The 52,809-nt window shown below is 49.6% G+C and overlaps 2 protein-coding genes across 3 annotated transcripts; both read left to right on the forward strand.

Annotated features, from left to right (window-relative positions):
- The first annotated feature begins 12,651 nt into the window (after nt 1-12,651).
- Nucleotides 12,652-29,896, forward strand: KIF12 (kinesin family member 12). The gene is made up of 17 exons (XM_003833073.5): nt 12,652-12,720; nt 13,227-13,354; nt 13,466-13,541; nt 13,915-14,049; nt 14,220-14,355; nt 15,178-15,269; nt 15,449-15,605; nt 16,324-16,442; nt 16,529-16,633; nt 17,201-17,303; nt 17,385-17,475; nt 17,684-17,770; nt 18,159-18,249; nt 18,323-18,427; nt 19,021-19,121; nt 19,212-19,330; nt 19,663-29,896. Exons 1-17 carry the CDS (start codon nt 12,652-12,654, stop codon nt 19,800-19,802), a joined length of 1,854 nt encoding a protein of 617 aa, XP_003833121.3. The 3' UTR covers nt 19,803-29,896.
- A 1,015-nt stretch (nt 29,897-30,911) lies between these two features.
- Nucleotides 30,912-51,934, forward strand: AMBP (alpha-1-microglobulin/bikunin precursor). Of its 2 annotated transcripts, XM_055117725.2 has the most exons (11): nt 30,912-30,954; nt 33,377-33,561; nt 34,913-35,055; nt 36,619-36,695; nt 37,500-37,616; nt 38,607-38,708; nt 41,997-42,043; nt 49,305-49,386; nt 50,472-50,639; nt 50,965-51,138; nt 51,794-51,934. In XM_055117725.2, exons 2-11 carry the CDS (start codon nt 33,445-33,447, stop codon nt 51,823-51,825), a joined length of 1,059 nt encoding a protein of 352 aa, XP_054973700.1. In that variant the 5' UTR covers nt 30,912-30,954; nt 33,377-33,444; the 3' UTR covers nt 51,826-51,934. The 2 variants fall into 2 exon arrangements, with proteins under 2 accessions (XP_054973700.1, XP_003833120.1); XM_003833072.6 differs by lacking the exon at nt 30,912-30,954 and having other exon boundaries at nt 33,172-33,561.
- The last annotated feature ends 875 nt before the right edge of the window (nt 51,935-52,809 follow it).

Below are 52,809 nucleotides of genomic sequence, written 5' to 3' on the forward strand. Positions count from 1 at the left end.
AAAGGGAGAGAGAAAGGAAAGAAAGAAAGAAAGAGAGACAGAGAGACGAAAGAAAGAAAGAAAGAAAATAAGTAAGAAAGAAAGAAAGAAAGAAAGAAGGAAAAAGAAAGAAGGAAGCTGGGTGTGGTGGCTCACACCTGTAATCCCAGCACTTTGGGAGGCCGAGGCGGGTGGATCATGAGGTCAGGAGTTCAAGATCAGCCTGGCCAACATGGCGAAACCCCATCTCTACTAAAAACTACAAAAATTAGCCGGGCGTGGTGGCACGCGCCTGTGTTTCCGGCTACTCGGGAGGCTGAGGCAAAAGAATCGCTTGAACCTGGGAGGTGGAGGTTGCAGTGAGCAGCAATCGTGTCACTGCACTCCAGCCTGGGCAACAGGGCAAGACTCTGTCAAAAAAGAAAGAAAGAAAGAGACAGAGAGAGAAAGAAAGAAAGAGAGAGAGAGAGAAAGAAAAAGAAAGAAAGAAAGAGACAGAAAGAAAGAAAAAGGAAGGAAGGAAGGAAAGAAAGAAAGAAAGAAAGAAAGAAAGAAAGAAGGAAGGAAGGAAGGAAGGAAAGAAAGAAAGAAAGAAAGGAAGGAAGGAATCACCTGGAGTGGCTGAAAACTACACATGCCCCTACCCCACCTCAATTAATGAGACTCTCTGTGGCTGGGGCTAGGGTATCCAGGTGATTCTGACGCCAGGGTATAGATCCACTGGCTTAAAGCATCACTCAGGGTCTCCCAGGGAAGAAGGCAGGGCAGTGTGCAAGATGGTATGGAAACATGTTTCAACAGAGATGGTTAAACTAAGGCAAGTTGTCTATTTAAAAGTTCAACTTCAGTTATCCAAGAAGCTCAGCTTTGCAAAACAGCTCAAGGAAGCAGGCTGCAGAAAGGAGAGGATGGAAGCTAGGGACTGGCAAGAGAAAGATCCCCGCTCTGCCACTTGCCTACCTGCCCAAAGTGGTTCTGGACTTAGGGCAAGTTACTGAACATCTCTGAGCCCGTTTCCTCATCTGTAAAATGAGGACAATCATGGTGTCAGGCCCAGAATTTGACTATTAGTTAAAATGAAGTAAAGAAGTGCCCATTGTTCAATAAATATTAATTCCCATCCTCTGACCCAGAAGGTTCCAGATACATGAAGGCATCATTGTGCAAGAGATGGACTTTAATGGCCCTTGACATTTTTACATAGTGACTTACCATTTTTGGAGGAAAATATCCAGTTCATAGGTAAGTCATTCCCGGGCAAATGGTAGGCAGACATTGACTCAGGGGAAAGCTATGTATATTCCTAGAAGAAGAGCTAGATCCTGGAAATGACAGGGAGTTTCAACAACCCTGGAGTCTTTTGATTTCCCAACCATCCATAGAGGCTTGTCTTTACTAAAAGACAAAACTGGGCTTTAGGATGTTTCATTTCCTCTTGTTGGACCATCATCCCATCACCAAACAGACATTTAGAGGATGTGGCTCTGCATCAGGCCCTGTTCTGGGCATTGAGATGTGATCCTCAGGCTCAAAAAGCTCATTGGCTCATGCCTGTAATCCCAGCACTTTAAGAGGCTGAGGCGAGTGGATCACCTGAGGTCAGGAGTTCAAGACCAGCCTGACCAACACGATGAAACACTGTTTCTACTAAAAATACAAAAAATTAGCCGGGCATGGTGGTGGATGCCTGTAATCCCAGCTACTTGGGAGGCTGAGGCAGAAGAATCACTTGAACCCAAGAGGCGGAGGTTGTAGTGAGCCAAAATCATGCCATTGCACTCTAGCCTGGGCAATAGAGTGAGACTTTGTCTCAAGAAAAAGAAAGAAAGAAAGGAAAAAAAAAAAAAAAAAAAGCTCCTCGTCTAGTGGAAAGCCTGACTTTAGTATCCTCTGGGGTGGGGGTGGCGGGGGCAGGCAGTTAGAGGAAAGAGTGGCGGCCCAGGGGCACCAATGGGTTTCTATGGCTCTCCATCTCTCCCTAGAGTCTCGGCTCTCCCACGAATGCAACTGCTGCCCCAGCCTGTACTGGCCTCCTTTCGTTTTCCCATCTGTAAAATGCAGTAGTGAGCCAGATAGAAGTGAATTCAATGATCTCTGCATGGAGAATTTTGGGAAATGTAATGAGTCCTATGGCCTCCACTCACGTTTTAATTAAAGATGGACAGCAAGCTCTGTTGGGAAAAATTTCACAACAGGCCCTGGACCCATCTGGCTTTTCCTCTGCGTGGGGTACAAGTGGAGCAATGATAGATGATTGTCATGTGATATAAGAAGAACCTCCTTCCTCACAGACCTTCTTTCTCATCTCCGCTCCACCTCAGTACTGTGCCACGCTGCCTTGCAGGGTGAGCCCCAGACTGGGCTCTGCCTCTTCCCACCGAGACTTCAGTCTCTAGCTGAAAAATGGCCATAAGCCCTCCTGTGTAATGTGCTGCTGGGGTGCTGGAAAGAGCAGAGAGCAGCGACACGGGGGCTCACCTGGGCCTAGTAGAGCCTGGCCTCCACCCTCTGGGGATTCTAGATTTGCATCGGACAGTCTGGTCTGAGAGGCCAGCTTGGCCCAGGCGAGAAGAATGTCACCCTGTTTCTGGGTGCATTTGAGAGCAGCTTTGTGACAGGAGCTGATGATCTCCATGACAAATGAGTCCCTAAATGAATCCTCGCATCATGGAGTTGAGTGTTTTTTGTTAGCCCCCAGAGGAAGGGAGGGAAGAGAGATGGAGGCCGAGGAAGGACACAGAGAAGCGCCCAGCAGGCCTCTCACCAGCACCCCTGCCTGCTTCCTGGCTCCTTTCTTTCCTTCCACCCATGTTTGCTAAGCTCCCAGTGTGTGCTGGGCCCTGCGCTGGCTCATAGACCTCAGGGATGAAGCATCCACAGTCTCTGCTGCCCAGCAGACAGGAAGAGAGAAGCCCAGTGTGATCAGTGCTGCAACGGAGGGGAGCCCGGGAGACTGTGGGGACTCAGAGGCGGGCTCTGACCTGTCCTGGCGGGTAGGGGGTGGCAGGGAAGGCGTTCTAGGGAAAGCTTGCAGGACGAGTCCACCCAGTGGAAGACAGCACTCCTGAAAGAGGGAGAACCACCGGCACAAGCAGAGGATGGAAGCAAAGCTTTGGGGACTGGAGCGCGGGAGGCAGGGGTGCAGGGTGGTGGAGACCACAGCCGGAGGGATCAGCAGGAGCAAGAGCCCAAATGGCCTCGAGTCCCAAGCTGGGAGCTCAGACACTCTTCAGAGGCCCGAGAGAGCCAGGGCAGGGTTTTTCCAGGAAAGGATGGCTGGGCTAACTGGAGGAGAGTGGATTGAAGAGGATGGACCGGGGTGGGGGGGGGCAGGGGGTTGGTGGGAGGGCCCCCTGATTACTCGTGTTGCTTTCTTCACTCTCTCAGAGAGTGCATCTTGAGGGCCTGCTCGTCTCTCACCACGCACCAGCTGGTCAGCCCCTCCTGGGGCTGGGCACTGGCTCAGGAGCGAGCTGCAAAGCGCAGGCCTGCACTCCACAAAGCTTCCTTTGTGATGAACCCGGGTCGCAGGGGCATGGTGCTCTGCTGCCCTCTAGCGAGGGCTGGGTATGCGCCCTGCGGGGCCCAGCCGGCTGCTAAGGTCCCTGCAGGCCTTCCATCTGTCCTATCCTCAATCGCGTCAGGAGAAGTGGAGACTTACTGCTCCTGAGGAAGGAATGCAGTCTGCAGACAAAAACAGGGTGAAGAGGAGAGGGGGTACACAGAGGAACTCAGCCCTAGCTGTGGGAACAGGGAGCACCGTGGTCAATGGGGGTGCCGCTGGCTGGGAGCCCAGTTTAACAGCTTTAGTTTCCTGGAATGAATAAGCCCAGACTCCGAAGGATGGAAGCGTGGTAATAGTGATGATGGTGGTGGTCACGGTAGAGATTTTGATGATGCTGGTGACAGTGGTTGCAGTGACCAAATGACTATGGCGTCTGCTGGTTACGTAGGTATTGGTGGTGATGGTTGAGTTTTGGTAATGGTGGTGATGGGGTTATGGTGATAGTGGTGGTAATGATGAGGATGATGGAAGTAGAAACAGTGGTGGTGGTGATGAAGGAGGTGGCTAAACAGCTACTATGAACAGTCTCATATATGTCTTTTTTTCTTTTCTTTTTTCTTTTTTTAGACTGGATCTCACTCTGTTGCCTAGGCTGGAGTGCAGTGGTACCATCTCGGTTCACGGCAGCCTCAACGTCTGGGCTCAAGTGGTCCTCCCACTTCAGCCTCCTAACACAGCTAATTTTTGTAATTTTTGTAGAGATGGGGTTTCACCGTGTTGCCCAGGCTGGTCTTGAACTCCTGGCTCAAGTGATCCTCCTGCCTCAGCCACCAAAATTGCCGGGATTACAGATGAGAAGCACCATGCCCAGTCTCATATATGTCTTTTGTTGGATATTTGAACTCATTTCTCTTAGGCAGAGACCTAAGTGGAATTGCTAGATCATGGGATAGGGATTTGTTTAGCTTTAGTAGATATTGCAAAATTGTTTTCTAAAAATGGTTCACAAACAGTACTGCCTGTCTTTTTAATTGTATTCATTTCATTCTGGTATGTGTGTACTTGTATCTCACTATGGTTTTCATTTAATTTCCCTGGTGACTAATTATGTTGGGCAATTTTCATATGTTTATTAAATATTTGGATATCATATTTTGCAAAATGCCAGTTCAAATCTTTTGGTCAGTTTTAAGTTGAGTTGTTAGTCTTTTTCTTACTGGCTTGTAGAAGCTCGGTATATATTCTGGATAGAAGTCCTTTGTCAGATATGTGTATTGCAAATAACTTTTCCCAGTCTGTGGTTTGCTTTTTTACCTCTTAAATGCAATCTTCTGATGAACAGTTTTTCATTTCAATGTGGTCCAATACATCAATAGTTTTTATGGTTAGTGCTTTTTTGTGACTTGTTTAGGAAACTTTTGTCTACTGTCAATGTCAGGAAGATATTATCTAGATTTTCTTCTAAATGTAGATCCATCATTAATTTTAAATTAATATTGTGAATGATGTAAGGTATGAAATCAAGGATTTTTTTCTTTCCCTAAATGGATATCCAATTAATCCAGCCCAATTTATTGAAAAGAACAATATTCTCACAACTGAGGGCAGCGCTTCCTTTGTCATAAATCAAGTGATGCATATGGATGGATGCGTTGCTGGAGGCTGTTCCGTTCCATTCGCCGGTCTTTGCACCAATACCACACTGTCTTGATTATTGTAGCTTTACATTAAGTCTGGGTATCTGGTAGTATAAGTCCTCCAACTTTGCTCTTCTCCATTATTATCTTGGCTATTGTAGTCTTTCGCATTTTCATATAAATTTTAGAATCAGCTTGTCAATTTTCATTTTTAAAAGTTCCTGCTGGGATATTGATTGGGACTGCATTGAATCTACATATGTCAGTTGCAGAAAAGTAACATCTTCACAATACTCTATCTTCTAATTCATAAACATAGTAATTATCTCCTTTTATTCAGGTCTTCCTAAATAACAGCAATGTTTTGCTATTTTCACATTTTATTTCAAATGCCTTTTATTAAATTTATCTCTAAGACATTGTGTTTTTTGATGCTGCTCTAAATGTTAAAATTTTAATTTCCAATTGTGTATTTTATATGTAATTAGCAAGTAATATATAATATATGCATATTGACATTGTATCAGAGACTTTGGAGATTCTTAAGAATTTTCTATATACCTATACATCTGTGTATGTATGTATGCTGTGAAAAATGACAGTCTTATTAACTTAATTATTTCTTTCCAGTTTCTACATACATTGCTGCCTTACTGTACTAGGATGATGGTAAGAGAAGAGGAAGTTATTTTTATTATTAAATATGATGTTACCTGTAAGCTTTTTTTGGTAAAGAACCTTTATTCAATTAATAAATTTCCATCGTATTTCTAGTTTGTTGAAAGCTTTTATTTTTATCATAAGCAAGTGTTAAATTTTACCAAATGTCTTTTCTGTATTTATTGAGATGACCATTTGATTTTCTCCTTTATTCTATCAATGTGTTGAATTACACTGACTGACTTTCAAATGTTCAAGCAACTTTTGAGTTACTGGACTAAATCCACATGTATTACGCATTTTCTGTATTGCTGAAATGATTGGCCAGTAATTATTTGGAATCTTAACAATTGTGCTCAGGAGAACTAATGGCCGGCAGTTTTCTTTCTTATTATGGCATTGTAAGGATCAGATATTAGGGTTAGGCTGGCCTCATTTTTTTAAAAATGAATTTGGAAATTCTCCCTCTGGCTCTGTTGTTGACATTTTGTCTAAGATTCATTTCATTACTTCCTTAAGTGTTTGGAAGATTCCCCGGTGAAGCCATCCATGCTAAGTGTTTCCTTTGTGGGGAGGTTTTTAATTACAAATTCAACTTGTTTAACAGATATAAAACGATTCAGATATCCTACTCTTTTCTCTTATGCATTTTAGGAGATTGAGATTTTTAAGTGATTTGTTCATGAATTCACAAACATGGTCAAGTTCAGGTTTATTGACATAAAGTTACTCATAATATCCTCTTATTATTCTTTTAATATCTGTAGGATCTGTAGGAAAGTCCCTTTTTTATTTCTGATATTTGTACTTGGCATTTTCTCTTTTTATTTTCTTTCTTAGTTTGTTAAGCATTTATACAAGTTATTGATCTCATCAAAGAAACAAGTTTTGGCAACTGTATGTCAGCTATGGGTTTCATTCATTTCTGCTATTAGCTGCATAATTTCTTTCCCTCTTTGTTTAGGTTTAATGTGCTATTCTTTTTCTGGTTTTCTAAGATGGAAACTTCAATGACTGATTTTTCAATCTTTTTTTTCTTTTCTAATATAAGCAGAGCTTATGTATTTCTTCTCAGCGTTGCTTAACTACATAGTTTACTTCCCTTATTGTTAATTTCAAAATATTTTCTAATAACCATCATGATTTATTCTTTGATCCAGAAGTCATTTAGAAGTATTTTTGTTGGATTTCCAATTATTTGGCAGCGGGGGAGGGGGGCGGATTTTCTAGTTACCTTTCCCTTACTGATTCTAGGTTGATTCCTCTATGGTCAGAGAACATACTCAATATTATTTCGATCACTCGAAATTGTTGAGGCTGGCTTTACAGCCCAACATCTATTTTGGAAAATGTTTCATGTGCATTTGAACGTGTATTCTGCAATTATTGGGTATAGTATTTTGTCTATGTCATTTAGATCAAGTTGGGTAACAGTGTTGTTCAAATCTTCTATATTTTTACTAAATTTTTACCTGTTGTTCTTTAGTTACAGAGAAATTTAGGTTGAGATTAGCATCTATGGTGGTGAATTTGTCTATTCCTTCTGGCAGTTCAGTTATTAGATGAATACAATTTAAGATTATTATGTCTTCCTGTTGAATCACATAATATAATAAAATGCTTCGCACTGTCTCTATTGATGCTTCTTGCATTAGAGTCCATTTCGTCTGATGTTAATGTGGCTGTACTGCTTTCTTTTGGTTAGGGCTGGTGTGATATAACTTTCTATTCTTTCATTTCAATTGTTTCTTTTCTTAAATTTGAAGTTGGCTTTCATTTTTTTCAATATAGAAACATTTTGTTTCTTGTATCCAGTCTGACAATGTTTGTCTTTTATTTGAAGTGTCCAGCCCATGTACAATTAATATACTTGCTGATATAATTGGGTTTAATTGTATCTTGTTATTTGTTTCTTATTTGTTCCATTTATTCTTTGTGACTTTCTTTCTTTCTTTGTTTTTTTTTGTTTTTTTTTTTTTTGAGATGGGGTCTTACTCTGTTGCTCAGGCTGGAGTGCAGTGGCACGATCACGGCTCACTGCAGCCTTGACCTGGGCTCAGGCGATCCTCCCACCTCAGCCTCCCAAGTAGCTGGGACTACAGTCCTGTGCCACCATACGCAGCTGATTTTTGTATTTTTTGTAGAGATGGCTTTTTTCCATGTTGCCCAGGCTGGTCTTGAACTCCTGGGCTCAAGCAATCCACCTGTCTCAGCCTCCCAAAATGCTAGGATTACAGGTGTGAGCTACCGTACCCGACATCTTTGTGACTTTATATCTCATTTTTTGTCTTCTTTTGAATCAGTCAAGTAGTTTTAATTCATTTTTCTCTATTAGCTTCTTAGTTTTAACTCTTGTTTTTGTGATAGTTACCTTAAAGATGTCACTATACATCCCTGAACTACTACAGTCTACCTTAAGTTAGTACTTTTATCACTTCCCAAACAATTGAAGAACCAATGCTACAATTCTATGGTTTAACTCCATTCACTCCACTTATCCTGTATTCTAGTGTAATGTCTGTTTGCTTCTATATATATTATAATGGTAGCAAAAAGTTAGTGTTACTTTCTTTTAAACAGTCAAAATGATTCTTTTTTTTTGAGACAAAGCCTTACACTGTCACCCGGACTGGAGTACAGTGGCATGATCTCGGCCCACAGCAACCTCCACCACCTGGGTTCAAGTAATTCTCCCGCCTCAGCCTCCCTAGTAGCTGGTATTACAGGCGCCCACCACCATGCCCGGCTAATTTTTGTATTTTTAGTACAGACAGGGTTTCACCATGTTGGCCAGACTGATCTCGAACTCCTGACCCCAGGTGATCCACCCCCCTCAGCCTCCCAAAGTGCTGGGATTACAGGCGTGAGCCACCGTGCCTGGCCTCAAAATGATTTTATATACATCCTATATTTATTCTTTCTCATGCTCTTTATTTTTTCCTTGAGCTCTATCTCATTCAACATATAAAAATTTCCTTCAGTATTTCTTGTAGTGATGATCAACTGGGGGTGAATTTCTCAGCTTCTGTTTGTTCAAAAATGTCTATTTTACCTACATTTGTGAAGGATACTTTTGCTAGACATATAATTCCAGGTTGATTTTTGTTTTTTAATCTCAGCATTTTAAAGATGCACTGTCTATTGTCTGTTGGCATCCATAGTTTCTATTCAAAAGTAGTTGTCAGTCTTCTTATTGCTACTTTGAAGGCTGTGGTTTTTTCCCTAGGGCTGCTTTTATGGTTTCTTCTTTGTCTTTGGTTTTCAGCAGCTTAAGATGTGCTAGATATTTCTTTATATTTAATCTTTAAAGTGGGCTACAAGGTTGCACATAACCAGGCTCCTATTAACTTTATAATCTTTTTCTTTTTTTTTTTTTTTGAGACAGAGTCTTGCTTTGTCACCCAGGCTGGAGTGCAGTGGTGCCATCTTGACTCACTGCAACCTCTGACTCCCAGGTTCAAGTGGTTCTTCTGACTCAGCCTCCTGAGTAGCTGGGATTACAGGCCTGTGCCACCATGCCTGGCTAATTTTGTATTTTTAGTAGAGACAGGATTTCACCATGTTGGTCAGGCTGGTCTCAAACTCCTGATCTCGTGATTTGCCCACTTCGGCTTCCCAAAGTGTTGGGATTACAGGCATGAGCCACTGCACCCAGCCACCTTTATGATCTTTTGTCTCCCACTCTTCCCTTGCTAACTGTGTTCCAACCACCCTGGCCTTCTTCCATTCCTTGAACACACACTGGTCATACTCCACCTCAGGACCTTTGCATCGGACAATTCTTCTGCCTAGGATAATCTTCCCCCAAATATTTGCATGACTAACTCACATTCGTCCTTGAAGTCTTTCCTCAAAAGTCACCTTCTCAATGAGGTATTCCATGACTGTACTATATAAACAACAACCTGTTCGCCATCGCCAACGCTGAGTGATACTATTTCCATAGCACTTTTCAGCTTTTAACATACTATGTAAGTTATTTATATGCTTCTTTTTATTATCTGCCTTTCCCACCTCACTAGAGGGTAAGCTCCATAAGGGCAAGAATTTTTATCTGTTTTGTTCACTAATGGATGCATCTCAAGTGCCTAGAAACCTGCCTGACACCTAGAGGAGGCTTAATAAAAACTTGCTCATGACTGTTCAATTTAAGGGTAGCAGATGTTTGCACTCACTGTTAGAGAACAGAACCAGGACTTTGCTCCTGCATTTGTGATTCAAAGGACATCAAATTATGTACACATTCTGACCCAGGTTGGGAAGCCTGGTGCACAAGCCCCCACTGACCAGCATGCAACATATCCCCTGTTTCTGCACTTTTATCAAAATCCCTTCAAGGCTGGGCATGGTGGCTCATGCCTGTAATCCCAGCACTTTGGGAGGTTGAGGTGGGTGGATCACCTGAGGTCAAGAGTTTGAGACCAGCCTGGCCAACATGGTGAAACCCTCCCTGTCTTTACTAAAAATACGAAAGTTAGCTGGGCGTAGTGGTGAGTACCTGTAATCCCAGCTACTTGGGAGGCTGAGGCGGGAGAATCACTTGGACCCAGAAGGTGGAGGTTGCAGTGAGCCAGGATCGCAACATTGCATTCCAGCCTGGGTGATAAGAGAGAAACTGCATCTCCAAAAAAAAAAAAAACAAAACAAAACAAAACAAAAAAACAAAAATCCCTTCAGCGTGGCTCATCTCAGTCCAGCCTGAGGAGGGCCAGCAATCTGACTAAACCAATGCACACTAAGATGCTAGTGATTGATAGTCTTTAACACTTTCAACAGCTTTTAAAGAAGCACCTTGTTCATTTACTGGGTTTACTCCTGACAAAAGCAACTTGCCATAGCAAGCAGCATCAGGATGTACAGCTCATAGTTCTGGGTTTAAACTCTCAGTTCTGCCATTTGTTGTTTTCTCCTTAGATAACCTTCCCTGCCTTTTGCTGTTTTGTTCAGTATTTTTTTCCTCTGAAAAACAGGGATAGTAATTTTTGTCTTATCCACCTCAAGGACTCAAAAAATAGATTAAGGAACTTCAGAGTTGAAAGGGAACTTAGAGATCATCTAGGAATTTTTATTTTTGTTTTTAGGTAATTATTTACAACTTTCACTTTCAATGACACTGTCTCATTGAAATCTCAGAACAACTATGTCAAATAGGAGAGAAGTCATTAATCTCTTTTTACAGGAAGGAAACAAGAGAAGCCAAGACTCTGTGGCAAGTTAGTGGCAGAGCTGGGGGCAGTGGTTATTAGTTCTACAGAACTTTCCCTGTGGCCCCTGCTAGAGGGTCCTATAACCAAAAGGTCAAATGGCTCTTTCTTATACATCTCCATTGCCTGGGGAGCTCACTGCCGTCCAAGACAGCCCATTCTCCAGCAGGGTGGCTTTGATAGTTGGCTGTAATTTGTGGTGGTATAGAATGTGTCACGTTGAGAAAAAGTGATTTTTAGGGCTTTCACCCTAATGTGCGTTTGGGGGCCGGAGAGTTTGCAGAAATATTCAGAGAACATACAAAGACAGCCAGAATGACAATAATAATAACAATGCCAACCTGATGGTGTCACATCCCTGTTTGTAACCCTTCAATGGCTTCCTGGTTCCCTGAAGAGTGAGTCCAGACTCCTTGATGTGCCCACCATAAGCTAGATCCAGCCTCAAACTACCTCTCCATGCCACACTCATCTCCCCACCCCACCCTGGCCATCCTGACTCCTGTTTGCTTTGCCTGGAATACCCTCACCTCCTCCCCACCCCCACTGGCTCCTACAGGCCTCTGTACTCCCCCTAAAGGCCCTACACGCTGCTGGGTTGTACTTATCCATCTCCCCAGACACACTGTGAGCTGGGAAGGGTCAGGGGATTCATGGGGTTCCTCTGCCCTGGTGCCCAGCATGGAGACTGGTACAGAATAAGTGATTGCCCCATCCCTGCACATTCACAGACATCTCTGCTGTTCTCATAAGCCAGACCAGGAGAGGGTTAAACAATCATGCTGGCCTAGGATTAACTTTGGCATTAGAGAGGCAGGTGCCCCAGTGTTTTACCAGATGCTTGGAAACCTGTTCTCAGGTCAGCTCAGAGATTCAATCCAGCCAGGTCGTCCCTGGAGCTGACTGAGACCTGTGCCGCTCCTTGGGCCCTGAGCTGAGCTGAGCTGCTGGGGGTGGGGGTGGGGGGTATGTGGAGAGGGTGGGAAAAGCTTGGTCCTGTGCAGGCTAGCTCTGTGGCCTTGGTTGAGTCCTTCCTATCTGCTTAGGTATCCCCAACTGGGCACAAAGGAGGCCGGTCTGGGTGGTCCCACGGGTTCCTCTTGTGAGGACTGGCCAAGAGCAAGGGATCCTCAGACTCCAGAACCCCCTAGCTAGGGGTCCCCTAGCTTGGGAGAGACTTTCTCTACCGCAGGGGTGAGGAAGGGTAAATCTTTAACGAGCTAGCCCTGGGCAGCTGGAGTCTTTCCGGATGGATGGCTGCCTGGGATGGGGGATGGGGTGGGAATGCAAGATGTGTGTAGACAGTCCCAGTGTTGTGGAGAAGGGAGGGTATTGGGGGGGGCGGTAAATAAAGGAGACGCGGGCGGAGCTAACTCCGTGTGCAGAGCAGGACATGGAAGAACGCGGGTCACCCGACGGGTAAGCAGATCTTCAGAGAGGTTCGAGGAGTCCTGAACAGCCGCTAGGTGCAAGTATGATAACTCGCATTGCTGCCCACAGGGATCTCGCGCGGAGCCTGGAGCAAGGGCCAGAGGGGCCGGAAACGCCCATCCAGGTGGTGCTCAGGTGGGTATAAATTGGCTAGGAGGCACCTGGGCGAGACAGGGATCGATGAAGACATCAGGATGTACCATCTGCCCTTCTGTCGGACCCCAGGGTACGTCCCATGAGCGCGGCCGAGCTGCGTCGAGGGCAGCAGAGCGTGCTGCACTGCTCAGGGACCCGGACTCTGCAGGTGAGGAACCCCTCTCTCTATCTCCCCAATAAAAAATCCCGGGGACGCCAGATCCCTTCCCCCAGGCAACTTTGCCCTAGGCCCCGCCCTCCCCCGGAGTGGTCCTCTCCAAGGTGCCCCGCCCTCCCCAGAGTGCCCCTCCCTTCCAGGATGCCCAGCCCTCCGCCAGGGTGCGCCGCGCCAACCTCTGCGAGTGCCCCGCCCCTTCTGAGTGCCCGCCCACCCAAGGTGCCCGCCCCCCACAGAATGCCCCGCCCCTCCGGGGGTGTCCCACCCTCCCCAGAATGCCCCGGCCCTAGTGAGTGTCCCTCATCCCACCCCCAACCCAGGGTGCTCGCCCACCGAGTGCCTCACCGAGCGCCCTACCATCCTCCAGGGTGCCCCGCCCTCCTCCCGGGTGCCCCGCCCTCCTCCACGGTGCCCCGCCCCTCCAGGGTGCCCCGCCCTCCTCCAGGGTGCCCCGCCCTCCTCCAGAGTGCCCCGCTCCTCCGCCCCACCCGTGCCAGGTGAGCCCTCTAGGCGGGGGTCCAGAAGTGGCGTTCCGCTTCGGTGCGGTGCTAGACGCGGCGCGCACGCAGGAGGACGTGTTCCGGGCGTGCGGCGTGCGGCGCCTGGGGGAGCTGGCGCTGCGCGGGTGAGTGAAGCTTCGCCTCCGCTCCGCGCCGGGCCTGGCGGGGCCCCGAAGCACCCCCAGCCCCCACCCCGGGTAGCCGCCCGAGTCCAGCCACGCCCTTGCCGCCCGCAGCTTCTCCTGCACTGTTTTCACCTTTGGCCAGACGGGCTCTGGGAAGACCTACACCCTGACTGGACCCCCTCCCCAGGTGAGCGAGCGCCGGCGGCGCCCCCGCGGGGCGGGGCTGGGTGGGCTGGAAGCCCTGGGGAGCCGCAGGCGGCGCAGACTCCCAGAGGGAAGGGGCTGGGACGACGCCGCCTGACCCATTTGTTTGCAGACGAGGACGCTGAGGACCAAAGAGAAGGGACTTGCCCAATTTGGAGCATTTGGGCTTCAACTTTGGCCCCTTCCTAGCTCTCAGTTTTCTCATCTGTAAAATGGAAGTGACAGTACCGACTATGAATTAAATGAGCCATTGTTTGGGAACTTGGCACGTTTCCCGGCGCACGGTATCATACATGCGCTACAGAGGGTAGTTATTACTGTGGAGATGACGATGGCTCAGCTGGTTTTGCCCCCAGGGGGAGGGGGTGCCTGTACCCCCCAGCCTGGCTGGCATCATGCAGAGGACCTTCGCCTGGCTGTTGGACCGCGTGCAGCACCTGGGTGCCCCTGTCACCCTTCGCGCCTCTTATCTGGAGATCTACAATGAGCAGGTAAGGGAATGCGAGGAATAGAAAGACAGCCCATGAGGAAACGGAGCGCTTCTTTCCAGGGAGCCTGGATCAAAGGGCAGAAGAGGCGGTGGGGACTGTTGTCAGTAAGATCTGGGGGTGGGTGGACTCAGAAAGATCCCCTTCCCTCACCCTCCTCCCTCCCCTCCCAGGTTCGGGACTTGCTGAGCCTGGGGTCTCCCCGGCCCCTCCCTGTTCGCTGGAACAAGACTCGGGGCTTCTATGTGGAGCAGCTGCGGGTGGTGGAATTTGGGAGTCTGGAGGCTCTGATGGAACTTTTGCAAACGGGTGTGTGCTGACAGCGGGGAGTTTTGCGGGTAGGGGTGCCCATTCCTCAGTTGTTCACTGAGTGTGGACTTGGGGCCCAGACTGCAGCTGCAGCTTCAGAAATGATTCCTGGGGGAGGTGGGGAAGGACCAGTAAACTACAATTCAAAGGCATGGCCCAAGGTCCTCCCCGCACTGCCAACAAGGCCTGCTAATTCTGCCTTCCAAACTCCTTTCACACCCTCTTCTCTCTAGCCCAGGGCCTCGGCCTCCGCCAGGACTCATTCTTGCTCCCTGGTGGTCTCTGCACCTCAAGGCTCTCCCCTGCCCATCCATTCTCCTCTATGCTGCAAACCCCATCTCTCTTTGCCTCCAGACCCTCCACCCTTCCAGGGCCCTGAGGATCAAGGTCATACCTCTTAGCCTAGCCTAAAGGCCCTTTCAGCCTCATTCTTTTTTTTAAATCAAGTATTTATTGGGCACCCCTCCTTTGGCAGGCACTGGAGATGCTGACTGTGGATTCTGGCCCCAGCACTGTGCCACACCTCTCAGCTGATCTCCTGCCTCAGTTTCTCCCCTTCCTTTCACGAAGCAGTGGGAGAGATGTTTATAAAATGCAAATCTGACTGTCATTCTTCGGCTCAGTTTTCTCTGTCCTCCATCCACCCATCTCTGCTAGAGCAGGACCCAACATCCCATCGTTCCCTGAACAACACCCACTCTGTTGCCTCCCTGCCTTTGCATGAGGCTGACCCTTCCGCCAGGATTCCTTTGCTCCTTTTTCTTCATTGATGATGACCTGTTCTTCCTACCAGGTCCAGCTCCTGATGTTTTTCCCTTCCAGGTCTCAGCCGTCGAAGGAGCTCAGCCCACACCCTGAACCAGGCCTCCAGCCGAAGCCATGCCCTGCTCACGCTTTACATCAGCCGTCAAACTGTGAGTGCTCCAGCCTGGGAAGGTGCTTACCCGGGGCCACCCAGCAAGGGTCTGTGTCTGGACATATAAACCAACTTGGGTGTGCATGGGGGGTAATAATGGAAACCCTTGGTCCCATAACCTTGTGGCTTTGATGGGGACGGTCCCTCCCAAGTCCCCATGAAGCTCTGATCCCTCAGGCCCAGCAGATGCCTTCTGTGGACCCTGGGGAGCCCCCTGTTGGTGGGAAGCTGTGCTTTGTGGACCTGGCAGGCAGCGAGAAGGTAGCAGCCACGGGATCCCGTGGGGAGCTGATGCTTGAGGCTAACAGCATCAACCGAAGCCTGCTGGCCCTGGGTGAGACCTGGGGGCCACCGGTGTGATTTCCTGTCTCTCCTCTGTGCCTGGCTCACAGCTCTCCACAGTGGGGGATACCAGAGGAGTTGTAGTAAATAGAAGAGGGTTAAAGAGCTGCGATCCAGGAACCAAAGGCCCCATTCTGGCCCCAGCTCTGCTGTTGACTTCTCCCTTCATAAAACACTGTTTATGAATGTATAAACTCTAAGGGTATATAAAGTTCCATGCTAATTTGGGAAATAGAACCACTGAACTGCAGAAGATGAACCTTCAGAGACATTTGGCATGTCCCTTGTGCAGTTGGGAAGACTGAGGCCTAGTCAGGGGAAGGGACTTGAGCTTTCTCCCCAACCCCACCCCAGGGTATTGGACCTGGAGATCCTCAGGGGCTGTGCCCTCAGTATTCCTCTGTGGCATGCATGTGAGATGCCCGCGAAACTCCTTTGTGTACAATCCATTTGTTAGAAGTTTCCTGCTGAGTGCCTGAGTACCAGGAACTTTGCTGGGCATTGAGGGTCAGGGTATACAGGGCCTTCTCTGCCCTCAAAGAGTCCCAGTCTGGTGGTGGAGACCAATCTGACTGAGTCATGAGATCATGTGGAAAGATGGGTTTTTAGGGCAACACAGGCCTGGGTGGAGAGCCCAACTCTGCAGCGTCCCAGCCTGATGGCCCTGGGCAAGTGATGTAACCTTCCTAACTCTTGCTCTCCCTCCCCAGGTCACTGCATCTCCCTGCTGCTGGACCCACAGCGGAAGCAGAGCCACATCCCTTTCCGGGACAGCAAGCTCACCAAGTTGCTGGCAGACTCACTGGGAGGGCGCGGGGTCACCCTCATGGTACTTAAGCGGGGCCTGGCAGGGAAGGTTGGGTCTTGAGGAAGGGGCCCCCAGAGAGGAGCGCTCAGGGGGAGTGCACTCCCCAGGTGGCCTGCGTGTCCCCCTCAGCCCAGTGCCTTCCTGAGACTCTCAGCACCCTGCGATATGCAAGCCGAGCTCAGCGGGTCACTACCCGGCCACAGGCCCCCAAGGTGAGTATAGGCAGGCACAAGCTGAGGGACAGGCGTGGAGATGCTGGGGGATCAGGCAGGAGTTGGAGCCTGAGTCCCTTGATTGAAGTCTTGGACTGGGTCAAAGTTGGGATTAGGGTTGGAATCCTGGAATCGGTGTCATGGTTGTATAGGATGGGGTCAGGGTCCCAGCCAGGGTCATGCCAGGTTTAGGGCAGGTCTAGGGTTGGAGTTTGAGTTGGGATATGATTCAGGGTCTAGCTCAGTTAGTATCATGGTTAAGTAGGAGTTGATGTGGGGCCTAATGTGGGGTCTCGTTTGGAACCATTATCTGGCCCAAGGTTTGGACAGAACTGAGTTTGGGATTGGACTCACAGCTGAGTCCAGCTCAGAGTGGGGCCCTCCAGGACAGTGCACTTAGGACAAGGTGCCCCCTCCAGGCAGATACAGCCTTGTGCCAAGATGCAAGGCTGACGAATGAAGCATGGGCTGGATTTTAGGCCCCAGTTACTTCCCACACCCGGAAGTTCTTGTGCAGTGCACGACTTATACAACCGTAAAGGTGGCTCTGGGCCTCTTTCCCTACAGTCTCCTGTGGCAAAGCAGCCCCAGCGTTTGGAGACAGAGATGCTGCAGCTCCAGGAGGAGAACCGTCGCCTGCAGTTCCAGCTGGACCAAATGGACTGCAAGGGTATGGGCTTCCTGGAGGCAGAGTAGGATGGGGATAGGGTCTGGGGCTCCTGTGGATCCGCCACCTCCCGCTTCCCTGCAGCCTCAGGGCTCAGTGGAGCCCGGGTGGCCTGGGCCCAGCGGAACCTGTACGGGATGCTACAGGAGTTCATGCTAGAGAATGAGAGGCTCAGGTAGGGCACAGCCCACAGCCAGAGGGATGCTGCCCCCCACCCATCACTGCTAGGCTGCTTCTGGCAAACTGCCTCCTCTCCCTGCCCCTGGCTCCCTTATGTCCCCACCTGCTTCCTGAACTGGTGCTATGCTGCAATGAGGAGGAGCTGACTGATGCCCCACCCCAGCCCCATTTCCTACCCCTTCCTGGCTTGTGATCTCCCCTAGGAAAGAAAAGAGCCAGCTGCAGAATAGCCGAGACCTGGCCCGGAATGAGCAGCGCATCCTGGCCCAGCAGGTCCATGCACTAGAGAGGTAAGCAGAGCCACCAGCTTGGAGCCAGGCCTCCGGACAGAGGGCAGCTGGGAAAAGGGATGGCTTCATGAACTGCTTGAGGCTGGCCTCTGGATTCAGACCAACTAGGTTCAGTTTCCAGCTCTGCCACCTACTAGCTGTGTCACCTGGGGCAAGTCATTTAACTTCTCACTGCCTGGGTTTCCTCTTCTGTAAGATGGGGGTCATCGTCGTGCCTACTTATAGGCTTGTTTTAAAGATCAGAGAGAATGAGTTAACATGTAAAACTTTGAGAATGGGGCCCGGTACCTGGTACAGGATCCAGGAGTATTAGCTGGGAAGGGGATTTGAAAGCCAGCTTGGTGGTAGGGTTGGAGGCTGCAGGCATAGACCCTGCTGTTCTTTCTAGGCGTCTCCTCTCTGCCTGCTACCATCACCAGCAGGGTCCTGGCCTGACCCCACCGTGTCCCTGCTTGATGGCCCCAGCTCCCCCTTGCCATGTGAGTCTCACGGCCCAGCCTGGAGGGGTGACAAGTAGGGATGTCATGGAGCCTCTGACGCACCTTTTTGCAGGCACTGCCACCCCTCTACTCCTGCCCCTGCTGCCACATCTGCCCACTGTGTCGAGTGCCCCTGGCCCACTGGGCCTGCCTGCCAGGGGAGCACCACCTGCCCCAGGTAGGAAAGGGCATGGTGGGAGTGAGGGAAGGCTGGGAGAACTGGAGACCTTGATCCAGGAGTCATCAATCCAGAGCCCCAGGGATTCCAGGGCTGCAGGCTAGATCATGGGGAGTGAATGGCTGGCCTAGGGCTCCCTCTGCCCTGGTTTGAAATAGCTGTTTGCCTCACCCTCCCTCCTCCTCACCCTGCCCTGTCAGGGCCAGGAATTCATTCTGTCATTCACTTATTCATTCACTCACATATCTACTCACTTATGGATTTACTGAATCATACATTCACTTACTCCTTCAGTAACTCCCCAAGCTCCTTGCTTTATACCAGCCTCTCTTCTGGGCTCTGAGGAGTCAGAAATAGACCAGACATGGTTCCTGCTCTCAGGAGGCTTCTAGTCTCAGGAGAGGACAGTAGAAGAACCATCTGCTGCATGCTGCACACAGAAGGCGACCAAGACCCCACCCCTTTATGCCATCCTGACATTCTTGGTACCTTGTGGGGTAGGCATGGTGGGGTGTCATGGCTAGCACCAGGTAGGTGGGACACAGAGAGGCAGGACTGAGGTCACCCAGAGTGGACTCTGGTCTTTCCTACAGGTGTTGGACCCTGAGGCCTCAGGTGGCAGGCCCCCATCTGCCCGGCCCCCACCCTGGGCACCCCCATGCAGCCCTGGCTCTGCCAAGTGCCCAAGAGAGAGGTGGGTCTCTCCTGGGGCACTGAGGTCAGAGAGGGGTGGTCTGGGGAACTCAAAGGCTCACCTCCCATCTCCCAACTCACCCTGGCCCAGGAGTCACAGTGACTGGACTCAGACCCGAGTCCTGGCAGAGATGTTGACGGAGGAGGAGGTGGTACCTTCTGCACCTCCCCTGCCTGTGAGGCCCCCGAAGACATCACCAGGGCTCAGAGGTGAAGAAGGGAGAGAGGGAGGGGCCCCTAATGTTCTCTGTGATCTTGGGGTAGAACCCACCCTCTCCAGGCCTCAGTCTTATCTCTGAAATGGGGTGGGTGTTGAGAGGTGGCTTCTAAGATCTTTCTACTTCCCAAACTTGGAATTCTCTTTTTAGGAGCATCTGCGTGCCCAGATGTATGTTGGAGCCCATGGTGTATGGGGGTGGGGTGGGGGGAAGGGTGGAGGGTACCTACCCCCTGAAGCTTCTCCAGAGGGTGTTGGGACCCAGATGGACCTGGGTGAGGAAGGGCCCCGGAGAGGGCAGGCCTCGAGTCTCACTGCTTCTTAGGTGGGGCCGGGGTTCCAAACCTGGCCCAGAGACTGGAGGCCCTCAGAGACCAGATTGGCAGCTCCCTGCGACGTGGCCGCAGCCAGCCACCCTGCAGTGAGGGCGCACGGAGCCCAGGCCAAGTCCTCCCTCCCCATTGAAGGCCAAGTGGGAACCCAGGAGACTGCTGTGTGACCTCAGACTGGGCTCCGCACTCTTGGGCTTCAGTCTGCCCATCTGCTGAATGGAGACAGCAGCTGCTACTCCACCTGCAGCTGGGCTAGGGGCGGGGACTGGGGGTGCTATTTAGGGGAACAACGGGATTCAGGAGAAACCAGGCAGCAGGGGATGAAATACATGAATAAAGAGAGGCATCAGCTCCAAGTCTGGTTGGTTCTATCCTCTGGGGTTATCAGTCATTTCCCTATGGGAAATTAGAGGGAGGAAGGGCTAGGACTCTTGGCACAGATGTGTGTCCCCTTCCAGTCTGGAATATCCCAAGCTCCCATCTCCCATCTCCTTTCATGGTTTTTTGTTTTGTTTTGTTTTATTTTTTTGAGACGGAGTCTAGCTTTGTCACCAGGCTGGAGTGCAGCGATGCAATCTCAGCTCACTGCAACCTCCACCTCCTGGTTTCAAGCGATTCTCCTGCCTCAGCCGCCCAAGTAGCTGGGATTACAGGCACACGCCACCACACCCAGCTAATTTTTGTATTTTTTTTTTTTTTTAGTAGAGATGGGGTTTCACTATGTTACCCAGGATGGTCTCGATCTCCTGACCTTGTGATCCACCTGCCTCGGCCTCCCAAAGTGCTGGGATTCTAGGCATGAGCCAACCTCCTTTCACATATTATACAAGTTTTGATTAAGCAACTGCTATATGCCATTGGGTAGGCGGTGGGGGAGTTGAATGGCAAGCATCTCCATGAAGGAGGCATGAGGGAAACTGATTTGGCCTGGAGCACAGGGAGATGGGTGGTCAAGGGGCTCACTCTGTGTCACTATGGGTCCTGGCGCTGGTGGGGATCAGGAGGCCTGGCTTCTTGTGCCACAGATCTGCGCTAGGACTCTGGGCAAGCCCTGTTCCCTCTCTGGACCACTCTGGTTTTCAGTCAATTAACTGGGGGACACAGTTTCCTTCCCATTGAGTTCTAGTGAGGGTCAAGGCTGTGAGCAATATCTGATTCATGGCATAAATGCCCAGTAAAATGCTGTATTAGTCTGTTCTCAGCACTGCTGTAAAGAACTACCTGAGACTGGGGCATTTATGAAGAAAAGTGGTTTGACTAACAGCCCTGCAGTCTTTATAGGAAGCATGACTGGGAGGCCTCAGGAAACTTACAATCATGGCAGAAGGGCGAAGGGGAAGCAAGCACATCTTACCATGGCGGAGCAGGAGAGAGAGAGAATGAAGGGGGAAGTGCTACACACTTTCAAACAACCAGATCTCGTGAAAACTCACTACCATAAGAACAGTAAGGGGGAAATCTTCCCCCATGATCCAATCACCTCCCACCAGGTCCCTCCGCCAATATTAGAGATTATAATTCAACATGAGATTTGGGTGGGGACACAGAGCCAAACCATATCAGATACAGTGGGTCTGTGTTTATGGAGAAGTCCAGTATGACATGAGGAATTACGGGAAGCAGAGAGAGGACCCATTATAGAAAGAGCTATGAGGCTAACCTAACTCTTCACTTATAGTTAGGGAAACAGACCCACATCGTTCATTCATTTGTTCATTCATTCATTCAACAAACAACACTGATGGCTGGGTGCCTGTAATCCCAACACTTCGGGAGGCCAAGGTAGGAGGATTGCTTGAGCCCAGGAGTTCGGGACCAGGCTGGGAAACATAGTAAGATCCTGTCTCTACAAAAAATAAAAAATTAGCTGGGCATGGCGGCACACACCTATAGTCCCAGCTACTCAGGGGGCTGAGGCAGATCACTTGAAAACAAGTGGCTGAGACTGCAGTGAGCCATGATCACCACTGCACTCCAGCCTTGAAAAACAACAAAGCAAAAACACCACTGGCATCAACTGCAAATCAAGCTATAAGGTGACAATGAAGACAAGGGCCAAGGTGGCTTTTCCAGGGAGCTCGGAGTCTGGTGGGGGACAGACAGGCATTTACAACCTTACAGGGGCTGGGGGAAGCCCAAGGGACTGTGGAGGCACAAAGGAAGGTCACTTGATCAGTGATCATTGAGGGGGTCAGAGAAGGTTTCCCAAGGAGGCCATGACTAAGCCTTGTAGGAGGGTAGACAGCATTGGGTTCAAGGGAAGGTGGAGGGGCTGTGGACACAAAGGCTACAGGCCCCTGAGGTTCCAGAGCTTGTCGGGGCCAGGAAGTGCAGGGCCTTCCAGGTCACAACCAGAGTTTGGGCTTGTGCCAAGGGTAGGGGGGAGCCATGGAAGGGTCTTAAGGCATCACCAGCCTAGATTCATATTTAGGTCATGCTGGCCACCTGTGGGAGGTGGCCTGACTGGCAAAGATGAGCTGGAGTTGGGGGACTATAAAGAGACCAGCACAGAGGAGATGAGACACCTCAGCCAGTAGTACCTGAGCTGGGCCTCGGGCTGGGCATCCCCTCAGACCCATGCCCTGGACTTAGGCAAGGTCCGGGCAGGCCAGCCTTAGCCACAGGCCTGGGGAGCCCTTGGGAGGCAGCAGACTGAGGCCAGAGGGCCAGTCAGGGAGCAGCTGGGGTTGCTGGAGGGAGGTCACAGCCATCATCTGGAACAGAACTCAGACTGGCCACTGTTCTCCTCAGACCTGGCCTGAGGAAATCAGGATCCCTTTACCCCACCACACTCCCCGGTGCAGGACCAAGCAAGGAAAGACTCAGTGCTCTCCTACCCATCATTCTGGAAACTAGCTTTGGGAATGTGCCCCCTTTTTCCCAGCGGCATGAGGACCCAAAGATAAGAGCAAGGTGTCTCAAGGGTGCTTGAGTGTGCTGTGTGACTTGGGGCAGGCTGCTGGGCCTCTCTGGGTCTCCCCCACTGCAGGCCCTTGGCTCCTGAGTCTATGCAGGGCTGGTCCCTGAAGCTGGGACTGGTGGGGTCCATTTGGGTTGGAGCCCCCGTGGCCAGGAATTGTTAGACCACACCTGTGACTGGACATTAGAGGTTTTCAACAGTGGTGGCTTCCTGGAAGGCCAGAATCTGTGGAGGCAGAGCCCAGGGACAGAAGGTGACAGCCAGATACCACAGGCAACCGGACCAGGCAGAGCAGGCTGTGGTTAAGCCACAGACGGAGCCACCCAAGCTCAAACCCATGAGTGATCCTGGGCTAGTGACTCAACTGCTCTGAGCCCAAGTCACTTATACCCAGAATGAACGCAATAAGAGTACCCCCTTACAAAACTGTCTTGCGAATGAAATTCCCTGACACGTGGAAAGAGTGGAGCATGTAGCTTTGCCAGTTGCAGACAGTTTTGCCAAAAGCAACCTTTAGTCAACATGACAATTTGATGGAATTGACAATCAGGTTAAAAAAAATTCATTCAATATATATTGATCAGAATTATTTAGAACAGAGCCTGGCACGTGGTTAGTGCTAAATACATGCTAGTTGTCGTTGCTGTTATTATTATTCATGGATGCTTTCAGTGCAAACGTTCTATGAGAACCTGCTTTCTATGGGCTAGCACTGAATAAAGCATAGGACTTTTACCCTCATGGAACACAGACAATAAACGAGAAAGAGGGCAAAATACGTGGCATGTCAGATGGTGATAATGCTATGGAGTAAAATAGAGCAGGAGAGTAGAGCTCTGTCAGGGCAGGGGTGCAGTCCTAAGCAGGGAGTTCCGTCGGAGGTGATGTTTATACAGAGACCTGAACAGGGAGGTTGAGCCTGATGAGTGCCCTAAAGCCTTTATTTTCTAATATTGGTAATTTCAATGCCACGTTAGCTTGGGTGGCTCTGCAGGTTCCTGCCTGGGCTCCTCCCCACTCCCCAGAACCCTTATTTCACTGCATTGTGGGCTTGCTTGCTGGGAGGTCCTCAGCCCCAGGCAGGGGAGGCCCTGGCACCAAGCATGAGAGTGTGAGAGCTTTCCTTAATCGCCTTGGGAGGATGGAGGGGGACCACCCAGGGGGACCCTGGCCTCACTGGTTCATTCATGTTTGGACGATTCCTGCTGGAGCCAGCCACGATTTTCCAGTTTCCTGGTTCCAGTTCACACTCCAGCTCGGCAAAACCCCACATCCTTTTCCAGAGAGTCGTAGGACTCAAGGAGACTGGTCTTCACTACCCTTGTCTCATAAGTCATGCATCCATCTCTCAGTCAGTGACATAGTTTGGCTGTGTCCCCACCCAAATCTCATCTTGAATTGTAGCTCCTATAATTCCTTTGTATTGTGGGAGGGACCTGGTGGGAGGTAATTGAATCATGGGGCTGGGGTTTTTCCCGTGTTGTTCTCGTGATAGTGAATAAGTCTCACAAGATCTGATGGTTTTATAAAGGGCAGTTTCCCTGCACATGCTCTCTTGCCTGTCACCACGTAAGACGGGCCTTTGCTTCTTATTCACCTTTTGCCATGATTGTGAGACCTCCCCAGCCATGTGGAACTGTGAGTCCATTAAACCTCTTTTTCTTTATAAATCACTCAGTCCTGGGTATGTCTTTATTAGCAGCATGAGAACAGACTAATACAGTCAGCATCCTCCCTCTAGAACTGCCATAATTCTAGGATCCCTAAACCCTGGGGGAATTCCAAAGGATCCCAGTAATGTATCAAGACCCTTCAAATTCATTTGGTACTTACCGAGAACTTGTGGACTCAGAAGGACACTTCTGGAGCCCTGCAATCTACAGGCCTTCTGCAGATTGCTGGAACTTGGGGGCAGTTCTCTAGACCCCAAAACATGGTAGTAGTTCTCAAGAACTGTCAAAAGAAAGTCTCTGCTACTTCGGAACATTAGAATTGGGGGAAGCTCTTGGAAATCCTGAGACACTACAGGAATTTTCCAGGATTCCAAACCCCTAGAAGATCTTTCTGAAATTTTAAAACACTGTAGACAAGTCGGGAGGGATTCTCTGGAATCTTTGGCTGGGCGGGGATGTAGTGGGGAAGGGACATTCACCAGAGTTCTGAAGGCCACCCATGGGTTTCTAGAGTGCTGGCTGCCCAGATCCTTGGTTGAGTTTTCCAGATCCTTGGGGATCCCAACTCTCAGCCCCCTCTCATTGCACGATGAGGAGCATGGCAGAAAGCGTTGCAGTTGGATGGCACAAACTTCTAGAAGAGCACTCCTGTGGACACTTGTACTTAAAAGGCTGTGAGGCCTTGTCTGGGGGGCCAACTCCCAGATAGACCCCAAAACTTGGAGTCATTATGAGAGTTTGTGAAGACCCTCTTGCCAAGAACATCCTGTTGCTTCAGCCATACCAGCCTTCTCTCAGCATCCCAAATGGGCCTGCTTTGCCTCCCTCAAGGTCTTTCTTCTCTTTGCCTAATGACACATTTGCTCCAAATTCATATTCATTTCCAGCCCGTTTCTGAAAGGATTCAGCCCCTTCATGGCATATTCTGTGTCCTCTTCAATGTCCTTTTTCCATTTCTATCTTCTTGTTTAGCGTCCAGCCACTCATCTTCCTTTATTTTAGGCAAACAACCATGGCAGGGCAGGTTAGGCAAGTAGGCGTGGTCTTGTTATGAACCACAGACTGGAAGCTACTGGAACTTGTAGATGGGTTAGTGCTGGCGTTGGAGACCATGACTGGAATCTGGAGACCTGTGTTCAAAGCCTGCCTTGACACAGACCTCCTGTGTATGTCAGACAAGTCCCTGGCTATCACTGGCATCTACATGGGCTGGCAAAGAACTTTGAGAGGACTTTTTTGAAAGTTGGGCAGACGTGTCTTTCTCAAGAACCCTCATCCAGTGTATGGCTCTCCTGATTATCACATGTTCACCAAGCCCCTACTTGGAGGCCAGGCCGCCTCTGCTGGATACAAGTGACAGCAGCCTGACCCTGGGCCACTGCCCTCTTCTCAAGAAGCTTCCAACCAAGTGGGGGAAAGGACAAGCAAAGCGACAATCAGGAGGCAAGGGAACAAATAATAGCAATTAGCAAGTTTCTCTGGTGCCAGGCACTGCTCCCAGCGCTTGCCATGTGTTAACTCGCTCATTTCTCACAACTCTGAGAAGTAGGTACTGTCAGTATTGTCATGTTGCAGTGAGGAAACCAAGGCAGGAAGGGGCTCAGAACTTACCCAAGGTCACGCAGCCAGTAGGTGGCAGAAGCGGGATTTGAACCTGGCTGGCCTCAACCACCATGCAAGGTGCCACCCAGTGGTACCACAGAGGAAGGACAGGTAGAGGATCAGCTTCTGTCCAACTTAGGAACCCCTGAGGATAGTTGGGGTGCCTTCCTAGAGACATTGTTCTCCACCAAAGCCCGGCACGATCCAGCAAGGCCAGACCATGCAGAGGCACTTTGACGAGGCAGAGGAAGGGACTTTCTCAACCTCCCCGCCGGTGGTGGATCCTTCACCATCCCAACACCAAAGGGATTCTCTAAAAACTACCCGGTGCCTGAGCTGGAATCTAGACAATTAGAAGTGCAGCCCTGCAGCCCAGCCTTTCTCCATGGGGCAGGGCCCTGGGTGGAGGCAGGACATCTCCGTGGTCTCCAGGCTACAGAACTTTGGGCAAACCCTCTCCCTTTCTCACCCTCTGTCTGCCCAACATACCAGCTGTGGGAGGCTGGGCAAAAGAGTGAATCTCTTTGAACCCCAGTTTCCTCCTCTGTAAAGTGGGGATAAAATTGGTTTACCCTATGAGGAGTTAATACATGCTCACAGGGGATGATGTGAGAACTAGAAGTGAATTCGTATAAACTGTTCAGAACAGAGCCTGGCACATGGTTAGTGCTAAATAAATGCTAGTTGTTATTGCTGTTATTATTACTAACGGATGCTTTCAGCACAAACATTCTATCATTACTTGCGGGGGAGGAATTGTGTCAACTTCTGGACTCTCATTACTACAGACTCATGAACTTGTTGACATCCAGCTCGGCTGGCTCCTTCCTCCAGGGAGACCCTCCTAACACAGATTCTTCCAGGGAAAGGAGTGGAAAGAAGGACTCTGTCGCCCAAGGGCAAGAGCCAGGGAAGAGTTCCCACTGCCCTTCCAAGGCAACTGATTCAGAGAAATCCATTTGTCTTCACTGAAGAAAGGCCAGTGGGAATTTCCAGAGAGCTCAGCTTGCCTCGTGGTTTCAGGAAAGAGCAATTTTAGTCCTTCCAGAGATGCTGGGTTGCATCAACTCGGTCAGCCAGGAGTTGGGGCAGGTCCCTGGAGGTCCTGCTTCAATGGACAATAAGATTGGCCTGCAACAAGCAGGAATATGCCTGTGTCCCCTTCCTGGACACAGACAAGGCCTTTGGAAGTTTATTCTTTGGTAACCCTTTCCTCAGGGGTGCAAAAGGAGCTAGATCCTGGGCCACAAGCTCTGTCCCCAGGGCGCTCTGATCTCAAAGACACTCTGAGCTCCAAAGATTATAAGGGCAGGAGTGCTTCTCCAGGCTAAGCCACCCACTCCTGCAATCAGGAACCTGGATTGACAACATCTAAGGGCACCCTGACCCAGGGCCAATGTTTATTATTGACTAAGCTCTCTCCAAGGAGCAAGGACATGACATGCTTCTCATCATTTAATTCTCATACACCGCTATGAGCTCTTATTAACCCCATTTAACAGAAGAGAAAGAAAGGTGAAGTCACTTAGCTAAGATCAAACAGGCAGGAAAGGGTCGCAGTCATGACTGGAACCCAGGTCTGTCTGGATATAAAGTTCAGCAGCTTAATCATCACAGCATGTTGGACAATGCCTTGGGGGTACTCCAGGCCATAATACACAGACAAACTCAAATTTGATGACTCGAGGACAAGCCACCACAGAGCAAGGGGTCTTTGCTTTATAAATTTTGCCATTGAGAGCCCAGTCATTCCTTCCTTTGCTCATTCACTGGACATAAGGTTAAGGGGTTTTGGATGTGGTGAGTCCAATTTCCCAGTCTCCCTCAGCTGTCTTCTGCGTGGGTGGTCCTTCTTGGGATCCGACCTAAATCTCCCCCATGGTTCTGAGTAAGTCAGTCAGCACTGTTGGCTGAGCGCCTATTATGCACCCAGCACAGTGCTGGGCCCCAAGGAGGGAGAGAGGGTCTGGACTTGATATAGCAGACGCTGAGGTGACCCTTGGCTGGGGAAGGGAGAAATAGGCCTGACTTCGGCTGTGAAGAGTCCAATGAAGGGAGACTCATCAGCTCCAAGTGTCTAAAGAACGTGGCCTAAGATCTAGCCAAGAGACAAGAGATAGGGTCAGCAGAGTGCCTTAAGTGTAACAGAGACAGATCTTGGTTTGAATTTAATGTCTGGGTGACCTTCAACGCATGATCACCTGATGTCTTAGCTTCCGTTTCCCTACCTGCAAAATAGGGCTACCAGCATAATAAGATTATTTTTTTCTTCAACTTTTATTTTAAGTTCTGAGGTACATGTGCAGATCTGCAGGTTTGCCACATAGGTAAACAGGTACCATGATTGTTTGCTGCACAGATATACCCATCACCTAGGTATTAAGCCCAGCATCCATTAGCTCTTCTTCCTGATGCTCTCCCTCCCCACCACCCCACAAAAAGATTCTTTTTTTTTTTTTTTTTTGAGATGGAGTTTCACTCTTGTTGCCCAGACTGGAGTGCAATGGAGTGATCTTGGCTCACTGCAACCTCTGCCTCCTGGGTTGAAATGATTCTTCTGCCTCAGGCTCCCGAGTAGCTGGGATTACAGTCGTGCGCAACCACGCCCGGCTAATTTTGTATTTTTAGTAGAGATGGGAGTTTCACTATGTTGGCCAGGCTGGTCTCCAACTCCTGACCTCAGGTGATCCACCCCCTTCAGCTTCCCAAAGTGCTGGGATTACAGGCCTGAGCCACTCCACTCCAAAAAGATTCTTAATAGAGGATTTAGAACGACATGCTCTTGTAGTGCTCTGCGTGGATTTGGCAGACAGTAAGAACTTAGTAAAGTTATAGTAGCCTTCGTGGTCTGCAGCAACTGCACCCAATTCTGGTTCCCCAGCAAAATTATTTTTTTTAAGGGCCCCAACCAAGCATCAAGCTCTCTAGCAGGGTAGGGATGGGCAAGGTAGACGCTAAATGTTTTACACTCACCAGGGGATTTTAAGTAGGCTTGGGGCAAGGAAGCCTGGACACGAGCCTGCGTTGTAGCTCTTTGAGCCTTTGCTCCTGCCCTCTGTCTCCATCTGTACAGAACAATCTGTGAGCAAACTCCGATGGTTCTTTCGGGAAGTTCTCTGCTGCCCCCTGGTGGACAAGGGAAGTTCACACCTTAGTGCAGTTGCAGCTATGTATGGAGTCCTTAGCTGGAGCACATGCGGTACCAAGCGCCCATGATGACAGGGGTCCTACGTATCTACACACTTGGGGTGCATTTTCACAAGTGACCCTCATTCAGTTATTATGTCCGCTCTGAAGCCATGGAGGGAAATGACTGCCCCATTGTCCCCCAGCAAGCCACAAGGACTAGGACTCAAGTCTCTGGGTGGACTTGCTCTTTGGGATGGAGGTGTAGGGATGAGTAACAATGCCTAGAAATCACAGGGCAGTGAGAACACCCCTCCACATCACCAGTCATGGAGTTATGGGTGCTGTGCACCTCCAGCTATGCCATGGGGACCCTGAGTGGACAGGCTGTGGCACGAGGCCGTGGAAATTGAGCAAGGTCAGACATTGGAGGCAAGGCCTCCTGTCACGGAGAAAGTCACCTTATCATTCCACCATTGGCAGAGGAGGACTCAAAGGTTGACCACACCCTCTGGTCTGAGTCCCAGTCAATGTCCCTGATGTCCCTGTGGGTCCAGTCACTGGGTCCTAGTGCCCTGGCCCGGCCCCTTCCTTCTTCCTGGAAAATCTCCTAAGGAGTTGCTTTCCTGGGTCTCCAGCTTACGTTACCTCCTGATTGATCTCTCCCAATTACTAATCTGGTTGACCTTGACTTCTGAAAACCCACCAGTGCCCCTGTGCACTCCCAAGCAACACCCCTTGGCCCGGCAACACGATCCCACCTACTGGACCTCAGCCACCTCCCCAGCCTCACTCTCACCACTCCCTTCTGTCCGCAAGCTCCAGACCTGTGGATTTATTTGTATTTTTTGGATAAAAATAAAAATAATTTTCTATTTTCTTCCCTAAGCCTTTGCAATTGCTGTTCCCTGTGCATGGAACCCACTCCCCTCCCCCATGCACCCACCCCACTGCACTGTTGTCTAGCTCACTCCTACTCTTGGAGTCTGACTCCCCTGTCCTGGCCTCTGCTTCCCTGATCACTGCAGCAACCATCCTGTCTTATCACCTTCTCACCTCGTCTGTTCTCCAACCCCAGGCCTCAAGGGAGGCCTGTCATATGCCCATCCTGTCCTGAGCACCAAGCATGGAGTGTGTATTTGGCAAAAGAACAAGTAGACACAAGAATAAATGATGAGGGGAGAGCCTGGGTGCCACAGTCAGGCCTATCTGGCCCCAACTTGGCCACACACTGGGTGACCTTGACCAAGTCCCATCCCCTCCCTGAGCCCCAGTATGTGCATCTGAAAATCGAGGCCTCTATTCCATATTGCACTGGGCACCCCTGAGGCTCTGAGGCCTCCTGTGAGGGGCAAGACCCTCCCCCACAACCAAATGGTTTCAGAACCTAGCAATTCCCATGGACTCTTAGACTCCTGGGCCCCCTAGGAGGGCAGGGACCCCAGAGCCTCCATCCTCCCACCCCAGCAGCCAGAAGGGGAAGAGGGGGCAGCAGCTGTCTGACCACTGTTGGTCTTGCAACTTGTGTCCCCAGGTTAATTTTTAAAAAGCAGTCAAAAGTCCAAGTGGCCCTTGGCAGCATTTACTCTCTCTGTTTGCTCTGGTTAATAATCTCAGGAGCACAAACATTCCTGGATGCAGGAGAAGAGATCAACATCCTGGACTTATCCTCTGGGCCTCTCCCCACCCCCAGGAGAGGCTGTGCAACTGAATGAACAGCCCTGTCCAAGAGAGGCTAGGACTGGGGCTTCTCCACCCCTGCGCATCTCAGGCTTCCCATCTGGACCATGGGGTTGATAACTGTAGTCATGCAGGCCCAACATGAAGGTCAGCGAGCCATCTTGGTGCACTGTAAGCAGGCTTAGTAGGATGATTTTATTCCTATTAATGATTCATTGTTATTTATTTATTCTTATACCAGGCCTGCCTCCTCCAATGGCAGACACCCCTGAGCCACCACACAGGTAAGGCAGTGGACAGTTTACAGTTCACTTCCTCACACATTTTCTCTCTTGGCCTCTTGACAGACAGAACAAGAACTGTTTTCTTCCATTCACAGATACGGAAAGTGGTCTTTAGCGAGGGAAAGCCACCTCCAATATCATGCAGAACAAGGAGAAGTTGGGGGCTACCACCTCCTCACTACCATCATTAACTAAAACATCAAAGATTGAGAAACTTTGCGAACACAAGGAACACGAAGATAACTGTCCCAGAAAGCTAAACCAAGACAGTAACTGTGCTTAAACTTACATCATGGCTTTGAGCTTCCTAGCAGCCAAAGCAAGAAGGGAATCTAATCACTGGCCAAGGTTAGGGTGACGGAGCAAAGTAAACACATTTATGAATAGAAGCACACTTGTTCTGGATACCAGTGAAAGCGGGATGTACTGACTGAATCTTACAGAAGGGACATGATACACCATTTGTTTCTGCACTGACTACATGGGGGAATCCTTTGATTCTCACATAAGCAGGGGTCTTAATCTTGGGACTGCCTGCCCGAAGGGGTCATTCCCAGCTCTAACAGAGAGGTGGCTGAGAGTATGGAATGTTCCATGCCAAGAGCAGGGAGGAAGTAAGGACAGTAGATTTAACCACTGGAGAAGGGAAATTCATAGAGAGGCCTTTGGTATTGCTGGCAAGAGTGTGAGCTCACAGACAACGGACCTGGGTTTTAAAAAATTCTCATTTAAAATCTTAAATTTAGGCTGAGCGCAGTGGCCCACGCCTGTAATCCCAGCACTTCGGGAGGCTGAGGTGAGAGGATCACCTGAGGTCAGGAGTTAGAGACCAGTCTGGCCAATATGGTGAAACACTGTCTCTACTAAAAATACAAAAATTAGCCAGGCTTGGTGGTGGGCACCTGTAATCTCAGCTACTCGGGAGGCTGAGGCACAAGAATCACTTCAGCCCAGAATGTGGAGGTTGCAGTGAGCCGAGATCGCACCACTGCACTCCAGCCTGGGCGACAAGAGTGAAACTCCGTCTCAAAATAATAAATAAATAAATAAATAAAACCTTAAGTTTAATAACTACTGTATTAGTTTCCTAGGGCTGCTAGGAAATGTGTCTTCTCTCAGCACTGGAGGTCAGACACCTGAGACCAAATTTTCAGCAGAGCCATGTTCCCTTTGAAGGTTCTGGGGAAAAGTCCTTCCTTGCCTTTTGCTAGCTTTTAGTGGCTGCCATCAATCCTTGGTGATTTTTGATGTGTCACTGCATCCCTCCCATCTCTGCCTTCGGCGTCACGCCACATCTTCCCCGTGCTTCTCTCTGTGTCCCTGTGTCTGAGTCTCCCTCGCCATTCTCTTATAAAGATACCGGTCATTGGATTTAAAACCCCTGTCATCCAGTTCAACCTCATCTAACTAATCACATCTGCAAATCAGGTTCATTCTGCGGTTCGGGGTGCACATGGATTCTGGAGGGGGCACTGTTCAACCCACCACAAACACTCAGTCTTACTCTATGCTGGGTACTGTTCTAGCGCATTGCAGGTGCTCACTCAACAACGCTAGGAGCTAGGAACTATTATTATCCCCATTTACAGATGAGGAAACCAAGGCACTGAAAGGTAAAGTGACTTGCCCAAGGTCACACAGCAGTGAGTGCCACTGTAGGCTGCCTGGCTCCCACGTCCATGGTCTCTACCACGCCTTTCCCAGCTACTCCACTCCCGGCTGAGGGATTCTGGGCAAGTCACTTCACTTCTTGGAGACTCAACTCCTCTGCCTGTAAAGGGGACAAATAGCACCTACTTCATAAGCTTGTTGTGGGGATTTACTGGACACCTGTGGCACGTGTAAAGTGCCTGGTACACAGCCAGCACAGAGCAGGTGCTCAGTGAACGGAAGCTCGTAACAGTCATCATTGTTAATGTCTCTATTATTTGCAAAGGCTAGGGCAAGCCTGGGGGCTGGAGAAGGAACTCTGGAGACAGGATACCTGGGTTCTGGTCTTGGCTCTGCCCATAGACTTCCCTGAGGTCTCTGGCAAGTCACTTCCTCTCCTTGGGCCTCAGTTTTTTCCTGTGAGAAATGGGCCCAATCAGGCTTGACCTGCTGGCTCACAGAGCTGTGAGGTCCAGATGGCATGACTCGGCAGAAAGGCCAGGTCGCTCCCCATCCTCGCATGCCCTCTGTGGGGGACTTTTGGGGGCGGAGCCCAACCCTGGTGCTCCAGGGCCCTATTGTGCTTGGCCAATGCCTCTTCTGAAGCAGCCACCCTGGCCTCTTGGTACTGCTGACCCCAGCCAGGCTACAGGGATCGATTGGAGCTGTCCTTGGGGCTGTAATTGGCCCCAGCTGAGCAGGGCAAACACTGAGGTCAACTACAAGCCACAGGCCCCTTCCGCAGCCTCAGTTCACAGCTGCCCTGTTGCAGGGAGGCGGTGGCCCTTCTGTTGCTAGACCGAACCTGTGGGATATACCAAGGCAGAGGAGCCCATAGCCATGAGGAGCCTCGGGGCCCTGCTCTTGCTGCTGAGCGCCTGCCTGGCGGTGAGCGCTGGCCCTGTGCCGACGCCGCCCGACAACATCCAAGTGCAGGAAAACTTCAATATCTCTCGGGTAAGGCTGCCGCTCTCTGTGGTGGGGTGGATGTGGTGATGGGGAGTCCAGGCAGATGGGCCCTGCTGGGCAAGTGCGGCCTGTCTCGGGGTCTCAGGCTTCCACTCAGATCATCTGGGATTATGGGATCCTTTGAAGGTACAGCTCTATCCCCTGCCATTCCGTGGGCCTCTTGGCTGACATTCTATGAGTCAAACATCCTCACCTTCTGCACTGTCCTCGTGGGCTCCAAGGGGAACCCTTGTGTTAATGGGAACCTGCTCCAGAGAAGGCTTTGTCCTGCCTGCCACTGCCCTGCAGCCCCCGTGCAGACACCTAGCTTTGCCCAGACCTCCCAGCCCTTCCTTCTCTAATGATTCCCCTCTCTCTGTGGCATCTTTCCCTTAGCTCTTCCTGCGTCCCCTGCCCACATCCTGGCCTGTGGACAGACACCTGGGGTGGCACAGCGTGGGCATGTGGCCAGCAGCTTTTGGGTTGGGCATGTGGGGCTTATGGGAAGAGGTGAAGCAGGACAGAGATTGGGGTTGGGAGACATTCAGAGGCTTGGGCACAAGGAGAGACCTGGACTGGGGCAGGACACTCTCCTGTGAGTGTGGAGTGCCAGAGCTGCCTTCCAGCCCCCACTCTGCCCTAAATTCCGGGGTGGCTTTGAGAAGACCGTTGCGCACCTGGGGCTGTCTCCATGTCTGTATGAAGGGTCTCAGAACCTTCTAGCTGTGGTGTCATGTGGGTTTTGTTTACTTTTAGGGACAAGGAAAGGTCATGGCAGAGGGGCAATGAGGAGCAGGTCCCTGTGGCAGTCTGGGACGCAAAGGGTGTGGGGCACATTGGCCTGTTCCGCAGGAGCCTGAGGGCTCCTTCAGCTGTCCCGTGCACTTTCAGGAGGAAGAGGAAGCAGGCCTATCCTGAATGACCCCGTCATGTTCATTATACTTTTGAAATAATTCCTAACATGGGGCCGTGGGCTGCCTTGCAAGGTGGGGAGCACCCCATCATTGGAGGAGTAAAAGACAGGACTCCAGCTCTTGGGGAGCAGTGGTTGATGGAGCTATGGACAGATCCCACATCTTGAGAGAGTTAGCCCTTCTGCAGGGCAAGTTGGGACCCCAGCCGCACACCTGCTTCCTGGGTTCGCTGTGATGCCTGAAACGCCACTCTTAGGGATCTGGCCTCCCTTGAAGGTGTGTGGCCTCTGATTAGCTGTAAGACATTATCCCTTAAAAGGATAAGTCATTTTGAGGAGGAGAAGGAGGAGGAAGAGGAGGAGGTGGAGGGTGGGGAGCAGATGTCAGCCAGGTCTGCTTTGAGGTCCGAGACTGATGCAGACCCCCAGAGCTCACCTGCCTCCTAGATCTATGGGAAGTGGTACAACCTGGCCATCGGTTCCACCTGCCCCTGGCTGAAGAAGATCATGGACAGGATGACAGTGAGCACGCTGGTGCTGGGAGAGGGCGCTACAGAGGCGGAGATCAGCATGACCAGCACTCGTTGGCGGTGAGCACTGGGGTGGGGCTGGAAAGCTGAGAGAGACCCAGAGACCCACAGCCTTCCCAGCCCCGTCCATCCTGGGAAGTTGCAGATCTCTGCTTCCAGTCAGGACCTTCCCGCTGAACCCCAGATCCCTCTACTCTCCTCCACCAGGACGGCCCTTTTCAGGTGTCCTATCTATTCCTCGAGGGCAGTGTCCCAGCACTGTGCCTGTTCTGCAAACTGCTCCTCCCCCTTGGGCATTCCTTAGCCCAGTGTGGGTACTTCAGCCCCCCAGGGACCCAACCTGGGAACTGGGCTCCTCTCTCCCCTGTCACCCATCATCAAGTCCTGCCCATTCTCCTCCTAAATCCCCCCCCAACCTGTTCACTTCTCCCCTCTCCACTGCCACCATCCTGGTCCAAGCCACCTCCCTTTCTTTCCTGGTTGTCTGCCACAACCTCTCTACTCTTTCCCCACCTCTGACCTCCACCCTTCCACCCCATCCCCTCTTCACCCAGTAACCAGAAAGACCTTTTGAAAACTCACATCTGCTCGAGACCCTTCCATGACTCCCCAGTGCCCTGGGAGTAAGATTCAAACTCTTGATGTGGCTTTCCAGGACCCTCCCAGCACCCAGAACTCCCTGCCACACACTCTGCCATGTATTCTGAGTCCTACTCATGTGAACCTGCTTTTGGTTCTGGACCTCTCACACCTCCAGGTCCTTGCACCTGATGTCCCTTTTACTGGGAGCATCTCTCCTCATTTCCCTGGGCTAATTAGTTCCTGTGGATTCTTCAGAACTCAGGTTTCATGTCACCTCCTCCAGGAAGCCCTCCCAGACACCCAGGTTCAGGTTACATGCCCTTCTTTGTGCCCGAAGAGGACCTCACACTTACCCCCATGTGGTACTTCTCACACTGATTGCATCTGCCTCTCACCTGCCTGCCTGACCCACGCAATTGCAAGCTCCAGGAACCCCAGGGGATGGGGTCTGTCTTGCTCTCTCATGTATCCCTGCCATGTAGCACAGGGTTTGCCACATAGGTGCTGCCCAATAAATATCCATTGGATAAATAGTGCTCATTGTAACAATAATAGCTAATTCGTATATAGTGCTTCCTCCAAGTTCTTTACATATGTGTCAGTTGACCCTCACACTAACCACGTGAGGTAGAAACTATCATGATCCCCATTTTATAAATGAGAAAACTGGGGCAAGAGAGACACAGAACAATACATGGATGACTGTAGGAATTCATCACTCCAGCTCCTCCTGCCTCAATATAATGTGTAGATTTGATTAAGGAAGGCGGCATTAGTGCTGGCTTTGCCAGGAGGATGGCATGGATTTGTCTCTTCTTCTTTGTCCCTCCATCATATGGAAAATGGGGGTCTCTCAGGGCTAGTGTGAGGATTAAACAAGACATTTGGAAATGTTCATTTCCGAATTAAAAAGCAAACAAAAACACACAAACAAAAAAACCCCAAAACCAAGGCATTTGGAAAGAGCCCTGCAGGAGGGTTGAGTGTCAGGACCATGATCTCTACCAGGAGTGACCTTCCTTTTGATTTGTTCATTTCTAGGAAAGGTGTCTGTGAGGAGACGTCTGGAGCTTATGAGAAAACAGATACTGATGGGAAGTTTCTCTATCACAAATCCAGTAAGTGGAGTGGAAAGAGACACACGCATTCTTTCCTTTGCTTGAAAACACCTTGATGTCCTCAGCTCCCTCTGCCTCTGTAACCTTTCCTCCCATTTAGCTGAGATGTCATCTAGCCTTCCCCCAAACAACTCCTCCTCTTCCTCCTCCTTCTCCTCCTCTCCTCCTCCCCTTCCCTCTCTCCTTCCCTGCCCCCACCCAGTGCCCATGCCCAGAGTAGGGTGATGGTGCTGATTTCGCCAGTCTTCATGTCTTCTTAGGCACCTGCTATCAGCTGATAAAAATTTACTAAGCATCTACCACGTACAGTGTGCATGATGCTAAGTGAGAGAGGGATTTGGACATTAATTTATTTGTTAGTTCAGAAAATGTTTATTGAATATGCTCTATGTGCCAAACAATTGTGTTACGGCTGAATATATGAATGTTTGGCTAGATAGATGGATGAATGAACAAATGATTGGTGACTGAATATATGTAAGGATAAATGAGTCAAAGAGTCAGTTACCTAATAGGTAAATTGATGGAGTGATAGAGGAAAGAAGGAAGGAAGGGAGAATTGATGTATGGAGAGGATAGATGGATTGAGTGATGGTGGATGAATTAATGTGAGTACATGGAGGAGATAGATGGGTGGATAGGGAGAGATTGAATATGGATGAATTGATAAATGGAGATATGGAAGGCATGGGTGGATAGATGGATGGATGAGGAGATGATGTGTGAGTAAACAGGTGACGGACCTCCAGCTAGAAGAGTCTACTGACCACTGATCCCTTTGGTCTGCCTGCACCTCCCATGCAGAATGGAACATAACCATGGAGTCCTATGTGGTCCACACCAACTATGATGAGTATGCCATTTTCCTGACCAAGAAATTCAGCCGCCGTCATGGACCCACCATTACTGCCAAGCTCTACGGTAAAGGCTCATTACTAGATGTGCCCATTGGAGTTAAGGGTGGGAGGACATTGATTTATGGACAGTGGAGTGGGTAAGCACGGGGAGTTTTGCTTTTTCCTTCTGACAAAACTCCAATTTGGAGAAAGGTACAATCACTGAGTCTCCCTGGAGGAGGTGAAATTCTCTCTTTTTGATCTCTACAATTCCAGGCCCAGAGAATTACAGAGCCTCCAGGCCCTTAAAAGAACCAGTGGGGGCTGGGGGCTGTGGCTCACACCTGTAATCCCAACACTTTGAGAGGCCAAGGCAAGAGGATTGCTTGAGGCCAGGAGTTTGAGACCACCTTGGGCAATATACTGAGACAGCATCTCTACAAAAAATTAAAGAATTAGCTGGGCATAGTGCATGTGTGCTTGCAGTCCCAGCTACTCAGGAAGCTTAGGCAGGAGGGTCACTTGAGCCCAGGAGTATGAGGCTACAATGAGCCATGATTGTGCCACTGCATTTCAGCCTGGGCAACAGAGCAAGACCCTGTCTCAAAAAAAACAAAACAAAACAGGGATTGAGACCATCCTGGCTAACATAGTGAAACCCCGTCTCTACTGAAAATACAAAACATTAGCTGGGCGTGGCGGCAGGTGCCTGCAGTCCCAGCTACTCAGGAGGCTGAGGCAGGAGAATGGCGGGAACCCGGGAGGCAGAGCTTGCAGTGAGCTGAGATCACGCCACTGCACTCCAGCCTAGGCGACAGAGTGAGACTCCGTCTCAAAAAAAAAAAAAAAAAAGGGAAGAGTCCTTTGTGGGGACTCAGGAGACCTGGGTGGGAACCTGGGAGAGACCCCTCTTCCTCTTGGGAGCCTGTCTTTCCTTCAGTGTATCAAATAGATTAAACTGCATCAGTAGTTTTCAAATTTTCCCTAAGTGAAAATCACTGGGCAAAATCAGTTCAGGCCCTTCCACTCCAAGCACCTGGTGGTTCTAGGCGTCTCCTCTGCTTCCTCCTTGCAGGGCGGGCGCCGCAGCTGAGGGAAACTCTCCTGCAGGACTTCAGAGTGGTTGCCCAGGGTGTGGGCATCCCTGAGGACTCCATCTTCACCATGGCTGACCGAGGTACATAGCACCCCTCCACCTCAAATTCCTGTCCCCTCTTCGTCCCTTGTGGGCGCCAGAGACCATCCCAGCCCCTGGGCCCTTACTATAACCCTCTGAGATAAAAAGGCGCCACAGCCTCCCGTCCATAGTGAATCAGGAAGCCAATGGATTTGCTCCAAGTCTCACAGCTTATTCCTAGCAGAGCTTAGACTAGAACTCATTCAGTGTTCATTCTACTGCCATGTGTCTCAGGGAGGTTGTAGCCAGAATCCACAGATACCTCTTAGGAGGCAAAAGAGTTTTGGGATTAAGAAAGTGGGCTCAGGAATCAGAGTGTTATGGGATCTTTGGGGCATTGCTTTTCTGGCTGGAAACCTCTGTGGCCAGTGGTGCCTTTGCCTGAGTTTTGCTTGGGCCTGCTGGGCTTGTTCCACCCACTTGGCCTGGTAGACCGTGCTTGGCTCATGCTACTGGCCTGGATCCCACACCTCCAAGGGAGACTGCAACTCAGGCATGAAGCGGCAAGGGATGTGTGAGTGAGGCTGGGGTCCAGCCACTGCAGTCAAACATACTGGCTGCTGCCATGGGGTGGGCAGCTCCAGGTGCTGGCATGGTGCCAGCACTCTGTAAGGGTATGGCTGGACCAGGTGCACCACAAGCAGATTTCCCAGCTGGCGCCAGGGAATGGAGTGGTGCTTGGAAGCTCGGAGATGCCAAGAACTGCAGGGCCCCAAAGAGGGAGTTACAGTCCTGGCTGGTGGAGCTCCCAGGTCTGGGCTCCCCAAAGGGCTGCAGCTTTTCTCTCCTTCTCTTCACCTGCAATGTGGTGAGCAAAGGGCATGTTTCAGCCCTGTTTGTGTTACAGTTAGCCTTGCCATTTTGTGGGTCCCAAGTTCTTGTCCTGTGACCAGAAAGAATGAGGTACACAGACAAATGTAGGGTGAGCGAGATGAAGGGGAGCTTTACTGAGCAATAGAACAGCTTGGCGCACCAGCATGGCACATGTATATATATGTAACTAACCTGCACAATGTGCACATGTACCCTAAAACTTAAAGTATAATAAAAAAAAAAAAATAGAACAGCTTGGAGGGGACCTGCAGTGGGCAGCTCCTTTCTGCAGCCAGGATGTTCTGATGAGTGTTCAGCTCCTAGCAGAGAGGAGACCCTGGAATGGGAAGCTCCTTTCTGCAGGCAGGTCATCTGCTGAGGCTGCAGCTCTCAGCAGAGAGGAGGCCCTAGAGTGTGTGTCTCCTCTCTGCAGGCAAGTCATCCCATTGTCTCCCCTTGTCTCTCTGTCCTCTGTTCGAATCTGGCTGAGTCTGGGCTTTTTATGGGTGCTCTGTATGCAAGTTTGTACTGACTGGCCCATGGGCGGCCATGGGTAGGCCCAGGGAAAAGCACCCCAAGTTCCCCATCTGGTTCACAGGACTGGTGGCCCAGGCCCCAGGCTTCAGGCCCTCCCCAGCTTGAAAGTGGGGCTTCACTGGGGACCAGCCTCCTTCCACTCAGGAGCCTGTCAGCCTCCTGCTGCTATTCATGGCACCCAGGCTGTTCATGCCAAGGGGCGCCTGCAGGCCAGTGCCAGGCTGCCATCAGCCCCCACTCAGCCTCCCTCCCACGCTTGTTGGCACCCAAAGTCTGGAGGGGGCTGAGGCAGCTGGGAGCTGGCATGTCAGCATTGCCCTGAGCATGTGCACACCTGTCCAGGCTGCAACAGCACCCTGGCTCAGCCCTGATCTTGCTCCAAAATAAAGCAGGCACCAACAGCAGAGAGAAGCCAGGCAGTGGGAGCAGGCATCCTAGAGTCTGTGGTGGGCAGGGGACCTTCCTGGGCCCTGAGAGTGCAGAAATGCCTGGGTCCACAGCCGCAGCAGGGCGGCTGCTGCTGCACCTGGGGAGCTCCTGCCGCACCAACTCAGAAGGGGCAGGGCTCCCACTTGTGCCCAGCTCCCACCAGCTCAATGGGGTGTGCAGCCCCAGCCACAGCCCTTTGCAGCCTGAGGCAGGGGCTGTGGGCCCTTGCTGGGCCCAGGCTGGTGTCTGGGGCTGGGGTGACATCGCGGCAAGCTCCCTCCATGGCCCCAGCACTCAGGGGTGGCCTGAGGCTCCCCTTGCCTGGCTCGCAGCCCTGCCCAAGGGGTGCTTCCAGGAGTGGATTGCAGGCCCCAGGCCCAGCCATCCAGAGTATCAGGCTTGACAGTCACCCCAATGTGGGGTGGACCCTGGGGACATGGCCCCTGGTGGCTTCACACACAGCCTCCTCCCAAGGCACAGGAACCTGGTGCCCTCAGTGGGGTGGGCCTGGTGGCCATGCCACTGGCTGGGTCCCTGAAGTGGACGCCACTCCCATTTCCCGCCGCAGGGTCCCAAAGCTACGCCCCAGCTCCACGCCCCAGGCCCAGCCCCACGCTCTGTGTGCAAGTGCAGCACTGCCCTGGGCCCAGCTCTGCCTCAGGGGCCCTCTCTGCCCAACTGTATTGCTCCCCTGCTGGCAGGTGACTCAGCCCAGCCCCATCGTGACGGCCCCCAGGGTGGCAGGCTCCAGGGGCTCCCAGAGGTGGGCTCCGGGGGCTGTCAGCCTCCTCCCCACGACGTCTCCGCAGTGATGGTGGGCGAGAATGGCAAGGTAGAGCCAGAGTGTGGAGCAACAGAGGCTCTGGGCCTGGGAGTGGGGTCTACCTGGCTGCATGAGGATGGGGGTGGCACAGTTGCCTGCCTCAGGGGTGGGAGCCACAGGGGTCCCAGCTCCACCACTGCCACTTCCGCAGTCACTGCTATCAGCAATGCTCGTGCCTCCCCACTGCAGCCAGTGTGATGGCCGCAGCCACTCCGGATGGCCCACTGCTGCCATCAAGAGCACCTGGGTTCGAACTTAGCTGTGTGGCCTCTGGCTAGTCAACCTCTCAGAGCCTCATTTCCCTCATCTGTAAATTGGGCATAATAACACCTTCCTTAGAAGCTGCTGTAAAAGGCAATGCAATAAAACCATTAAGTACAATAGCACTGTGCTCATAAATGCTCAGTCAGTGTTAGCTATTGCTATTCTTTCCATGATGCTGATAAAATGATGCTAGTGGGGTGGGGTGGGGTGGAGTGGACAGATGGTAATGATGGTGCAGCCACCAGTCTCCTGCTTTTCCAGTGAATGGCCTTGAGCAAGCCACACAGGCAGGACCATTCATGAAGTGGACTAAGGCACGACAAGTTCCCAGCACGATGCTCACCAAAGATACAAATCCGGGTCTAGGATGGCCCCTGGGCCTGGTCCTGTTATTCACTCCTCTCTCCTGCTCTGTGACCTAGGTGAATGTGTCCCTGGGGAGCAGGAACCAGAGCCCATCTTAATCCCGGTGAGTGCCTCATCCCCCGACCCCATCCCACCCCATCCCACCCCACTCTGCCCCAGGCACGCTGCACACTTGATCCTGCTGCGGGGGGAGGCAGAGTCATGGGGAGGGGGTGAGAGAAGGCAGCAATGGGCATGAGTGTTGAAGTCAGACTCACTGGGGCTCCATCTTGATTCTGCCACCTGGACTAGTTGCCAGTCCATCTGGACCTCACTTGTCTCATCTTCAAAACAGGATAATTACAATTACCTTCTGGGCTTGTGGCAGAATTTAATGACATATAGAAAAGTTCTTAGCACAGTGCCTAAAAGCATCTAAAAGAAGTAAAACACTCAATAATGAAATAACAATCCTCAATAATGAAATAATGATATTCAGCATGAAAAGAAATCAATTGATTTCCCTAAAAATCAGCAAACCTGAGAACAAGCAGCTTCTCAAGCCTTCTCTTTTCCTATGTTGCCTTCTGATTTTGGGGCTTTCCTATGCTTCCCTTTTATTTTCTTGCATTTTGCCATATCAGTTACACTTTCTTCATTCTCTTGTCTCTGATTATTTGGAAAATTATATATCCTATTCTACTAATATATGTATGTATGTACATGGGTATATATCTGTGTGTGTATATATATGTGTGTATATATATAAATATATATGATATTTATTTGGAAAAATATTCTTGAAAATTGCAAAACTATAAACCCCCCACAAAAGACAAAATGTCCTTGTTCCTATGTAGAATTAACAGTTAACACATTAGATATTTGCTCCTATATTTTAAAAGAAAATGACCATTGATCTTACAAAACTAATAAATGGTCATTATAAAGAATTAGAGGAACACAGAAAAGTATAAAGGTAAGTAAAGGTTTTTTGTTTTTTTTTTTAAATCTCACCACCTCAAAACTATCGGCAGTCACACAGTTTCTGGAATCTTGCCACACATATGGATAAAAGGACTTATAGAAAAAAGGACAAATGAATGATCAAATTTAGATATACTGTTATTAAATGGGATTATATTACAAGTGCTATTTCTAATTTTTAAAAGCATTAATTGTGGTTTTACTTGAATTTTTTTTTTTTAATTGAGACAGAGTCCCACTCTGTCACCCAGGCTGGAGTGCAGTTGCATGATCTTGGCTCACTTCAACCTCCGCCTCCCGGGTTCAAGTGATTCTCTTGCCTCAGCCTCCTGAGTAGCTGGGATTACAGGTGCCCACTACCACGCTTGGCTAATTTTTGTATTTTTTTTTTTCAGTAGAGACAGAGTTTTGCCATGTTGGCCAGGCTGGTCTTGAACTCCTGACCTCAGAAGATCTACCCGCTTTGGTCTCTCAAAGTGCTGGGATTACAGGCGTGAGTCACTGTGCCTGGACTTTTGATTTTTTTTTTTTTGTTTAAAGAAACTGAAGTGGACTTCTTGATCTTCAAATGAATATTTAGTCACGAGAGGATTTATGTCCTAAAGATTCTTCTAAAGTCAAGGTTGTGAAAAGACATTTAAGAGGCTGCCATCACTGTATATTTTTAAAGAGTATATTTATTATCTCCGTGACTTGAAAGACAGACAGGAGCACTCCCTTTGAGAGTGAAACTCTGTGGCAACTCTTCGAAAATTTCTTTTGTCTTTTAAATTGTCTAGATCGATACCATTCCCGTCTTCTCTGTCTCCATAATCCCATCTTTTAGAAGTAGTTCTATATTTTAGTGGATTCTGTTCTTACCTGTAGTGAATATAACCACAGCTTCTCCGTTCCCGAGTTATTTATTTCTATTATTCTCTTAATAAGTGCCATTTCTTTGCCAGGTGGTGTTTTTGAGGAGGGTTCATGGGTGTTTCAGTCCATGAATTCTCCCATGTTTGAGAAGGTCAGTCAGTTTCCTTCATATTTGATGCCATTTTGCTCGGGTGCAACAGTCTTGGGTCGCGTGTTCCTTCCCTTAGAACTTTGTATATGTTACTCCATTGTTCTCAAGCGCCGATTATTGCTATGAAAAAGCCCGAGACCCGTGTGATATTTCTTCTCTTTGTAGGCAATTCATTTCTTCTATTCAGATGCCTGGGAAAACTTTATCATTAAAATCCAACATCTTAACAAAACCTGTCTTGATGTTGAAAATTCTATTTAAAAATTTATTGGGGGTTGGGTGCAGTGACTCATTCCTGTAATCTCAGCACTTTGGGAAGCTGAGGCAGGAAGATCACGTGAGGCCAGGAGTTTGAGACCAGTCCGGGCCACATAGCGAGATTCCATCTCTACAAAAAGTGTGTTTGTTTGTTTTTTAAATTAGCCAGCTCGGTGGGTGGCACTTGTAGTCCCAGCAAATCGGGAGGCTGAGGAGGAAGTATTGCTTGAGCCCAGGAGTTCTAGGATACAGTGAGCTATGAGTTCTAGGTCACAGTGAGCCCAGGAGTTCTAGGATACAGTGAGCTATGAGTTCTAGGTCACAGTGAGCCCAGGAGTTCTAGGATACAGTGAGCTATGAGTTCTAGGTCACAGTGAGCCCAGGAGTTCTAGGATACAGTGAGCTATGAGTTCTAGGTCACAGTGAGCCCAGGAGTTCTAGGATACAGTGAGCTATGAGTTCTAGGTCACAGTGAGCCCAGGAGTTCTAGGATACAGTGAGCTATGAGTTCTAGGTCACAGTGAGCCCAGGAGTTCTAGGATACAGTGAGCCCAGGAGTTCTAGGATACAGTGAGCACTCTAGCCTGGGCAACAGTGAGACCTTGTCTCTATTTAAAATATACATCCTGAGCCAGGCATAGTGGCTCACACCTGTAATCCCAGCACTTTGGGAGGTGAGGTGGGCAGATCAAGAGGTCAGGAGATCGAGACCATCCTGGCCAACATGGTGAAACCCCATCTCTACTAAAAATGCAAAAATTAGCTGGGTGTGGTGGCTGAGGCCTGTAGTCCCAGCTACTTGGAAGGCTGAGGCAGTAGAATCACTTGAACCCGGGAGGCAGAGGTTGCAGTGAGCCGTGATCGCGCCATTGCACTCCAGCCTGGGCGACAGGGCAAGACTCTGTCTCAAAATAATAATAATAATAATAATAATAATAATAATAATAATAATAACACATCCTGGAATTCAATGTTCTCTTTTCATATACAGATTACATTTCTTCTGTGTTTGAGGGAAATCTCTCTTGATATCATTGAGTTTATCTTCCTTCCTTTTGTTGGGTTTTGCTACCTCGGGAACACTTATTCTCTCATCCAGGAGCATCTTTGCCTTCCACATCTATTAGTTTCTTCCCAGTCGCTTTCATCTCTTTGTCGTTTCCATCTGCATTCACTGGGATTATCACTAGTCTCTCTCCCATGACATTCATTGCATTTTTAGCAGTCATTCCTTTGTGCAGACCGTCATTTCATTCTGTTCCTTGCTATTTCTATTTCTAATTTATTTGCTGGTTCTGAATTATGTTGTTTTGGCTCTCAATTTGTTTCTGTAGGCTTGGATTTTCTCTTTTCATCTTATTCTGTTGTTTTTGCTCATGCGTATAATCCCAGCATTCTGCGGGGCTGAGGCAGTAAGACTGCTTGAGGCCAGGAGTTCAAGACCAGCCTGGGCAACATAGCAAGACCCCATCTCTACACACACACACACACACACACACACACGTGCACATAAATGCATGTTCTTATTAAGTAATTCTATAGCTTGAAGGCATTGAGGAATTTCCTTCTGTTTCTTGAGTTCTGTTTTCTTCTGGTATCACAGGTTGGGTTCCCCAGGACCAACACCTGTAGGGGAGAAGACATGAAGGCAGGATAGGGCAGAGGAAGCAGTCCAGCTGTGATGCAGTTACAATGCCTCAGCCAACACTACAGGGACCTCTGACATTTCAGAGACGTCCCAAGATGCTGCAAAGGGGCTGAGCCCTAATACCCCTGTGTTGATCAGTCTGGGAGGTGCACATGACCTTGGGTAAGATGGCTCCTTTAGCTGCCACAGTCCCCAAAAGGGGCTGACCCCGGGGGGCTGTCTGACAGTAGCACTGCCAGCGACTGAGAAAGTACATCCATTGCTGAGGGAAATCCAGGTAGTTTATTAAGGTGTCCACCACAGCCGGGCTCTTTCTCTTATTCAGGTTATTTATTTTTTTATTCACTTCTGAGGTGGGTTTGGGTAGTTTCTGTACCATTTATCTTCATCTTGCTTCTTCTTAGTCAGCTTTATCCAGACTTTCTGTTTGTTCTGGTACAATGGGAGGTGTCATTTACTCCTTGGTCCTCTTCCCATCAAATTTGAGCCCAATCCCACCTCCCCCTAGCCCCATCCTACTTTAGTGTAAGATCTGGGTGTTTTATGTTCATCAACTTTTGTAAAGTCCAAGGGAATGGTGAGGGTGGGGGTGGGGGTGGGGTAATGAACTGCCCCGAGGTGCACGTGTGGGTCTGAATACTGTCTGTGTGTTTCCTGGGGCTGCGGTAACAGAGAACCACAAGCTGGGGATTTAAACAACACAGATTTGCTGTCTCACAGTTCTGGAAGCCAGAAGTCCAAGATCAAGTTGCTGGTAGGGTTGGTTCCTTCTCTGGGCTTCGAGAAAGAATCTGTGCCGTGTCTCTCCCATGGCCTCTGGTGGTTTGCTGGCAGTCTCTGGTGTTCCTTGGCTTGTTAAAAGCATCATCCCAATTCCCACCTTTATCTTCACAGGGAGTTCTCTATGTGTGCGAATCACCCGTTTATAAGGACACCACTCATATTGGATTAGGGTCCACCCTAATAACCTCATCTTAATTCATTGCATCTGAACAATCTGATTTCCAAATAAGGTCACATTCTGAGGTTCTGGGGGGTTAGGACCCCAGTATATGAATTTTGGGAGTCACAGTTCAATCCATAACATCCTTCCTCTGCTTCTGTTTGGAAGGACTGCTGAATGTTCTGGATGGGGCTCATTATCCCTAGGTGGGTTGGTGTGATATAATCCATCCTACGACAACATGTCCTGGAGCACTCAGTTGTATAGCCCTGGAACTTTTACTACCATTCCTCCCATTCTGTAAACTCCATTTTTGCTTCTTACTCCTTTCTCTCCAAAAGGCATGTTCACTACTCCTCTGTCAGGAAAGGAAAGGGATGGGGTGCCCCTCAGTTTTCTCCTTCTGGATTTAGAAGTATTAGGAAGAATAATAAATCTGATGACATACCAGGCCTGGAGGTTGCAGGGCACAGCTGAGCCATTCTATTCAGTTCCAAAATGTCTTGTTTTTTTTTCCTTGGTTGCCAGTTTTAAAGTTTTTGGCTTTAAGTTGGGGTCCTTTCCTTGTTTGAGTGACACTGATGACAATTTGGGGGCTGGGGCTATGCTTTTAAACTCTTTTTTTTTTTTTTGCTAAATGTTAGGTATTGGGGGGAGAACTCTAGAGGAGAGTTTCAATCTGCTCTTTTAATCCAGATGTCAACTAAATCTGTATTTCTTTATCAATGTCAAGAATAAAACCAAAGCTAATGACTCCCCTTGCAAAAGAGTGAAATACAGCACACTTCTATTTCCCGTTTCTCACCATGTTCATCCTTTCAGATTTTTCCCCATACCTGTTTTTGTGGATATGATCTGAAATTGTTTACATTTTCTACCTTTATTTTTTTTTAAAAAAAATTGTTTCTAAATATTTCCAGTAAATCACATAACCATGTTAGCAATTATTTATTGTAAAACTCTATATTTTATTGGCTTTATACCTTATCATTATTTCTTTGACATTACATCTTTAATTTCTGGCATTTAGATTCCCTTCTTAATTGGTGGGACTATTTCTACAAGTAATTTTTTCAGGAAAGATACATGGGTGGCAAATGTCTGAATCCTTGCAAGGCTGAGAATGTCTTTCTGTGGTTATATCATACGGCCAGTGGCTTGGATGAGTGAAGGATCCCTGGGTTACAACCTTTTCCCTCTTAAAACCTTCAGATATTGCTCTGGGACTTCTGTCATTAAATGCTGTCACTTACTCTGAGGGCCACCAGGCTCTTTATTCTTTGTCCCTAGGAATGTCCAAGAAGGAGCTCTTCCCTAATTTTGCCTGATTCCCTTTTTCCCTATAATTGGGCAACTCAAATCTTTCTTTAACTCAAAAAGTTTTCTTCTATTATTTCTGTATTGATTTTCTCTCCTGGAAATCCTATTATGTGGATTTATTTCCTGTAGCATGGAAACTGCACTTTATCATCTCTACAGTGTGGTTAAATTCAACATCATTTTAATGTTCAACAATTTTCTACTTTCACATATTCATTTCCATCACTGTTGGCTCCTGTTATATGGATGTATGTCATCTTTTTTGTTGTTGTTTTTTGGATGCATGTCATCTTGAATTTCAGGGAAGGTTTAAGTGTTCTTCTGTTTCTTACTGCCATCAACCTGAATTCCAGAAGATCCAGAATATCTCCCATTTAGTAAGGGTATTTCTTCATCCCAACCCAATTCTGGCAGCTGCAGTATTTAACTTGTCCCACGATTTTTCTCCATTTCTCTATCCTCATCAAGGAAAGCCTATATGCCACCAGCTTAAGACTGGTCTGGAAGACAGTGAAAGTCCCTGACAGTTTTCACAGTGTTTTGTTGCCCCTGAAAAGGAGATGGGAAATTTTGAGATTACTACAGCTACCTTCTCAAGTTCCAGGTCTCACCTGTGGGCAGGGCTGCTCATCTCTTCTATAATTGCCCTGGGATCCTGCCTCAGGGACTCTACACCCAGAGGCCCTCTTGGCAGCTTTGGCAGCCTGCCCTGCTCTGCAGTCCCCACCACCACAGCAAGGAGTTAGGATCAGTTTCAGGGTCCCTTCTTTCTCTCTGGATTTTTTTTTTTTTTTTCTGCAAGCAGCTAATGATGATCTGGTCAGCCCTTCCTGTAAACCAGTTGCACCTGTGCTCTGTTGTGCAACAATGCCTTCACATCTTTAGTGTGAGGGTGCTGCTCTCCCCTGGTTTCCAACTCTGGGAGGTACCCTTTTTTCATTACTATATTCCTTTAGGCACTTCAACTGGAAGTTGGATATGGGGCTATTGTCATACCTCATGGTTTTAAATTTCATTTCAGACCAGAAATCTGTCCTCTGATGCCTGTTCAGGAATTCAGGTTGACACTTTTGGGAAAACAGTCCTTTAACCAGTCTAAGAGCTGTGTTCCTACCTACACCCTGATTCCCAAAGCAAGTTATTCATTTATATATTCCAGGGGTACAGGAAAGCAATAGCGGCAAGGAGTCTGCAACTGCTTCTTCTCTTTCTCTCCCCCGCAGAGAGTCCGGAGGGCTGTGCTACCCCAAGAAGAGGAAGGATCAGGGGGTGGGCAACTGGTAACTGAAGTCACCAAGAAAGAAGGTAATGAACACCTGCCTTTTCACCCCCTCTGCCATACTCCAGAAAGGAAGGGCCCACAGTTGGCTCACCCGGGCTACTCTTATCAGTGCAGTCTCTTTATCTGTTAGAGACTCAAGGGCTGGACTGAGAAAAGGCAAATCAAGTACTCTGCACTCTGCCAGGGGTTGTGGGGGCAGAGAGAGGAGCATGAGGCATCGTCCTGGGCTTGAGAACTGTCAACTCCATGATGAGAAGCTGGTTCTTGCCCTGTCTGTATGACTGTGTGGCCTCCTAGCCTTGGTTTCCTCATCCATATTATGGGATAATAGCCTGTGGGGCTAAACATCAGGGCTCTTGTAGGAGGAAGTCGGGGAGGGACATGTGAATGCTTTGTGTAGTTGACGGTGTCCATGACATAACAACTTCCTCTCCAACTCGATCAGCAAACAAACACTGAACCCTGCTCCGCCCCAGGCCCTGTGCTGGGCACTAGGGTCACACAGACCACTTGTGTCATTTTGGAACTTCTGGTCTAGTGGGGAAGGCATCCAAGGGAGCAGGTGATGGGCCCAAAAGGAAGGGTCCGCTAAAGGGCGGGGGGCGCTGAGACGTTGGAGGGGTGAGGGGATCAGAAGGACTTCATAGATAAAGGGGAATTCACACTGTGTCCAGGCATCCAGGTAAAGTTTTATGGAGGGTGGCATTCCAGGGAGCAAGGAACAATGGGAGCAAAGGCAGGGTGGGTGGGACTTGGTGAAAAGGTCAGGCTGGCCAGTGTGGGTGCTGGTACATATGTCATCAACTACTATTATAGAGTTTTGGGGCAGGCAAGACCAATACAGGGGGACAGTGGGCCTGTGGTTCACTGGTAACTCCCCATGACATGGAGTGGAATGGGCATTGGTTTTGGAGACAGGGTTTTGAATCTTAGCTCTATGTGACCCCGGCCAAGTTACTTCACCTCTCTGAGAGTCAGTTTGCTTATCTAAAAAGAATTGATAATCCTTTTAGTGAAAATTAAATGAGATGGCGCTTATCAAGGGCCCAGCCTGATAATGGGTACACAGTCAACACTTGGTCAGTGCTGCTGGTCTGCCCCTCCCTAGATTCCTGCCAGCTGGGCTACTCGGCCGGTCCCTGCATGGGAATGACCAGCAGGTATTTCTATAATGGTACATCCATGGCCTGTGAGACTTTCCAGTATGGCGGCTGCATGGGCAACGGTAATAACTTCGTCACAGAAAAGGAGTGTCTGCAGACCTGCCGAACTGTGGGTGAGTGCGGGCCCCCACCCCTGTGCGCTCTGCACCCTCAAGACCCTGTCCCTCCAGTAAACCACCTGCGAATTGAAAAGGTAGCTAACAGAGGGCATTCCAGTGGTAGAACTCCAGGCGGTTTCCTGAAATCTTAGGAATTCCACCTTTGGATGTGGAGGACCTCAGGCAAATCATTTTCTTCCTGTGGGCCCCAGTTTCCCCATCTGTCAAAGAGGGATGAGGTGTTCTAGATGAGCAGGGCCCTCTGGCTCAGCAGTCTCATGTATGTCTGATCAGCAGTCACAAGGGTTTCTCAAGTTCCATGCCTCTCTCCACTCCACAGCGGCCTGCAATCTCCCCATAGTCCGGGGCCCCTGCCGAGCCTTCATCCAGCTCTGGGCATTTGATGCTGTCAAGGGGAAGTGCGTCCTCTTCCCCTACGGGGGCTGCCAGGGCAACGGGAACAAGTTCTACTCAGAGAAGGAGTGCAGAGAGTACTGCGGTGTCCCTGGTGATGGTAGGCAGCCCTGCAGGGTGCCAGGCTGGGCCGAGGGGCTGTTGGAGTCGAGGTGGGAGAGCCCTGGGAGGAGTAGGGTTCTGGAGAGCTGAGTTCTGGACTCTGTACCTGGTAAGCAGCCCATCTACTCTCTGAAATGGGGCTGAGCCTGGGGCCTTACCCCAGCTGGAATTGGGCCTTGGGGAGTTATTAGCCAGGCACTGGCAGAGGGTATGCAGGGCTGACTGAGGAGTGGGGCAGAGCTGGGTTCTAATTTTGCACCTGCAACGTTGAGCAAGTGCCAATCTGAGTGTCAGTATTCTCTTGTAAAATGGGACAAAGCACCTGCCTCCCAGCCTTCCCAGTACCTGACGCGGAGTTAGTACTCAGCTAACAGCAACTGCTCCTAATAATAACGACAAAGATACAATGGTAACAGTAATAGCATTCCAGGGAACAGCAACCATTGAAGATGTCTGTGCCTTGATTTTCCCACTGGAAAAATGGCACCTGCGGTAAACCAGAAGAGGAAAAAAAAATCTGATCATTTCATGGAATACCCTTTGGAGATAAATGATCCAGCAAGCAGAGGTTTCTGGCCCCAGGCGACAGCTGCCTTCCCTTCCCTGAGTGTCCCTGCCCACGGACCCCTCCCTGAGTCTCTCTGTGTCCACAGGTGATGAGGAGCTGCTGCGCTTCTCCAACTGACAACTGGCCGGTCTGCAAGTCAGAGGATGGCCAGTGTCTGTCCCGGGGTCCTGTGGCAGGCAGCGCCAAGCAACCTGGGTCCAAATAAAAACTAAATTGTAAACTGAAATTCTGTGTCCTCATTGTTCATTGTCATCACAAGTGTAACAGGGTGGCGGAGGGGAGAAAAAGCCAGGGTGGGGCCATATGCAACCCCAGCTTTCCCCAGAAGTGAAAACTGTGTTGGAAACATAATAGAACTATCTTCAGTACATGACGTTGGCTATGCAAATTTTGAAACAAATCAAAGTTCTATTTACAATAGTGTAAAATGGGATTATTTTGTTTTGTTGTAATAAGGCTAGGAAAGAAAGGAGGAAGACACTCTGGGGACTTGTCTCTGGGAGAGGTTTGATGGGTCATCAGTGACCCAGGCTCAGAAGAAATAATTAATTGTGCCCTGCTGTGCCCAAGGAGCTCAGGGCAGCCAGCCCACAAATGCCTGAAATAATTCCCCTGTCCTTTGCTGTACAAAACACCTCCCCCAGGGTTTTACTTCAGCTGCAGCCATATCCCCAGAACCAGCTGACCGGAGTTGGAAAGCCTCAGCTGTTTCTCTGCATGGCCCTGGGGAGCCCATCCCCTGGGACCTTCCCCTGGGCCTTTGTCCTGGAAGGAAAGTGCTCACTGGCCTTCACATTGTGTCCAGTGCAACTGCTGGGCCCTGGCCCAGGGCCAGAAGCCCTTGATTTGGGCTGGCTTCTCCTCACCCTTGGGAAAGGGAGTAGGTGGGCTGTCTAGAGCAGCTCAGGACAAACTTGGCCCAAGAACACAACTCCAGGATACTCCAGTGTAGACACACAGGCTTTACAAACATCTGATTTATAAATATCTCTTGCTAACTGCATCCACCCACAGCCCCGATGGCTGCTGTGGCTGTGGAGGGATTGGAGGCCCCAGCTTTGTGTGTTCTGAAGTGGAGAACTGACCCTGGCAGAAGAAACC

The sequence above is a fragment of the Pan paniscus genome, chromosome 11 (assembly GCF_029289425.2).
Source record: "Pan paniscus chromosome 11, NHGRI_mPanPan1-v2.0_pri, whole genome shotgun sequence".
Lineage (NCBI taxonomy): Eukaryota > Metazoa > Chordata > Mammalia > Primates > Hominidae > Pan > Pan paniscus.

Bases quoted from the DNA above. Each gene is read 5' to 3' on its own strand.
- KIF12 (XM_003833073.5), top strand. From the start codon at position 12,652: ATGAGCGCGGCCGAGCTGCGTCGAGGGCAGCAGAGCGTGCTGCACTGC. The intron at 13,542-13,914 runs GTGAGCGAGCGC...TTTTGCCCCCAG, and splicing joins TGACTGGACCCCCTCCCCAG to GGGGAGGGGGTGCCTGTACC. The intron at 14,050-14,219 runs GTAAGGGAATGC...CTCCCCTCCCAG, and splicing joins TGGAGATCTACAATGAGCAG to GTTCGGGACTTGCTGAGCCT.
- AMBP (XM_055117725.2), top strand. From the start codon at position 33,445: ATGAGGAGCCTCGGGGCCCTGCTCTTGCTGCTGAGCGCCTGCCTGGCG. The intron at 33,562-34,912 runs GTAAGGCTGCCG...CCTGCCTCCTAG, and splicing joins AAAACTTCAATATCTCTCGG to ATCTATGGGAAGTGGTACAA. The intron at 35,056-36,618 runs GTGAGCACTGGG...GTTCATTTCTAG, and splicing joins ATGACCAGCACTCGTTGGCG to GAAAGGTGTCTGTGAGGAGA.